The following is a 72,089-nucleotide window of genomic DNA, read 5'->3' as shown; positions in this document are numbered from 1 at the left end:
TTAAAAAAAAACCCATTTAATTAGAATTAGAAGGCATGTCCAGACTTTTGATTGGTTCTGCATGTATTTAAAATTCATTGTTGAAACAGAGCTTTTGCTTTTGAAATCAGAATCGATCAGAGAGGAAAATATTCTTGAAAGTGATGTGATTTTATGTGCTGGAGTGTGCCGCCCTGTACATGGTGTAAAATCTCAAATAAATGTGGTGATAATGAGGTGTAGGTTCTGGCGGAGTCGCTCCCTCGCTCCTTGCTGATGCGACGCGACTCCTCACAAAGTTAATTCCTCTGAATAGGTGTGTTGATTCGAGCTCAGCCTTCAGGAAGATAGGCTCGCGGGATAATTCCTCATATTTCCCAAGCCGGAGTCAGGATGTGGAATTCCACCGGAGTGGCCTTGGGCGAGCTGCTTGTGTTGAAACCCATGGGTTGTTTTGCTCGGGAAGCCCTCTGAGCTCAGAGTCTCAGAGTTTGCCTTTTCTTTTCTTTCCATTTTTTCCCCCGAACAATCTGAGGGCTGTGCCGGCAGGCGCCAGGGCAGAGCGGAATGACCCGGCTTTATGACCTTTAACCCTCACCGTGGTGCATGCTGCAGCCCAAACGCAGCAGAGGAGTGACCTTCCCAGGGCAGAATTCCAAGCGTTTCCTTCTCTGGAGGGCAGTTGGGAATTCGGGCGATTTGTCGAGACGTTTGCGCTAATTAAATTTAATGCAGACTCGTCTAAAAATAAACACACCCTTAATGCTCGGATGCTCCAGACCAGTGCATGAATGTGACTGAACAAATATTATCATTATTTTTTTCTCAGACATAAATAAAATGGATTTTAGTGTCACATTAGTTTTTCATTCAACTGACTCAAACTGAATCAATTTCCTTCAATTTAATCAATTTATTATAAATATTTAAAAAATGAATCATGAATAAATTCTGTGTCACTGAAACTAACAGCAATTCATAATTATTGCCCGGTGTTGCTTGAAAGTTTGTGAACCCTTTAGAATTTTCTATATTTCTGCATAAATATGACCTAAAACATCATCAGATTTTCACACAAGTCCTAAAAGTAGATAAAGAGAACCCAGTTAAACAAATGAGACAAAAATATTATACTGGGTCATTTATTTATTGAGGAAAATTATCCAATATTACATATCTGTGAGTGGCAAAAGTATGTGAACCTCTAGGATTAGCAGTTAATTTGAAGGTGAAATTAGAGTCAGGTGTTTTCAATCAATGGGATGACAATCAGGTGTGAGTGGGCACCCTGTTTTATTTAAAGAACGGGGATCTATCAAAGTCTGATCCCATCTGTGAAACATGGTGGTGGTAGTATCATGGTTTGGGCCTGTTTTGCTGTATCTGGGCCAGGACGGCTTGCCATCATTGATGGAACAATGAATTCGGAATTATGCCAGCGAATTCTAAAGGAAAATGTCAGGACATCTGTCCATGAACTGAAACTCAAGAGAAGGTGGGTCATGCAGCAAGACAACGGCCCTAAGCACACAAGTCGTTCTACCAAAGAATGGTTAAAGAAGAATAAAGTTAATGTTTTGGAATGGCCAAATCAAAGTCCTGACCTTAATCCAATTGAAATGTTGTGGAAGGACCTGAAGCGAGCAGTTCATGTGAGGAAACCCACCAACATCCCAGAGTTGAAGCTGTTCTGTACGGAGGAACGGGCTAAAATTCCTCCAAGACGGTGTGCAGGACTGATCAACAGTTACCGCAAACGTTTAGTTGCAGTTATTGCTGCACAAGGGGGTCACACCAGATACTGAAAGCAAAGGGTCACATACTTTTGCCACTCACAGATATGTAATATTGGATCATTTTCCTCAATAAATAAATGACCAAGTATAATTTGTTTAACTTGGTTCTCTTTATCTACTTTTAGGACTTGTGTGAAAATCTGATGATGTTTTAGGTCATATTTATGCAGAATATAGAAAATTCTAAAGGGTTCACAAACTTTCAAGCACCACTGTATATGACAAAACAATGGTTTTATAGATAAACTTCATATCTTCGCGCCACCGTGTAATGTTCTTCATATTATATGGACACATCCACACACACAAAAAAAAATAAAAATACGCAAGTTAATCAAAAGAATTTTAATTTTGAACCAGTTCACCATTTTGACACCACGCAGGAAAACACTGGGAGTGACGCCATCGGAGTGAAATATCAGGAATTATTATCCATACAGGACGCTTTTTCGATGGAATAAAAACGTGTTCTATTCCCGTCTACTGGGTTTCATTCATTTGGTTTGATAGCATGCAATATTGTTAGCATATCGCTTATCCTACATGCATTATGTCATTCTACCCAATGGAGAATGAGCATTGAATATGGTTTACGATATTGCATGGTTGGTTGTTGAGACAACATGATGTCACACGTTGGAAACGTAAAACTTCCACACTAGTGAGCGAGCGACTGGGACAATTTGTAAACAAACATGGCCGCCAGGTTTGCTTCGTTAAATACAGAATCTTTTGAGAGAATTTTGAAACAGAAAGACACATTGAACACCCAAAAGGAATGTGTATGTATAATAATAATAATAATAATAATAATAATAATAATAATAATAATATTGGCTGGCTTTTTTTCGTGGTATATCAGATATATTCCATTCAGCTACTCATCTTCGACTTGTTCAATATCATGCTAGCTGAATAGAATATATCTGATATACCACTCAACACCAGCCAATAGTATTTAAATATGTCACTCAGATCCATGATGTATTTCGTATGCAAAATGTGAGTTTTTCAACACGAGAAGATAAACTTCACATCTTCAAGCCAACGTGTGATTTTCTTCATGAGTGACATATAAAGATTTATGTCCTGGTTTTGGTTCTCTGTGTCCCGGAAGGAACTCAGATGAAAAATTTCCTTTTTGTGTATCAAACACCAAATATGAACTAATTCGAGATGAAGTTGTGAGTGCGGAATTAAAGATCGGTCTGAGGAATCATGGGTTTGTTAATTTACATCATCTTAAACAGTAATTTAGATCGAATTGAGAAAACTGAATTGTTATGATCGATGAAATTGCAGGTATGTCATGTGCATGGGCATCAAAACAACAGTCTTCTGATGCATTGTGGATTATTAGAGTGATATCTGGATGTGGAAAAGGCTCAACCGGATCACTGTAATTAGTCGCTTGTAGGATGCTGCATATATTTGCAGTTGGAGTTAATACTAAAACTGTCGTCTCTGACACTGATGTTGACGTATAAATGAAGAGTTTGGTTCCAAAACGCATTAAACGCCAAATTTGAAAAATTGAAACTCCTGCCACCAAACCATCAGCAATTATCATATCTTACTCGTACCATATTCAGTTTTCGCCAAAACATGATATCTGCCATTGATTTACACACTGCATTACGGCCTTTCATTCAAAAACGCAACAAGCGCCATCACCGATTTTTCTCAAAACCAGACATATCCATTTGGCCAATCAGAGGCCACCACTGGCGTGAAGTCTTCTAAGATGGTTGCGCCCATGAAGTAGGAAATCGCTTCGTCACTTAACGCATTTATCAGACAATTTCACGCTGAATTATGAATAATTTCGATAATATAATCTAAAAAACCTCAAATGATCTATAAAATGAAATAATCTGTCATGAAAGAGCATGGTTAAATACACTTTAAATAGAAAGGGATATGTAGCATTTTGGGGGAAAATGCCATGGTGTGGATATGTACGGTAGTGACTTGACAAAAAAATAATTACTTAGTTCAGTTAAAAGCTGTTAATTAGTTCTGGATTTCATTTTTTGAGAGTTAGTCAATACATTTTAAAACAAGATTCAGTGGTTTTCCTTTTATCACCTCCCGTAATCAGAAAAAGTGATTTTTCTTAAAACAATGGAATTGGGGGCGGCACGGTGGTGTAGTGGTTAGCGCTGTTGCCTCACAGCAAGAAGGTCCGGGTTCGAGCCCCGTGGCTGGCGAGGGCCTTTCTGTGTGGAGTTTGCATGTTCTCCCCGTGTCCGCGTGGGTTTCCTCCGGGTGCTCCGGTTTCCCCCACAGCCCAAAGACATGCAGGTTAGGTTAACTGGTGACTCTAAATTGAGCGTAGGTGTGAATGTGAGTGTGAATGGTTGTCTGTGTCTATGTGTCAGCCCTGTGATGACCTGGCGACTTGTCCAGGGTGTACCACGCCTTTCGCCCATAGTCAGCTGGGATAGGCTCCAGCTTGCCTGCTACCCTGTAGAACAGGATAAAGCGGCTACAGATAATGAGATGAGATGAGACAATGGAATTGGATATTTAGAGTTTTGGAACCAAACTCTTCAATTGTCATCAATCCAATATTGCTGTTGTATAAGAGGAATAAAACACTTGGCGACCTGATGGCTGGTAAAGAGGGAAGTCTGGCCTGCTCTGCTTAGGCTGCTACCCCCGCAACCTGGATCCAGATAAGCAGTTGAAGATAGATGGATGGATGGATGGATGGATGGATGGATACAGTGGTTTTCCTTTTATCACTTCCTGTAATCAGTAAAAGTGATTTTTCTTGAAACATTAGAATTGGATATATAGCATTTTGGAGCCAAACTCTTCAAATGAAGTTGAGTGTAATACATCTCATCTCATCCCATTATCTCTAGCCGCTTTATCCTGTTCTACAGGGTCGCAGGCAAGCTGGAGCCTATCCCAGCTGACTACGGGCGAAAGGCAGGGTACACCCTGGACAAGTCGCCAGGTCATCACAGGGCTGACACATAGACACAGACAACCATTCACACTCACATTCACACCTACGCTCAATTTAGAGTCACCAGTTAACCTAACCTGCATGTCTTTGGACTGTGGGGGAAACCGGAGCACCCGGAGGAAACCCACACGGACACGGGGAGAACATGCAAACTCCGCACGGAAAGGCCCTCACCGGCCACGGGGCTCGAACCCAGACCTTCTTGCTGTGATGCGACAGCGCTAACCACTACACCACCGTGCCGCCCGTGTAATACATCTGATTAAAAAAAAGAATAATTACTTCATGTGCAGTAAAAGTGACTTTTTAAAATGTTGCGACAGTAATAACTTCTTCTTGCTCCTCTCTCACTTCTGTATTTATTCTTCTCCCAGATGAGGACGAAGGACATCTGTCTGTAATGTAATGTAATGTAATGTAATGTAACATTTCTTCACGTTATGTGCCGAGTCGGTGATTTGTCATGGCTTTGACTGTGTAAAAACACGAAAAGAAAAACTCAATATGTTTTTTTTTTACATTGCGTGGGTGGCGGGATCCACCCTGCGTAGCCATGTGTAAACACCCCTTGAATCCTCTGCCACTCCACACACACGACCTGCTGAGCCCGGTGGCCCTGCTGTGTCATGGTAATTGCTTCAGGAAGCGCGAGCAGCACGGTTCAAGTGCTCCTTAATTCTATCAGTGGACTGAGAGCAGCGGCTGGACGTGTGGTGAGACCCTGAGGAACCGTTAGAGCTCATTTACCAGCAACAGCATCCATATTCCTGTCACTCAGCCACAGCGCTGGCTGTCCTGACAGTCCTGGGTTTGAAAAAAAAAAAAACAACCTAAAAGACTCGTCGTCTTTTTTTCATGTTGCATGATTGATGCATTAATCACTGCGTATGGTTTATGGAGTGTGACGAGAAAGGGAGAAGTGAAAAAAACGTACAGCGTGCTGCTACCATACCATGCGCAGAGTTAAAGGCAGCCGGTTTAACACGTGTTGCGGTCGTATTAATGTGTGTCGGTTCTCTGTGAACACATGAGCATGAGCACAACTGTTTGTTCTGCAAATGACGATTGTAAATCACACCTTGACAACTTTTAATGTGTTTTTTTTTAAAGGAAACGTTTGTTCTGTCAAGTGATCCGATACAACTTGACCCAGTTTTCCTTGCACGTAACCAAAAGACACGGCAGCTTCCTAGTGTGCGTGCACATGCAATGTATCTGGTCCTTATGATGATTACAGGGTTAAAGCCCAGCAAATGGCAAACACATCCTGTCATTGCGTGTGTACCTCCAGTACGAGACCTCCCAAGCTGCCCCCCTTTTCCAGGCTCTGAGACTGTGTGGTCATGCAGTCGGACTTTACAATTGCGGGCCAGAACCAGAAGAGCAGAGAGCAGACTTGGGGTGACTGAGCCTGCCGCTGGTCACTTTTTCCCCAGCGAGGTCAGTCAGTGTATGGAAGCAGAGCTTTGTTCCTGGAGCAGACAGATCTCCGAGTGTCGGCGTTCCTATAGGAATTCCGATGTAAAGGCTTGGTGACACGTATAGAATGGCAGGAAGCTGAGACATTCAAAATTCTTGCCTGAGTCCTTCTCAGATCACGCAAAAGCGACCCTCGGGGGTCTTGCTGTCAAATGTGAGACACGCAAGCATTGAGAAGGGAAGTGTGGAAGCAAAGAAGCAAGGAAGCAGAAGTGGAGATGCTTGGGTGCAAAAGTTTGTGCACCCTTACTTCAAATTCAATACCATGAGGAAGAAAAATGTTGGTGTGTGATATCAGGCTTGTAGTGCTTGAGTCCGACTCATGCCCTAATTTTAAGGACTCGTGACTTGACTTGGACTTGAGAGCACTGATAACTCAGACTTGGACTCGGACTCGTACATTAACTGCATTCGGACTCATAAACTGGAGACGAGGACTCGGATTTTTTCTTTTTTTTTTGTAACATGCCATAATAATTTGACATAAGTTTTGTACTAATTTCGTGCAAGAGTGTCACACCTGCATGCCTTGGTGCGTGCATCAGATAGGCTCTTGGGCGCGCTCCGGACAGCTCGTGCGCCAAGCGGACTTTCGCACACACCGTAAATGACTCGCACCTGAACAGGAATAAAGTGCAATCAGCGTGCCTACATAAATACTGTGAAAACACACTTACTTTGCGAAGTATTGAGTTGCGTTGCTGACATATTACCGAGCCTTATTTCCTTGTTTGGTTTCCTGATCCCTGATTTCCTGTTTTTCGTCTTTGATTCTGCCGAGTCTACGATAACCTGTTTGTGCCTTGCTCAATCTATCGCCTGTTTCACCATTTTACGATTTTGCCTGCCATTCTGGATTGTTTACTGTCTTCACTTGCATTAATAAACACACCTTCTGCACTTACATCCATCTCCCAACTGTCTCTGACAGAATACTTCGCACTCCCAGATAAAGACTCAAGTCAAGTCAAGTTTATTTGTATAGCGCTTTTAACAATAAACATTGTCGCAAAGCAGCTTTACAGAATTTGAACGACTTAAAACATGAGCTAATTTTATCCCTAATCTATCCCCAATGAGCAAGCCTGTGGCGACGGTGGCAAGGAAAAACTCCCTCAGACGACATGAAGAAGAAACTTCGAGAGGAACCAGACTCAAAAGGGAACCCATCCTCATTTGGGCAACAACAGACAGCCTGACTATAATATTAACAGTTTTAACATGAGGACAGTTTCGTTGATGTTATAAACTCTTCATTGATGGAAACTTGAGTGCAAAACTGTTCATGATAACTGCAGTCCTAAAGTTAGCAAGACAACTGTAGTCCTCAGCCATAAAAGCATTACTGTAAGAGTCCAGAGCGTCCTCCAGGTATAACCCTCAACTGTCCTCATGGGGCCGTCCTTCACAGGAGCGGTGCGATAAAACTCCGACCAGACACAGGACACCAGGATGGATCAAGTAGGTCCGAGGGGCAGAAGAGGCCAGCATCTCAATCCCAGGACCAACATGTAACTCAGAGGGACAGATTGGGGGGGGAAGAGAGAGAGAAAGAAAACACGTTGTTAAAGATGTAAAGAGAAGCACATTCATTTGTTCATACGCCATGTTCAGGAACAAACTAATGTTAATGGTGCTGAAACAGCCACCGTCAAATGGTGCAGTTGGAGTCTTGTTCCTGGACTCGACTCGGATCAATAGTGACTCAACTCAAATTTTTTTTTAATGACTTGGACTTGAACACTGGGGACTTGAGACTGGACTTGGACTCGAGGTTTAATGACTCAACTACAACACTGGATATTATATTATATTATATATTATATTATATATAGGATATTTTTTAAATTTGCGCTAGCAGCGCTGGTGCAAATTGTTACTCTCACTCAGGATCTTTCTACTTTATTAATCTTCTTGTTATTATTATTATTGTTATTATTATTCTTGTTTTTCTCCTAACATTTTTAGGATGCTATTTCTCCCTCAGTTTTCAACCAATCATCACCAAATTTCATGGGAAGAATACCTCTGGGCTGAATTACATTGCTGTGACTTTTGGTGCTGATCTGGATCACTGATCCAGAACGATCCATGAAAAATAGGATTTTTCCATTTTGTTCAGGGCAGCAGGGCGCAACTTTTCCTCACTAAGCGTCATTCTGTCTCTTACCGTTCCGGATCTATACGGTACAGTGACTAAACAATGTCCAGGTTTGTAACAGCTAGTGCAAATTACTGTGACTTTAGTCACAGGTCTCTATCTTGTTTATTTATTTATTTTTTTACTATTTGATCACGGCTGCGTTCGGAACAGAAGTTTGCTACCTTGTTGCCTCACTGCCATAATAGACAAGTTCCTTCTAAGGCAGGACTTTGACTGAAGGCATCTTCTAAGGATGTTGTTTTGAACGACCTTTTAGGAAACATTTCCGGTAACATGTGATGTCAGTAGTGATGCAACAGAAAGCATGAAGCTCCGGAGCTTGCTTTGAAAATTACAAAGCAGTGGCTTGAGGCTTGTATTGAAGTGCTAAAGTCACATGATCAAGTGATGACTGGGTCATCAGTGGTTCCGAAGCGGTTAAAACTGGTTCAAACCAGTGGCGTTTGTAGCATTTCCGTGTACATTGTATCAAGTACTCTAGTTTTATGAAAGTTTTACTGATACAAATTAACAAACTAGGTAAACGACTCATTCTCACATTTGGGAAAATCCTTAAACTCAACATGTCCTACTGTCACACTGTTTTTTCATCATTCACATAAACAAAATATGTAAAAATGCACAGTTAATAATTAATATTACACACTTTCTACAGAAACCTAGAATTCAGGGTCCATCTCACATCTCCGAGATGATATTCCTTTTGTTATTTTCCACAAAAGAAATCTTTACTGAATCAGTTTTGAACAATAATGCAAATTATGACAAACTTTCACCAATAGTGATGCTTGATGTACATGTTAGACCCAATTTATCCATAAAACATTAAGTAAAATGACTCCCCCCTGGGCAGCACGGTGGTGTAGTGATTAGCGCTGTCGCCTCACAGCAAGAAGGTCCTGGGTTCGAGCCCCGGGGCCGGCGAGGGCCTTTCTGTGTGGAGTTTGCATGTTCTCCCCGTGTCCGCGTGGGTTTCCTCCGGGTGCTCCGGTTTCCCCCACAGTCCAAAGACATGCAGGTTAGGTTAACTGGTGACTCTAAATTGACCGTAGGTGTGAATGTGAGTGTGAATGGTTGTTTGTCTCTATGTGTCAGCCCTGTGATGACCTGGCGACTTGTCCAGGGTGTACCCCGCCTTTCGCCCGTAGTCAGCTGGGATAGGCTCCAGCTTGCCTGCGACCCTGTAGAACAGGATAAAGCGGCTACAGATAATGAGATGAGATGAGATGAGATGAGATGAGATGAGATGAGATGAGATGAGACTCCCCCCCCCCCACACACACACACACACACACACACACACACACACATTATTGGCTGTCTTCAATTCCTGATTCGTCCATTCAACTCAAATAACATGAAGTGATTCAGTCTAACAATCTGTTTTTGGGGGGTTTATTCTATTAACTGTTATAAAATCAATGATATAGAAAGTTTATTTTCTGCGTTATGGTGTGAAATTTCAACAGTCTAAAGATATTTTTTTTATCCGTCCCAATGTTCTTGTCAGCTCTGTTGACTCTGTTATAAAAGTGCAGAAAATCCACAAAGACTTTTAATAATGTGCATGACACCCGCACCGAGTGATGTCACTTCCTCTGGTGGGAAACTTCAGAAAGGCAGTGAGGGAGAGAGTGTTATGTTTCTTCTCTAATTAATTAGAACAAAATGTTGAGGATTTTACACTAACAGTCGATTAATTATTCGTCAACTCTGTGACTGTGATATTGGAGTGAATCTCTCGCTCATTTAAAAAAAAACAATAATATGATCCATAAAATTCTGTTTATTATTAGTTTGAGGTTAGCACATGGAGTTAAAGACACAAATTAATGGGAAACGTCAACTCTGTTATCATCGGTTCTGTGAATAGATTGCCCAGTTTAACGATAACAGAGTTGACGATGACTGACACAGTCAACACTTGAAATGTTCCCGCAATTATAGAATGGGCCATGTAAACGGTATCATGTGAACAGTAACAAAAACATATATATTGGCTTCTGCTACTATTTTCTTTACCACTAGGAGCCGCTAGTGTGCTCTGTCGCACACAAAGCTTCAAGTCATGAACATTTTTCGACTCATTTGGATTTCAGTCTTCATTGGTTCAGAAAGCTTCATTGCCCCATCACTAGAGATCAGTACAGCATGTAATGTAACCGAAGAGTTAGCTAGTTAGCTAACAGATGTCTCATGAATCATATAAAACAAATGTATTTGGTTACAGTTATGGCGTTATAAAATACTACAATGTTTATTTCTTGGCAATTTTTCACAAATCTAACCAAACAAAGCCCCAAAACTTATCTTTGTATCCAAAATCACTTTTCTCTAAACTTCTGTCCACTTTCTTTTTATTTTTTCTGTTTCTTGAAAGAGCTGCTGCACAGATTGATGGGTAATTGGCAGCATCGAGGATACAGCCATGTTTCAAACGGTCCTTGCTGCCTTGTTGTCTTGTTCAATGTCCTTCCATGGTTAAGCATTTTCCCCGTTTCGAACACACCCTGTGTTTTTGTGTTTCCTTCTTTCTATAAATGAAGGTTTTCACTGTTCGTAGGAGCACTTTACATCTTTCCATCCACTTCTGTTACATTTTCCATTCCACATATTATAGCTATTTCCTTCACTTTGCTTGGATGTTTGAGACTGTTTGAAATTTTTTTAATGCATTTTCATGTTTGAACTTGGCGGCATGGTGGTGTAGTGGTTAGCACTGTCAACTCACTGCAAGAAGGTTCTGGGTTCGAGCCCAGTGGCTGATGGGGGCTTTCTGTGTAAAGTTTGCATGTTCGCCCTGTGTCTGCGTGGGTTTCCTCCGGGTGCTCCGGTTTCCCCCACAGTCCAAAGACATGCAGGTTAGGATAATTGGTGGCTTTAAATTGACCGTAGGTGTGAATGTGAGTGTGAATGGTTGTTTGTCTCTATGCATCAGTTCTGTGATGATCTGGCAACTTGTCCAGGGTGTACCCCACCTCTCGCCCTTAGTCAGCTGGGATAGGCTCCAGCTCACCCGCGACCCTGCACAGGATAAGCGGCTACAGATAATGGATGGATGGAATGTTTGAACTTTTAAGATTAATATTTTAAAACATAAGACACATTTTAGTATTGCTGTAGAACTTGAGACCACTTTTTGAAGGTCTCAGTCTCGTCTCGGATTTGAATGCATTTTTACCCAGTCTCGTCTCAGTCTCAGACATAGAGGACTCAGGGATTTGATTTCAAGACCAGTAAAGACCACAACTGTGGGGGGAATTTCACTAAACTGTCTGTGCATTGTCTGATTTATTTGTTGACATCGTGACTGTGATTGGATGTAAAATTTCCTGCTTCAAATCCGACCAATAACGTGATTCATTGCTAATTCAAAACTTTTCTTCCTGTTAAGAGCTGCCACCCCTCCCCCACCCCTTTACACACACTGGTCTGGTCTTAGTCTTGACTTAGGCCCTGTCCACACGGCAACGGATTCAGGTGAATCTGATAAAATTGTTTATCGTTTCGGCCTGGCATCCACACGGCACTGGCGTTTTGGGTGCCCCAAAACGAAATCTTTTGAGAACGGGTTCCGGAGTGGAAAAATCTGGCAATGGCGCTGTTGCGAAGTCGTCTAGATGGGTAGAACGGATTTGTTTACGATGACGTCACAACCACATGACTGTCAGTGCTTCACGCCGGGTAGAAGTGTAACGAACTAGATGCAAGTTGTCAACAAATCCTATAACTTGGTTCATGAAACGCGCTTACAAAATATTTTCACTGTGAATATTTATTGTGTAATGGTGCAAAGAGAGAGAGAGAGAGAGAGAGAGAGAGAGAGAGAATAGCCCTTAGGGCAGAGTCTTTAGTCCAAACACTGTGGAAGCAGTACCAAACCACGCACCGCCCGTGCGCTTTCCAAAAACAAAAACAATCCCGCCAGCAAAAATAGGAAAAAAAAGGAGCGATCTCACCTCTTCAGATGTTGGTTTAAGTCCAACAATACATTCCTCAAAAAGGGCGTAGAAGAACAAAGTAATCTATCAACGTGTAGCATTCAATTTATTCTGGACCATTAAAGAATTCTGGAGGATATCAGAATGTTGGCGTACTGGCTTCCATCTACCCCCATTCATTCCTCTTTCCACGTCTTTTGTTTTACACTACTGATTAATAATCAAAACTTTATGTGGCTAATGCTACAGAAGAAGGGGTTTATGCACATGCGTCTACTTCTTCTATTGTTCTGGTATCTCCGATGGGACCGTCTTACAGCGCACGTAGTGGTGTGGCATGTGTATTGCATCATTTTCAGCAAGCGTTGCATTGCCATATGAACTTGAAATTTTACTGATCCGTTGCCCATGTGGACGCGATATTTAAAAAAAAAAAATCTCGTTGCCGTTGTCGTGTGGATGTAGCCTTAGTCTTGACTCGGTCTTGCCCTGCCTTGGTCTTGGTCTTGACTTGATCTCAACCCCTCAAAGTCTTGGTCTTATCTTGGTCATGATTTGATACACTTTGACAAAGATACACTTTGGTCTTGGTCATGACTTGGTCTCAGTTTAGGTGGTATTTTATGAAATGCATTATGACCATTGTGATAAACTCTAATGTCTTTTCGTAAACAATTAAGTCAAAGCAAGTCAAGTCAGTTCATTTGTATAGTGCTTAATTACAACAATAATTGTGTTTATAAGTGTTTATAATAACATGTGAATGTCTTGGAGCATTTTATGTCATTATATATAGCCTTCAGAGAAAGTCTGACCTCAGTGTCTACCTAACAACCTGTGTTTTCTCTCTCTCTCTCTCTCTCTCTCTCTCTCTCTCCTTCCCCAACTCTGTCTGTCCATCTGAGTTACATGTTAATCCTGAGATTGAGACACAGACCTCTTCTGATCCTCAGACCTGCCTGATCCATCTTGATGCCCTACATCTGGCTGGAGTCTCATCACATCGCCCCTGTGGAGGACGGCCCCATATGGACAGTCGAAAGTCGCACTTGGAAGATGCTCTGGATGCTTACAGTAATATTTTTATGGCTGAGGATTACATTTGACTGGGTAACTTTAGGACTGGAGTTGTCATGAACAGTTTTACACTCAAGTTTCCATCAATGAACAGTTTATAACTTCAACAAAACAGACTTCATGTTAAAAATGTTAAAAATGTTATAATCACGCTATCTGTTATCACCGAAATGAGGATGGATTCCCTTTTGAGGCTGGTTCCTCTCGAGGTTTCTTCCTCATGTCGTCTGAGGGAGTTTTTCCTCACCACCGTCGCCACAGGCTTGCTCACTGGGGATAGACTAGGGATAAAATTAGCTCAGGTCACTAAAATTAAAGTCACTAAAATTCTGTAAAGCTGCTTTGCGACAATGTCTATTAAACATTCACAGTAAAAATCATAGTGTCAATTTTACTCTTTAAGAGTTGAATTTAACTCTCTGTCAGATAACATTTGGTCCCACTCAAAATCAGTGTAAAATTTACTCTATAGCCAGTGTAAGATTTTTAGAGTTAATTTTACTCTGTTTTGTGTCAAAATTAACAATGATCATCACCCTGCAGAGTAGAGTTTGTCGTTGTGTGCAAGTGGGAATTAACTCTCACTTTTGACACTACCATTTAGACGATTTTACTCTGCATAGTGTTATAACTACTCTATCCAGAGGAAAATAGGTTTACACTGCAATATTGACACTCCATTTTTTACTGTGTTCTATAAAAAAATAAACTTGATGACTTAAGTGTGGGATTTAAAATGTGCCACTTCGGGTAGCGTAGTGCAGTTTGGATACGCCTTCTAATTCAATGTTTTTTCTTTGTTTCTTATGAAGTAAAAGTAGCAATAATGGGCCATTTTTAAATCTAGTTGTGATCAAGGAGTGTGACATATCAAAAGAAAGAGTATGAAGTTCTGAACTCAAAGCCGGTTTTATTTCCCACCCTGGGTTAAACAGAACAGAAGTTACAGCTGTTTGAAATCTTCAATTTTTTGAAATTTTATTTATTTATTTTCCCCATCAGCCTTATTTGGTTGCTTCCAGCAATATACATACATCCATCTTGAGAAAGTAAATAAAGAACCTTCAGGAGCAATTCTTGCACCCAAAACATCTATCAATTGCTCAGAGTTTTAAAATAATCTTTAGCACCAGTATTTTTTTAAAATTTATTTTGAAATTTAACCACATTATTTGCATAGCGAGATGACATAAACTACTCAAATCAATTTCAACAACTGAGCAATGGCATGACCAGAACCATTGATTGTAGGTAGTTTGCTGGCCATTGTACCAAATCATTCAAACCCAACTAAAGATCATTCAGGATAATAACAATCTACATAGATTCCTTTTAAAGTATTAAAGTATTAAATCTGTCCTCTCTGACTGTATTCTCTTCTCTTCTTCTTCTTCTTCTTCTTGGGTTTTCTTTGAGGGTGAAGATTTATGAAGGGGGGTTTCCATGTTGACTGCAAGCCCTTTGGTGGCTGTAGAGACTGATTCGGGACAAACAGGTCTGACTGTAGATAGCCTGGGCCCGCCCATCCTAAGTGTGACACAACATGGGGGCCGGTTGCGAGCTTAGTCTAGCAAGGCAAGCTATCTCCAGCTCTTCCAAGCTACCGAAAAATCGGGAGCCAATCAACTTTGAGCATCTCCAACGACCCTGGGTAGAGGCGTGTTCAAGGCAGTGACGTAGTAGAACTGCGACCAGAAGCCATAGATTGTTTACAGAATCCAGTGTTTCCCACAGACCAGGTAGCAATTTGTGGTGCTCCACTGTGCCGATGAGGGAATCATGTGCAGTGGTGTCGTGGCGGTCGGTGGAGTCGGTCATTGGGGTGTATGCAAAGTGTTTACAGCGGGCAGTGTTCAAACACAGTATTTTTCTTCAGAGTCACCAGCTGGGGCTATTTTAAAGCTACAAGAAGCATTTGAGATTATTCAGTTCAATTTAAATTATTTTAAGTTCTTTAAGAGAAGACAGCTAAAACAATTTTTCCCAGAACCCTGCCTGGTTTCATTCCTCAAACCAACTTTACATTACAGGGCAGACCATTAGTTTGCTGGGCTTGATGTTGGTGGAAAACCTGTCTTTTAAATTTATGAAAATTACTCACCAAAATTGAAGTAAAAGTTTAGTTTTTACTAGAGATGCACCGATTGCAATTTTTTGGGCCGATTCTGATTTCCGATTTTCCATGGAGTGTGACCTGCCGATACCGATTTTGGCCAATTCCGATTTCATTTTTTCAAACCACTTCACAGCACACACAAAGACTATTTTCTTTTTATCTTTTCTTTAATAGAACATTCTGCCAGATTTTCAGTAATAAATTCAGTATATAATTCAGTAATAAAAACACCTCAAAGGTTGAAAACAAACAAAAAGACATTGTTCTTTGTAAAATCTTTCTTCATGTTTGGTATTAACATAATTCCTGAAATAGGAAATTCACACAAACATTTTTTCTTTTCCCATCCAATATCTGGCACAAAAACAACCTCCCCCTCATATATTATTTGCCAACTGCTATGGAACACACTTTCATAAGCCTATTTAGATTTGAAAACTTATGCCTTATAGAACAACCCATTTCTTCATTCAGTATCAAAATACAAAAATAATTTCCAGTCATACTTATACCATAGCCATTCTATCATCTTTGTCAAATGTGTATTTGTAGAGTAATTTCCAATGCAACCAAGGTTGTAAAACAAACAAAAAGACATTTTTTTCTCTCTCTTTGTACAAATCTAACTAGATGTTTGGTAATAGGCTAACGTATTAATTCCTGTAATGGGAAATTCACACAACCACAAACATTTTCTTCTTTTCACATCCAATATCTGGCACAAAAAAAAATTCACTATATTTTGATATCCAAATATAGTGATTTTTTGTTGTTGTTGTTGTTAACGGTGCGCGCGCCGGAGCTCGTTAGGCGCGCAGGACTGACACTGTTCTGCGCAAGCGCAATGCAAGCGCACTAGAAAGCATGTTCACGCTGCCAGTGTAGCTGCAGTCTTTTTAGTTGCGAATTACGAGTATTTCCACTTTCATCTCTGTGATACACAAGTTTTGATCGGCAGAAAATCGGCATATTTTAATTTTGCCCGGCCGGTCGCCGGTCATGGCCGATCACATGAAAATCAGCCGATTCCGATCAGCAGCCGGTCAATCGGTGCATCTCTGATTTTTACCTTTAGTTTTTTGCCTTTTTGGTGGCAATCTTTCAATCATTCTTTAGTTGACATTCAAGGAATAAATTGCAAAAAACAAGCTGGAGGTTTTTATTTTAAATTGAACTCAACACTTACCTCAACCAATACTAAAATGAAATAAATAGTATAATGTAACAACAAAATAATAATAAAATATCATAATTAGATGTAAGAAACCACTTAAGGTAACACCAAGGCAACTAACAATAATGAAAAAGCATTACCCTAATTGGTGCAAAGCCTGCATGCCCTATCAGAACATTTAATTCTGCGTGGCTTCCTGAAAAAAAAAACTCCAGTGCCCTATCGTAAGGGAAGTGACTGCTGAAGCGGGATAAACGGGATAATGCAATAAGGCTGGTTCCTCACGTAAAGCTGCTACTGTATGCATCAAAATTGGTTTATAGCCTGACTCAGGGATGTCCGTTTCCTATAAGCCAAGAAGGCTATGATAAAGCTCATCACGAGCACGACGTAGGCTACCTTTTAAAATAAGCGGTCGGAAGGCGAATCGGGAAGGCTGCGTTATTTTTAATTAGCGCAACGGATTTTTTTTTTTCAAAAATCGCGAGTCCGATTGTGTGGCGCTAGGAATCCATTGTGTGGCACTGCGCCACACAATGGTCTATGTATGGGAAACCCTGGAATCTATGCCGGAAGCGCTTCATTCACTAGAAACATTACGAACATGGAGCAGTGGCAAGCCTTTGACACAGCGGTAGATGCTGTATTGAAAGCATTCAACGGGAAGTTCTCATTGAAAACAGAGCAAAGAGCAGCCCTGGAGGTATTTATCTTCTTCCTGTTACTCAAGCAGTTTCCGTCACGTCACATACATCAGAGGAAAGAGTGATGTGATTGGTTTAAGCTTCGTCACAGCCTTTTCTGGCTTCGACCAGTAGCAAACTGAGGCATTTCAGCGAGGCGGGTCAACCACGCCTTTGGGAAACGGTTGGGCTTAATATCTTTGCCAGACCAAATGCTCGCAGAGCTTTGAAGTCGCATTAGCCAGACTAGACTGTAGAGCCTACAGATGAGGGATTGATCCATGTTGGGTGTTGAGGCTTCTCTATCCTTCTGCTTCCTCCATTTCTCAGCAAGGTTGTCTCGTCTGCTGGCTTCGAAGGAGGAGATGGCCTGATGAATGGTGCGTCTCCAGTCATCGTGGTCAGTGGCCAGCAGCCAGGACAGACCACCGTCTGAGATCTGACAGGAACTGAGAGACTTCTTCAGGCAGTCTTTATACCTCTTCCTTGGGGCCCCTGTGTCACAGTGCCCAGAGGCCAGCTCTCCATACAGCACAATCTTGGATAGGCGGTGGTCCTCCATTCTTAAGATGTGCCCTGCCCATTGTAGTTGTATTTTTAGAAGAATGGCCTCAATGCTGCTTACCTCTGCCTGTTTGAGGACTTCAATGCTGGTGACAAAGTCACTCCAGTGGATGTTTAGGATGGAGCAGAGGCAGCGCTGGTGGAAGCATTCAAGGAGTCATAGGTAGTGACAGTAGATGACCCATGACTCTGCACCATACAGGAGTGTGGTCACTACTCTGATCTTTGTGCAATTTTTTTTTCAAATTCCTGTTGTTCCAAACTCTTTTATAGAATCTCCCAAAAGTGCTGCTTGCTTTGGCCAGTCTACTGTCAATTTCCTTGTCGAGCTTGGCGTCTGATGTGATGGTGCTCCCAAGGTAGCTGAACTGGTGGACTGTTTTCAGTTGTGACTGGCCAATAGTGATGTGAGGTGAGTGGTACACTTCCTTAGGTGAGGGCTGGTACAGGACTTCTGTCTTCTTTAGGCTGACCTCCAGTCCAAAGAGCTTTGCAGCCTCTGCAAAGCAGGATGTTATACGCTGCAGGGCTCTCTCAGAATGGGCAACAAGGACAGCATCATCAGCGAATAACAGCTCTCGAATCAGTTGCTCCAGAGCTCCTTTTAAAGTTTTAAAGTATTAAATCTGTCCTCTCTGACTGTATTCTCTTCTCTACAACTCAACTAATTGGCATACAAATGCCCCTTATTGCATGTGATGGTACAACAAGGCAAAAGGTGGCAGTGCAGTTCCACACATTACTTTTCAGAGGGTGGTGCTCAAAAGCGCTATAGATTACATGTTTCTAATCAAATTTGACTTCTTTAAAACAATATGATTAACATCCCTGAACCTTCTCTTATGTTCTCTATCCTCTGCAATATGATATTTTTATTGTTTTCCACAGAAGGATACACATCTATTGACCGTGACTAGAACTTCCGCTGTCTCTGGCCAGCTTCTGGTTTGACTGAAGGCCTACCAGGGGTCATGATTGTTCCCAACCTCTGATATCGATTTTGGCCAGTGTCAACCAATAGAAAGTGAGCTAGAATCTAACGTCACAGGGGTGGCGCATCATCGGCTTTCAAAATCCAACATGGCCGCATCCAGCAGTTTCACTGTCAACATTCAGAAAAAGGATTGCTGTGTCAAAAATAATCAGTATCATGCAAATCTGAGTGCATATTCTGAAAATTCAGATGTTTTCTCTATAAAATACACAACTCTTGTGAAGCTGAACGTACTTTCTATTTTGGTGCACGGCGATCAAAAATTTGCAATTTACTACACTGTAAAAAAATAGAATTACGCTTTGTTCAAGTAATTCCATATTCACAATTGAATGGACAAGAAAATATGAATAATTATTAATGAACAGAAAAATCCACATCAAACTGATAGGGTGCACCTCAATGATGTGTAAATATACAATAGTGAATAATCTGAATTGAAAATACATAATTGCCACAGGTGTTTATTCAGCGCATGCTCTTAACCCTCATCCTACCATGCTATTTTACACCTTAATCTTACCATGTGGGGTCCGTTTGGACCCCAATACTTTTCTTTAAAATTAAAGCTTATAAAGACAAAATCATCAGATAAGTTTTGTTCAGAACATCTTGTATTAATAACAGCAATACACTAAAGGGCCCAAGGCATAAAGAACACACTTAACCTTCATCCTACCAGCCAATTTTACATACACAAACTACCAGGCGGGGTCCGTATGGACCCCAGGAGGGAATACCTTGAAATCAATGCAGTAAGAACCAATTCAATGCAGCAAACAGACATAACTTTATTGAAGAACAAAATCCACTATGGCTGAATATCAATGATGTATTATAAATGCAATAACATTGCAATAATATTGCAATAACTAGCATACATGTAGCAAATTATAGCGCCACAAAAAAAATTGGCATTATATACATGATTTTTGCAGCTCATGCAGCTGTAAAACATTCTGGATTACAACTTAGGTCTTTTCTTACAGAATTTAAAACAAAAAAGTAATTGTAAAATAATTTAGGGCTTTTGTTTTGCAGCCTGTGCTTATTGCAGCAGTGGGGTCCACACGGACCCCAAGAAGGAATGCCTTGGTAGTTTCATTATGGAACATAAAAGAAATAAAAGAAGTTAACTTTCAGTGTGCTATTCAATTATAAAATGAAAGACAGATAAACTTTACTCTGGGGTCCGGTTGGACCCCAGTAACAAATTAATTATACCTTCACAATGCAAAAAGCTGATCTTCCAGTGCTTTAGCGTTTTAATTAAGACATAAATTCCGACAAATTCATAAAACGGTGTGGCAGTATGTCACATATTTTTAAAATGGCAAACAAACATATAGGTGCGGGGTCCAGATGGACCCCACTTGGTAGGATGAAGGTTAATGACCAAGACATGGGGTTTCCTCTCCCAAATGCAAGAGCTGTGTGTATTTAGGCTGTGCAGGGTCATGTTCTAAGTCAATCTGCATCTTAACAGTTAGAAGGGCCATGTCCCCCCCCCCCCCCCCCCCCTTAAACATGAATGTTTTGACATGGATGTAGCTTGTGTTTCAGAGCAGCTAGATTAGAATGACAAGATGCCCCAATTACAAGTGCACTTATTATTGCACTGTAGCTTGGCCTGTGAAACCAAGTTCAAGTACTGAAGGGCCATGTTTTGATTAAAGAAATGAAACCCCATGTAGCCTATTCATGCTTAAAAAGATGGAAAATAGATTGAACTCAGGGGGCATGCGCTGTAATTATACAAATACTTGATTTTGTTCAAAAGGGCTTATTGAAATAAAGTTTTGAAAAAAGTGTGAAGTTGGGGGCGTCATGGATCAGGTGGATAAGGCGCCATACCATAAATCCGGGCACCCGGGTTCAATTACGGCCTGAGGTCATTTCCCGATCCCTCCCCGTCTCTCTCTCTCTCTCTCCCGCTCATTTCCTGTCTCTACACTGTCCTATCCAATAATAAAGGTGAAAAAAAGTGTGAAGTTTATTGTACATTATTGAAGTTTTGTAATTGTGTAGAACAATGAAAAAAGGCATGTATAGTTTAATGATAAATTGTGATAACCTCAATTGCCTTTTTGTACTATTGTGAATGCCACTGTTCAGCAAAAAGAGAAATCTATGTTGGCAGAATGAGGAATTGAAAATTGACTTAATTAAGAATTCTTAATAAAGATAACAGTGTTATCATAGTTTGGATTATCATGGGCACATCGTTGGCAAAACAAAATTCTTAATGCAGATGGTTGCCTTGAAATTTCAAGTATTCTCAACTATTCTTTTTTTACAGTGTATGTACATGGATCGACGCTTCCTGCACAGCAAGTTCTGTTTGACAGATGCACTTCAAATAGACTTTGGAGAAAAGTTGAAGACCTTCTGGGAGTGGACCAGCAACAAGCAAGGAAAGCGATGATGGACAAAATGAACTTCAAGTGTCTATTGGAACAACAGTCCCAATGACACCCCAAGGCCGATCTCGTGCCATGCAGGAAAATATGATGATGAAGCACTGCTGGCATTGCTAGTAAAATATACTTCTTTATGTCTTAAAATAACGATGGATGTTGTTTCTCTTTACTTAGTTGTTCGGTTCTTGACATACTGTAATACTGTATGGATTACTACAGTTGTGGATGGGATAGGGTTATTTATTTATTTATTTATTTATTTAGTATTTTGTATTATTTACTATTTACTGTTTGATGATTTCAAACTCATTAAGAAGGCAAGAAACTTGTCCACTAATTACCTTTTGATGAGGCACAGCTGCTAATTGAAAAGCATTCCAGATGACTACTTCATGCAGCTGGTTAAGATAACAGCAATAGTGTGTAAAGCGTCATCAAGGGAAATGTTGGATATGGTGAAGAATATAAAATAGCAAACATATTATGGAATCAATTTTGTGCCAAAATGTTCATACAATACTTTTGAAATATCAAATGAAAACGACAAATCAAAATACAAAAAAAGAACAAAAAGTCAATTTTTTTAGACTGGCAAACAAATTATTCGTGTAATCGTGCAAAATATCAGTCTATTACTCTTCAGAAACCTTTTATTTTTGTTCCGCGTCTTTCTCAGTTTTGTTTGACGTAATTTATTTTGGTTGCGATTCCAGCTCTCTCGTTTGCGCTCCCTGACTTTTTGCTTGCAGTTTTAGCACAAACTTCACATGTGGGCGGGCTGTCCAGGAATGCATTCCCATTGGGTAACTTGTGTTTGACTGACAGCTACGCTCTGCCATTCCCCGGAGGCTGTTGCGGCCATTTCCTACTCGGATTCTGGCGGACTGTTTGACGAGTGACCGATCCATTGACGGTAAACAAGGATCGAGTGGACTTCAGTGGCGACTATGATATTGAATTTACACTTTGTTGAATTAATTCAGTATCATAGTCGCCACTGAAGTCCACTCGATCCTTGTTTACCGTCAATGGATCGGTCACTCGTCAAACAGTCCGCCAGAATCCGAGTAGGGAATGGCTGAGCGTAGCTGTCAGTCAAACACAAGTTAGCCAATGGGAATGCATTCCTGGACAGCCCGCCCACACATCAAGTTTGTGCCAAAACTGCAAGCAAAAAGTCAGGGAGCGCAAACGAGAAAGCTGGAATCGCAACCAAAATAAATTATGTCAAACAAAACAGAGAAAGATGCGGAACAAAAATAAAAGGTTTCTGAAGAGTAATAGACTGATATTTTGCACGATTACACGAATAATTTGTTTGCCAGTCTAAAAAAATTGACTTTTTGTTCTTTTTTTGTATTTTGATTTGTCGTTTTCGTTTGATATTTCAAAAGTATTGTATGAACATTTTGGCACAAAATTGCTTCCATAACATATTGGGTTTTTTGACAGTTATTTGTTTACTACATAATTCTATATCTGTTCCAGATGTTATTTCATAGTTTTGATGTCTACAGTATGAACCTCTATCAGTTTGTACTCATGAAACAGTGGTGAAACACACAAAGTCCTGATCCTGGAGACTCCTTCCATGAATGTTAAACAGACATCACCTTATCGAAAATGTCACTGTATTGATGACTGGAAATGTTTCTTTTTCAATCCATTTAAATGTATTATTCGGTTTATATCATACAGAGTGTTGATTGTACGGTACAAGTCCCTTGTTATGGAAATAATAACATGACAATTAGTGCATAGAGTTTTTTTTTTCTGCCATGTTCACTTAGCCTCATTTTTTTAAAGCACCCATCCGTCTCCTGACAGGGTATAAAATCCATGACAAGAGGCAGCAACAGATTTCTTTCTCTCTCTCACATGCAGACAGATTGTGTATTCTGTGCAGTTGCTGCCAATAGACTCATTAGTGCTATTTGTGCAGTTTCTGGCTGCAGTTGTGATTCCACAGCCACGAAAATGCTTGTAAATAGCTTTCACATTGTGAGACAAGTAAAGTGTGTGACCAAACTGTGGTGAGGAAGCCAGGAGGGAATGGATGCCATTCTCTGCAGGGAATTATGTTTTGTTTTTGTTTTTTCCCCCTCATCTTATTTTTGGTAGGAATTCTTTTCTTAGTTTTCTGTTGTTCTTTTTGTCGTTGGTTTGCCAGGTTCACTCACTTCCTTTATAACTTTGTGATATTTTGCTCTTTAACCCAGTTTTAAAGCCTTTCGTTTTCTTTACTTTTCTTTTTCCTCTTTAAACAAGATATTACAGGTGAGCAGGGTTTCCTTTTTTCTTTTTCTTTTTTTTCCAAAACAGTGATTTTTGTGGAAGTCCTGAACTGCAAGATATAGAAAAAAAAATTCTTGGTCATTATTTTAACTCTGTATCTCATTATTTTTTACATACTATTTATTTTGTTTTTTACTTTGACTTGGTAACTTATTTCAAGATTTATTGTATTATGATGTACTAACTCATTATTACAGCTTATTAACTCATTATTACAACTTACTAAGTAATTACAATTTATGATTGCATTATTACAGCTTATTAACTCATTGCAAATTACTAATACATTATTACAGCTTACTAATGTGTTATTACAATTTATGAGCACATTACAGCTTACTAACTCATTATTACAGCTTACTCATCCTTTATTACAGCTTATTAACTTGTTATTACAGCTTACTAACGCATTTACAACTTATTATAATTTATGATCATGTTATTACAGCTTACTCATGCTTTATTATAGCTTATTAACTGTTATTACAGCTTACTAACACTTACTGTTTACTCACTTTATTACAGCTTGCAACTCATTATTACAGCTTATTAACTTATTACAGATTACTAACTCATTTATAGCTTAATAATGTGCTATTATAATTTATGATCGCATTATTACAGCTTACTCACGCTTTCTTACAGTTTACTAACTTATTCTTACAGATTATTAACTGTTATTACAACTTACTAACATTATTACAGCTTACTCTTAATTACAGCTTACTAATTGATTATAATTTATGAACTTATTACAGCTCACTAACTTATTACTTCTTACTAACACATTACAACTTGTAACTCATTACTGCAATTTATGAATGCTTATTACAGCTTATAAACTTCTAATTACAGTTTATAAACTCGTTATTACAGCTTATTAACTCGTTATTACAATGTAATGATAATTTTTAGTTTATGGCTTAGTCAGTCAAATTAAGAACAGAGCCAAAGAAGTTAGTGAGTCATAATGAGTTATTAACTCATTTCGATCAGTGTCAGGATGTTTAGTTATTGCGTCCTTTATTGAAGGAGAACTCACAGCCAGTGCTCATCTTCCAGAGGATTATTACTACATCTGCAAGCTGTTCAGTGAGTGTGTGTGGGTTCACAGAAGACATTGAAAATGCTAATCAAAATCAGTGATCCTGAAGGAGTAGAACTCCAGGGGACTTGGCGTCAGGCCCCCAATGCATTATGGTTTATGGACACATACGGTAGGATAAACCATATGGTGAGTCCAAATAACACACTGTGTATTACTGAATTTGCTGGAGTCATATCTGTCCCACTAGACATGGAATCAATCATTGATATCCTTGAAAGTGACTCCTGCTCTTTCTCCAATAATAATTTGAAAAAACATGAACTTAGTCTCTTATACAAAGAATAATCTGGTGCTGATGGTGCTGATATGAGAAGATTAAGCAGATTTTTTTTATCTGTAAAAGCAATAATAAAGCATAACGTCAACAAATCCTTAACATCCCTCATTTTAAATATGAACATTGCTCTGATATTTACCATTTTGTTTTAGTATAAAGAATTTATTCTTGAAATATTTTTGTCTATTTTTAAAAAAATTTTATTTATCAAAGTCTGCCCCTAAAACGTCATACAAACTGTCCTGCACATGGATGCAATTCAAAAGGGTCTTTACTGCAGCATTGAGAAAGAGAATTCGGCACAGTGGGGCCCATGTGAATGGCTCATAGGTTCCCAGTCTACATGTATGTTTATGGAGGGATGAGCCTCAGCCACACGCCTGCTGCCCACATGTTCACCTTGCCACCCAGGCATGCCACGCTCCACAGCCCATTAGCAACAAAAACTTGTCAATAAGGCTGGAATGTTGCGTCACTTTCCTAAAGGGCAGAGTCCAGCGACATGGTGAGGAAAATACGGTGCTGAAAAGCTCGTTCTGTTCCAGAGACTAAAGTTAAAAAGTTAAAAAGTTTGCACCCATCATATTTTGGACAAGACAGCGGTAGTAAAAGCGTATACTGTATATACACGTTATTGGTGCTGCATGTGAGTTTCGTTAACCATCTATGAATCAGCATTTATAACTGAACCAACTCCACCTACAGTACATTCATCTTCAGCAACTTATCCTGATTGGATACAAACTGGATATACAGTCAGGACTGAACACCAGTTCACGACAGTCCCCAAAGACAAAATGTAAAAAAAAAAAAAAAAACAGTGCTGTAAATGAAAAGAGCTAGGTTTGTGAGATCATGTGAAATAAGCCACTATCTGATCATACCTTCATAGAATCATCTACATCTTTGGAGAAAGTGAAGGCCATCGTGATCTCCAGGAAGGAAGGAAAGGGGGCGTGGCCTGCCATATATAAACATGCCGTATCCTTGGCTTGCACAGTGACGTCAAAGCAAAATAGAAACCCGGATGTCGGCCATGTTGGTGGATATACACATGCGGGGAGGGAAGCAGCATTCCATACAAAACATAGTCACACATGCGCGGCTGTCTTTGTTTTTCCACTGCTTTAAGCATTCTTTTAGCTCTGCCATATCTTTGTGCTGTATATGGTTGTGGTCACAACAGTACTCATGACCGTGGCACATTCCAATTTTTTTTAGAATTCTGTCCGTGATTTGAAAAGAGGGCAAGGAAACTCTGAGGCTTAGTACGGAGAGGGGACGAGCATGGCTGAACAAGATCTAACAGGGGCTAAAACCAAAACAGCTAGTGTTTGTGGTAATCATTTTATCTCAGGTGAGATTCAAAAGCTTTCGCAATAATATAATGGAAGAATTTTATTTCGTGTTGCTAGAATTTTGCTATAAAATGAGCGTTCTCTTGTCGTGGTTCACTCGGTTGTTGTTATAATTTTAACACGTGTATTACCATTTGGTTTCTAGGAGCGCCAGCAAATTTGTATGATAGAAACAATCCAGACTGGGCACCCACTCAGAAAATGGGATGTGTTTCGTCCAAGGTTGGACTCGATTCTTCAGCAGCCAAACCAGATAGAACGTGATATCTGGGTACTCGATGGTCGGTAGAAGCATCTTATCTTCAGAAAAGTCTGACTTTTTTCAATAATATGGGTCAAAATGACACATATCTATCTTCTCTTTGTATCAAATCCTCGCTCGATTGTTCAAATCATGCTAATACTGAGAGAATTCAGCATTGTTTACAGACATACTTTCAGTAGCTGCCATCCAAGTTGCTTTGTATATCCACCATCATGGCGGACGCTCATGACGTAGCACACTTTGATCACGTGGTTGCAAGTCATCTATATACGTTATATCATTACAGTGGACGAAAATACAGGAAGCTGGTTACAAGTTAACCGTAGCTGCTAATTATTAACTCAGCATTAGCTTCGTGTTTTTGGATTGAACAAGTCAGGATTGCTTGCCAAACTAAAAAAAGATAGGACTGTAAATAAATGTATCGAGGATCACAGGAAGATATGAAGTTTATCTTCAAGTGGTGAAAATACGGTATATACATAATATATATCACAAGTGAATGAGTGAACAAGTGAAATATTTTCAATACGAGAAGATAAACTTCATATCTTCACACCACTGAATAAATGTTCTTTATATTATATGGACACATTCATTAAAAAAAAAGTTAATGAAAAGAATTTTAATTTTGAACCGGTTCACCATTTTGACAAGTCAATGGGAAAACACTGGGGGTGACGTCATCGGAGTAAAATATCAGGAATTATTATCCATACAGCACCGTGAGTTGGCCAAGTGGTTAGCGTGTCCACTTCTCAACCAGGAGATCATGAGTTCTACTCACGGTCAGGTCATACCAAAGACCATCATAAAAATGGTACCTACTACCATCTGGCAAGGCATGCTGCAATACAGATGCAAGTAGGGAAGTCAAACTCTCGCGGTTACCAGAGGACCCGCCCCCCACTGTAACCCTAGCTGGATAGGTGAGAGGCCGAGGGCTATCGAAACAGAGATCAACGCCACACCCATACGCCTCAAAGAGCTGGTTAATAGTGGGACAGGAGACTGCCTGAGAAGACCAAATTCTGGCATGAGAAGAACTGTGACTTTTTGATTATACATACCGTACATGACACTTTTTCGATAGCATAAAAACATGTGTTCTATTCCCTTCTAGTGGGTTTCATTCATTTGGTTTGATAGCATGCAATATTGTTAGCATATCACTTATCCTACATGTATTACGTCACTCTACTCAATGGAGAATGAGCGTTGAATATGGTTTACGATATTGCATGTCAAGACAACATGACGTCACACGCCAGAGATGTAAAACTTCCATGATAGCGAGTGAGCGACTGGGACAATTTGTAAACAAACATGGCTGACAGGTTTGCTTCATTAAATACGGAAGATTTTGAAATAATTTTGGCTGCCAGGTCACTCTGTTGTGTATAGCTGTCGATGTTGATTTTAAAAGTAACTCAGTAAATTACACAGGGAAATGTATACTTAAGTCTGAGTGAAAAATATTGTATTGAGCGTACAGCATGGAAGAAGAGTCTGGAGACAGAAATCTTAGTTTCTCAGTCATTAGCCTGTGCTAGGAGCTCTCGGTAGCACTGGCTTGACTGCATTAGCATTGGCCTTTGCTAACACGACTGATGAGCGCTACACCTGCAGGAAGGTGACTTCACTGCTGCGCTAACAGCACCGAGCCGCGGGTAAGCTAGCGTTGGCCTTCGAGTATGCTGATATGAAGACAGAGTGTATGTATAATAATAATAATAATAATAATAATAATAATAATAATAATAATAATAATAATAATAATCATATTGGCTGGCTTTTTTTTATGGTATATCAGATTCCATTCAGCTACTTGTCTTCGACCTGTTCAGTATCATGCTAGCTGAATGGAATATATCTGATATACCATGAAAAAAGCCAGTCAATATAATTTAAATATGTCACTAAGATCCGTAATGTATTTTGTATGAAAAATGTGAGTTTTTCACCACAAGAAGAGAAACTTCACATCTTCAAGCCAACATATGATTTTCTTTTTAATATATCCAGTCGACACATTCACAAACAAAAAGTCCCCAAATTTATCAAAACAACTCACTCATCGATTTCCTTACGAGTGACATATAGAGATTTATGTCCCGGTTTTGGCTCTCCATGTCCCGGATGGAACTCAGATGAAAAACACGAGTGGTGTATTTCCCAGTAAAACACTCATGTCTCTATAATAATAATAAGAGTTATTAGTAGTAAAATGATATAAAATTTCCGTGCATGTGCTCTGTGTTGAATAGCAACGGAGATACTTGTTGAACTCTTGTACTCACAAGGGAAGCGTCGTATGATACGTCATCGAGATGTTTTGTTACTTTGGTATTAAGTTTCATATCGGATAGAAAATACGTGAAAAGGAAACATAAACTGTGTTATGAGATACAACACAATTCCCTTTGGTTGGTCTTAAAGCTGCAGACATAAAATTTTCCAACAGAGAGTTAAATCGTCCAACTTGATAGCCATCGTGATAATTGGAATCTGTCTCCGATTCCTGAATCTGTCTATCATCAATCGTCCCAAGCCTACATGGAGCAAATAGTAACCTGAACATGAATGCTAAAGGCTAAAGGCCAGCGTGTTGCTGAAATAGTCAGTAGCTTGGTGTTACGGTACGTCTGACTCCAGTTTCCCACCCTTTGTGGCATGGAGAGAATTCCTGTGGACGTTGGTGTCAGGGTGGGAGGATGACGAGGGCCAGGATGTTCGCTTCAATCAAACGTGAAGTGTTTGGAAAGTCGAGGCTAGGTTTTGGCTGAGGTCTTGGGTCGACCTGAATTAATTTTATAAACTGAGCATCGAGCCAAGCCACAATGTGCCCACTTTTCCTTTAGCGAACACACGGGCACAGACACACACACACACACACTCTGACCTTTGTGTGCAGACGTTTGTTCCTGCGCTTGACGGCTTTCTCGGTGCACAAACGTTTAATAACACACGTTATTAAAATAAGTACAGTAGGTCATGACCATTATGTGTGGTGGAGAGTTTGCTGTGTGTGTGTGTGTGTGTGTGTGTGTGTGTGTGTGTGTGTGTGCTTGTCATATATCCAGCTGTCTTTGCCCTGCCACTGCACTGGACGGCTCTGTGATTAAATTAGCAACTCTGTAGTGTTGATAAGGATTACTGACATCTACATTACCTCTCATGATGACTGATATAGAGCTACACAAACATTCATAAAAGATTATTCTAATGGACATTAGCTGTCATAAGGACTGTTTTCATAGCTCTAAAGCACCATAATCATTAATAAAGGCTTCTGCGAATGGGTGTGACATCATAAGGCTTTCATATGACTAAATGACACCTACATTAGCCCTTCATGACTACTGACATAAAGCTTCACAGGTATTCATAATGCTTAATAATAAGGAGGCTTTCGTAGCACTAAATGACAGCTACATTAACCCATCATGACTATTGATATTAACCTACATAGGCATTCTTAATCTTATTGTAACAAGCATCAGGTGACATAAGGACTGGTTTTATACAACCCCGATTCCAGAAAAGTTGGGACAAAGTACAAATTGTAAATAAAAACGGAATGCAATGATGGGGAAGTTTCAAAATTCCGTATTTTATTCAGAATAGAACATAGATGACATATCAAATGTTTAAACTGAGAAAATGTATCATTTAAAGAGAAAAATTAGGTGATTTTAAATTTCATGACAACAACACATCTCAAAAAAGTTGGGACAAAGCCATGTTTGCCACTGTGAGACATCCCCTTTTCTCTTTACAACAGCCTGTAAACGTCTGGGGACTGAGGAGACAAGTTGCTCAAGTTTAGGGATAGGAATGTTAACCCATTCTTGTCTAATGTAGGATTCTAGTTGCTCAACTGTCTTAGGTCTTTTTTGTCGTATCTTCCGTTTTATGATTCGCCAAATGTTTTCTCTGGGTGAACGATCTGGACTGCAGGCTGGCCAGTTCAGTACCCGGACCCTTCTTCTACGCAGCCGTGATGCTGTAACTGATGCAGTATGTGGTTTGGCATTGTCATGTTGGGAAATGCAGGGTCTTCCCTGAAAGAGACGTCGTCTGGATGGGAGCATAATTATGTTGCTCTAGAACCTGGATATACCTTTCAGCATTGATGGTGTCTTTCCAGATGTGTAAGCTGCCCATGCCACACGCACTAATGCAACCCCATACCATCAGAGATGCAGGCTTCTGAACTGAGCGCTGATAACAACTTGGGTCGTCCTTCTCCTCTTTAGTCCGAATGACACGGCGTCCCTGATTTCCATAAAGAACTTCAAATTTTGTTCCGTCTGACCACAGAACAGTTTTCCACTTTGCCACAGTCCATTTTAAATGAGCCTTGGCCCAGAGAAGATGTCTGCGCTTCTGGATCATGTTTAGATACGGCTTCTTCTTTGAACTATAGAGTTTTAGCTGGCAACGGTGGATGGCACGGTGAATTGTGTTCAAAGATAATGTTCTCTGGAAATATTCCTGAGCCCATTTTGTGATTTCCAATACAGAAGCATGCCTGTATGTGATGCAGTGCCGTCTAAGGGCCCGAAGATCACGGGCACCCAGTATGGTTTTCCAGCCTTGACCCTTACACACAGAGATTCTTCCAGATTCTCTGAATCTTTTGATGATATTATGCACTGTAGATGATGATATGTTCAAACTATTTGCAATTTTACACTGTCGAACTCCTTTCTGATATTGCTCCACTATTTGTCGGCGCAGAATTAGGGGAATTGGTGATCCTCTTCCCATCTTTACTTCTGAGAGCCGCTGCCACTCCAAGATGCTCTTTTTATACCCAGTCATGTTAATGACCTATTGCCAATTGACCTAATGAGTTGCAATTTGGTCCTCCAGCTGTTCCTTTTTTGTGCCTTTAACTTTTCCAGCCTCTTATTGCCCCTGTCCCAACTTTTTTGAGATGTGTTGCTGTCATGAAATTTCAAATGAGCCAATATTTGGCATGAAATTTCAAAATGTCTCACTTTCAACATTTGATATGTTGTCTATGTTCTATTGTGAATACAATATCAGTTTTTGAGATTTGTAAATTATTGCATTCCGTTTTTATTTACAATTTGTACTTTGTCCCAACTTTTTTGGAATCGGGGTTGTAGATCAAAAGGACAACTACATTTGTAAAGCATAACTACTGACATGGAGCTACATAAACATTAATAAAGGATTATTTTAATGGACATTAGCTGTCATAAGAACTGTTTTCATAGCTCTAAAGCACCAAAATTATTAAGAAAGGCTTATTCTAATCAGTGTGGCATCATAACGACTGCTTTCATATGAGTAAATAACACCTACATTAACCCTTCATGACTACTGACATAAGTCTACATAGGCATGGCATTCTTAAAAACATATAACAGGCATCAGCTGACGTAAGGACTGCTTTCATAGGGATACATGACATTTAAGGAAGTTAACCCTTCATTACTACTGACATAAAGCTACATAAGCGTTCATAAAGGTTTACTCTAATCTGTAAACCTTGTTAGCTGTCATAAGGACTATTTTCATCGAGCTAAAGGACAACTACATGAGTAATGCATAACTACTGACATAGAGCTACATAAACATTAATAAAAGATTATTCTACTGGACATTAGCTGTCATAAGGACTGTTTTCATAACTATAAAGCACCATAATCATTAATAAAGGCTTATAGACCCCTTCGCATGTTTGTAAACAAACCGACCGTTGCCAGGATGCGCGCGCAGCCTGGACTCAGAAACAATGGCGCTGCCCATAGACCGGCATTATGAGCTGTCAGATTATGCCAAACAATTGTCATTACAAGATCGAGAATGCTACATAAATAAGTTAACTCTAACAAGTGGACATCGCCTACCGGATCCGTATTTAATTAAAGAGTGGACGGACAATGTTAGTAAGTTCCCTGGTATACAACGGCCAGATATATACTCGTACCTTATTGACAAGACTTCAGTGTACACCCACGAAAAACTTCGTGCCTACAAGTCTTTAGATGCATATGATTATGTTATGTGCGGGCATGTACAGCTTGATTAACAATGGGACATTCATATTCATTTTGTTTTAATCAAATTATGCCAGTGATGTGATGGCAATGTGGCTTTAGCTACAACAGCAAATACCAACACTAAAAAGCAATTTGCAGGAGGTGATGGCATGAAAGGAATGATAGTGTAAAGAGTGCAGCTAAGAGAAATCAGAGCTGCGTAAAAAGCGAGAGGCAGAGAGCAGAAATGAAACTGAACGGGGCGGGAGCTAGGTTAGAGCAGTCAACGTAAGTTGGCATTTAGAGTGAGGGCACACAATTTTACCTTTCCATCCTTGCTTTAAAACTGTGATTTTCGGCATACACAAATAATGATGGCACAAAATCTGGACTGCTTGAGTCAAGCGAGACCTCTCCTACAAACAAAATTGCATGCAAAGCTAAGTTAACATGCTAACAATATTCATTACATTGTGTAACTATGACCCAGCTAATCAGACAAACGTTACCAAAGTATTTTGCTACATCAATAAACGAAGACTAGAAAGAATAAAAAAGAAAGATTTAATAAATAGCCTGATCTTACCTGTGATGAAGTGGGCGCTGCAAACCCATGCATTTTTGATGGTGCTTTCATCCCAGTCTACACGTTTGATGGCTTGTAGCCATAGACGTCGGCAATTTTTTTTTGGAATGGATGAGATCCTGCTGGAATTCTGTACATTTTAACCCCATCACTGCTACGATTCTGACACCCGACAACACAACAACTAGGCATCGCTGAGTCTTTTTTGAGTCCAGGCAGCGCGCGCAATTTCCTCTTACGTATGAATGACGTTTACTGCGAAGGGGTCTATTCTAATGGGTGTGGCACCATAACGATTGCTTTCGTAAAACTAAATGACACCTACATTAGCCCTTCATGACTACTGACATAAAGCTACACAGGCATTCATAACCTTATGATGTTCTTATGACAGCTGCTGATTAGAGAACTGCATCAAACAGCAGGTGGATGGGGTATGGGTGGGTGTATATACAGAAAATGCTGACACTGGAGACTCCTTCCATGGAGCATCTAATGTACAGGTTCTTGTGTAAGTTGTTGCTATCCTTGACTTGCAAGTGACGTCAAAGCAAAATAGAAACCCGGACGTCGGCCATGTTGGTGGATATACAAATGCGGGGGGTGGCAAGCAACATTCCATACAAAACATAATCACTGCTTTAAGCGTTCTTTTAGCTATGCCATATCTTTGTGCTATATATGGTTGTGGTCACAACAGTACTCGTAACCGTTCCAATTTTTTAGAATTCCATCTGTGATTCGGAAAGAGGGCAAGGAAACTCTGAGGCTTAGTACGGAGAGGAGACGAACACGGCTGAACAACATCGGCAGGGCTGATCTAACAGAGGCTAAAACCAAAACAGCTAGTGTTTGCAGTGATCATTTTATCTCAGGTGAGATTCAAAAGCTTTCTTGATAATATCATGGAAGAATTTTATTACGTGTTGTTAGAATTTTGCTATAAAGTGAGTGTTCTCTTGTTGTGGTTCACTCGGTCGTTGTTATAGTTTTAACACGTTTATTAGGGTCCGTCTCAGAAACTGCTTTCTCATTTGGGACATTATGGTCAAAAAATACATTTTCTAATTTTACTTTTTTTTTTGCATTTACCTAACACTCAATGTTTCTTTTGTCATGTTTAATAAGAATAAAGATAGTATCTTGCTTTATCTGGCCTCCACTGTGGAAAATTGTTTTGAGTCCAATTCAAATGCTTTTGTAAAATTGATTTCCATATAAAATAACTCCATCATGAAGAATTAAAGCCCTTCCTTCACAGATGAGTGAAAATATTGAATAAATTTCCTCTTTTTGATTGCTCGGGTTAAAAATGCCAAGTTATGATGACTGAATTGATTATTCACTTAAATATGAATAATATGATACATTTTGGGTGTTTGATATGGCGAAATAGGACACAATGGAAAAATCAAGAACACACCGGAAAGATGAGAATAACGGCGGTGGTAAAAGAACAGCGACTGTACCGGCTGAAGGTCGCGCGGGTCTCTGCTGCGGCGTGCGAGCAATGGGACATCACTACCGCACCGGATGGAGCGTGAGGCGGGGGCGGGGCAAAATGACTGGCCGTAGATTCTATCAAAAGTTTGAGCTAAATTGACCATGGTTGCAAAATATTGGCCAAAAATACGCAAACACTACAAAATATGAAAGTAAGATGAAAAAGAAACATTCTATTGCCTTATACTGCAAGACTAAAACAAAATAAAACTGTCAAAACTCACCTTTTCAGCGATAACGTCCGAACAGATCACCCGCGTAACAGAAAGACCACAAATGGAAGCGCGATCAACTTCTAACTGCTGGAGTGGAAAATTCCATTCTACACATGCAAATTGTTAATGTGTGTCCTTCCCCGCACACAAATAACACGCTACGGTAAAAAATAGACCACAACTCATTTTATAGCTCAGAAGTTCGTACAAGACCAGCTACCATCGTAACATATTCTCATCTCATCTCATCTCATTATCTCTAGCCGCTTTATCCTGGTCTACAGGGTCGCAGGCAAGCTGGAGCCTATCCCAGCTGACTACGGGCGAAAGGCGGGGTACACCCTGGACAAGTCGCCAGGTCATCACAGGGCTGACACATAGACACAGACAACCATTCACACTCACATTCACACCTACGCTCAATTTAGAGTCACCAGTTAACCTAACCTGCATGTCTTTGGACTGTGGGGGAAACCGGAGCACCCGGAGGAAACCCACGCGGACACGGGGAGAACATGCAAACTCCACACAGAAAGGCCCTCACCGGCCACGGGGCTCGAACCCGGACCTTCTTGCTGTGAGGCGACAGCGCTAACCACTACACCACCGTGCCGCCCCCGTAACATATTCTGTAAGAAACATATTCTATACCTAACTTTCAGCTTTCGTTTCAAAAAACAAAATCACAGATTTATAACTAAATGTTTATACGGCATAGTGATTTTAAGTTACTACTTTTGGTGAGGTAGTGACCTTGACCCTGAGGCTTTCTGTTTAGATCAAAACACACGATCGTATTGGTTTTGGGTTTGCGGAAAATGGCGTTACAACGGTGATCAAATATTTTGCATGATGTTTTATTACGGTTATGATTATTCTGTGAGCGCACCAATCCTTAGGTGTATAAAGTTACAACTTAAAATACAATCAGTGATAACTGTAGACTTTTCAGTGGACTACAACCTTTTTAAGGGAATGCGATGTAGTCGACCGTTTATCATGTCCCAGATCAAGCCGCCATTTTTCCACAAATTTGCAGAATTTTTGCCAAATTCTGAATAGGAGTATTCACATCAAAGATTTAGTTTTATCTATATTATTTCTTTCATCATTTTATTTCAAATTAAAATCAACATCACCATTCAAAACCGTATAGTTTATTGACTGTGAGTATATTTGGTGGGGTCCCCCCACAGTACCCAGTTTCTGAGACAGACCCATTAACATTTCACTTCTAGGAGCACCAGCAAAATTATATGATAGAAACAATCCAGACTGGGCACCCACTCAGAAAATGGGCTATGTTTCGTCCAAGGTCAAACTTGATTCTTCAGCAGCTGAACCAGATACTGTAGAATGTGATATCTAGGTACTCTATGGTCAGCAGAAGCAGCTTGTCTTCAGAAAAGTCTGATTTTTTAAAATAATATGGGTCAAAACCACACGTCTATGTTCTCTTTGTATTGAATCTTCACTCGAGCATTTAAATGGTGGTAATACTGAGAAAATTCAGCATTGTTTACAGACACGCTTTCAGCGGCTGCCATCCTAGTTGCTTTGTATATCCACCATCATGGCGGATGCTCATGAAGTAGCACATTTTGATCACGTGTTTGCAAGTCATCTATAGAAACGATAACGATTATAATAGCGAAAATATTCGAATAAATGCACATATCCATCCATCCATCCATCCATCCATCCATTATCTCTAGCCGCTTTATCCTGTTCTACAGGTTCGCAGGCAACCTGGAGCCTATCCCAGCTGACTATGGGCGAAAGGCGGGGTACACCCTGGACAAGTCGCCAGGTCATCGCAGGGCTAACACATAGACACAGACAACCATTCAAAATCATGGTCAATTTAGAGCCACCAATTAACCTAACCTGCATGTTTTTGTGGGAAACAGGAGCACCCAGAGGAAACCCAGGCGGGCATGCAAACTCCACACAGAAAGGCCCTCGCTGGCCACTGGGCTCGAACCCAGGACCTTCTTGCTGCGAGGCAACATTGCCAACCACTACACCACCGTGCTGCCCCTAAATTCACATATATAAAGCTGAATTAATTTGCTGCTGTTATGGAAAAATGAATCAACACCTTCTAACCAATCAGATTGGATCCTTCAACAGCGCTGTGGTATAAAGAGAAGCACTTCATATCAGCAGACAATAATGTGCTTTTTGCATGACATCTGATAGTGACGATGGATGATAAGCAGCACTGCGCTCTTAACGATGGGCCTGGCTTTGAGAACGAGTTAATTGCTTTGTGTGCTGCATAGCCAGAGAATCGCTGTCATCTTTCAGAGCTTAAACATTTCCTTCCTTGTGATAATTCCCTCCTATCGCTCACTTCCTTTTCAACTGAAACTCATTTGCCTCATTTGCAGGATATTATCTCCAGGCTTCAAAATATAGCTTTTTTTTTTGACAATTCCCATGTTGGAAACCGTCCCAAATCCCAGATCATGTGACTCTTAAAGGTCTTTCTGTTTTACCCCTAGTTTGTTTGATTTGTTAGCAAAGAGACTTGGGGGGGGGGATTATCTCCGAAGTAGGTTTCCACTCCTGTTCCATGCATAAGCAGAAGCTCGATGTACAGGACGTCCAACGAAAATAGACATCTAGTGCACGCTTTCTGCGCCTTCAACTCCGGCATGTGGGGGCGACTGCTTCCGGAAAGATCCTCACTGAAACCATTGTGTGGGGGAGTTTTTGTTTTTGCAGGACATACGAAAATGTTTTTCCAGGCTAAGCTTGTACAATTGGTCTTTTTTGGGAAAAAAATAAAATAAAATTTTGAAAACTATACAGGTACAAATTGCTGAAGCATTTCAGGGAGGTCTTTTTGTAAATCTCAGGGAGCTGGTACGTCATTGAACTTTGCCCCTTTGCTCCTGTGGGTGTACTTACGCCAGCCTTAATTCCCTCCGGATATTTCTGAGCTGGAGAAATATTTTTTCAACTGATTGTGCATGCCTCATAGGGGTTGCAAAAAGACAACAGAAGTTGGAAAAAATACGAAATGATAAAGATTTTCTTGTTGTTTTTTCCCCTCCTTGTGTGGCAGAGATATGCAGAAAGGATGAGGAATGTGAATTTGAGTGAGTGGCGTGTTAATAGCTTTGACGCTAATAACAGAAGTTCACATGTTGCTTTGATTTCACTGGATTGCGCTTTAATGTGAAAACACTCCGAAGGATAATCAATGTGTGACTGCGAGGAGGGTGAAAGAGTTTCGCAAGCGTGTGAGAGGGTGGCATGTGTGAATTAAAAAAAAAAAATAGACTTTAAGGTCACAAATATCTTCCCTTGACTCACTATATCTGAGGATCTGAGGTAAACACCTCATTGAGACTCAAAGAAAGTGAGGAGGGGAGGGTTTGGAGAGCGAGAGAAGGAGTCAGAGAGATATGCCAGGTGTGTATGAGGTCATGCAGCACTCATTTGAAAAACAGCGTGAAAATGAGATCGTGATACGTTCCCATATGGACTCTGAGACACAGCTGGATCAGGCGAGCCGGGCCGGGTAATGAGCTGTTGGAGGAGACGTGTTGGCTGTGTCATGGCTTCCATGTTTCTCCGCTTCAAATTTTCCCTCCTTGTCCCATCACATTAGCACTGCGACCTCAGCGTAGGAGACGGCTTGGACACATGTTCGAGGTGTCAGCAAGCATCTGTTTAAAATCTCACTATTTCTCTCTTGATCACTCTTGGAAACTAAGGCAATGTTATTTGTGCTGGCGGTTGCTAGATTGACACTTTATCCCACATGACCAATTCTGAGAAAATAGATGTAGGTTTAAGAGATGGGATAACCTGATAAGTACTAGCGATAATGCTATGGGATTTATGTGATAATGACATTATAACAGAAAAAATCAACAAATAATCCATAGCAATTCATGTAGGATACAGTTGGTGTTGGTGTTAACCAGGGCCGGAGTGGGCCCTGTTTTCAATCCAGGAGTTTAATTCACATTCAGGCCACTTTGAAATGGAGGAGGAATTTGAGTACATTAAAAAAGATAAAACAAATAACTGTTCTTTCACAATGCTTTTTATTTGGTTTAAATTCAGGTAAACTTCACTTCACTTCACTTCACTTTAACAATATAGGTTCTCGCGTGCATTTGAACCAATGCTTGTGCATTACATGCTGCATACGCCTCGAAAATAATGGCAAATCAACAATGCTGGCGTACTCAGCAACCGGCAGATAAAGCGTGAGGGCGCATTAGGCAACTCAAAAATGGTTAAATGAAATGTAGGCTAAAGCAAGTGTTCGATTCTGCTTAGAATATTGGCATACGCATACACCTCTTCTAAGTTATATATTTAACAACAATTATTTAACATCAAATATGACTTCTAGGCCTATGTGTTCATAACCACAATGTGCGCACGCCTGTGGAAATGCACGGTGTGACAGCGAGATGAAATAGGCTGGATGAGGAAATAACACGCAACAGCACATTTGGGACCTGTTCATCTAAAATTGTTAATAACTGGGATGTAAAGCAATGTCCGGTTCTTCTTAGAATTAAGACATACACCACATCTATACCGTGTAAATTGCGAGATTTCACATGACATCAAAAAGCTGAATTGACATCGCAAACTATCGACACATTATAGGCCTAGCATAGACTGATAAAATCGACAGACAGGGTTATCATACTCCATATCTTTCGTAACCTACCAGCTGGTCATGAGAACATATCTGTCAATTTGGCACATTTTGCTGCCACCTCCTTCCTTTTTTTAAGCTTCGCCCTTTCGGTTCCACCTGGCCTCTTTCTGCCCTCCATCACTGATGCGCGCTGTTTCGCGCCAATGTTGTTTAAGTTCCCCGCAATACAGAGAAGGAGTCTTGGACCAAACCAACTGCAATAGAGGGGAGGGGAGAATTTCCTTATTTGGTAGCGCCTATTTAATCTGCTGCGATGCTGTCGGCGTCTGGGCTGCCATGTGAAAATGCAGAGTGCAGATGAATTGATGATTAATGCAAGAATAAGATCAGTGACCAAAATTAGTGAAAATTATTTTCCCCATGCTCCAAGCAGGCCACCACTGATGGTTTGGGCCGGGGATGGTCCTGGCTAAATATAGGGCCACCCCGGCACTGGTGTTAACCCTCTGGGGTCGAGAACTTCACCGGCGAAGCTCGGCAGGCTTAGAATGAGTAGGTCATGTATTTAGATAAATATCTTCAAGTTTTTATCATACAAGCATGATAAACATATTGACAGAAATGTTATACTTTACACTTTCCTATGTGCCCACTGACAAATAATATTATAGTTTTTAAATTACCTAAATTACATGAAACATAAAACTTGTCACCTTATTCAATCACACCAGAGTTGGAGCACCGAGTGCGCACATGTGCATTCATAAAAGACTATTCACATGGTAACAGCATGATAATCACTTTCACTCTTTCGGTTTCGATTGGTTTCTCTTTCACCGTGGAAACGCCCACCGTAAACAGGATAAAATCTGTCAGCCACAGTTTAGGCTATTTGGAGGTAAAACTTGTTGCTGATTTTGTGCACTTCGGATGATTCAGGACAGCGGTTCAATTCAATCTTGAGAACTGCGACACTCATGATGAGCGGTGCTTTTTTAATTTTTTTTTTACTTTGACTCGATCCAGCCGAAGATCAACTTGAGTAAGGGTAAATATTTCTTCTATTTCTGATGAGCAGATCGTTTGATATGCGTGCACTGTAGTGCATACACAGGAAAAATGACTGAGCAATTTTGCCAGAGTTAAACGTATTTTCCTCAAAAATAGTTAATTTTGCTCTATTTTGAGTTTAGAGAGTAAAATGTGGAGTTGGAGCAAAATTGCAGAGTAATTGTGTAACAGAGTAACAGAGTTGGTTGTGGCTCTGAACTGAGTAAAATAGTACAAGAGTTAATTTCAAGACACACTGAATAGAGTCAAATACCAAAATAAAGTCGAATACCAGATAAATGAAGCCGTTGTAAAAAGCAGTTTTAGAACTGTGTTGGAATGTGTGAAAAAACATGATCTTACCCATTGTGACAAACCGTTTTGATCACATGACCTGATGGGATTAAGAGATGGCAGTGGGAGGGTTTTGCCCTCTTCTCATTGAATGGAATGGAATTTTTTACCTTCTCATTGAATACCCCTCCCACTGCAAACCCTTTATCCCAAAACAATCGGACATACATTTTTTTGATGCCCAGTTAGTTGTCCAAATCAATGGAGCAGGTTTTTGTGTTTGATCCATTCCTCAGACTGAACAGAATCAGCTCAAGTGACCAAAACAGTTCGACACAATGGGTAAGGTCATGTTTTTTTCACACATTCCAATACAGTTCTAAAACTGCTTTTTACAACATCTTCATTTATCTGTTATTTTAAAAAGTACAATCATGACATCATCATACTACAGAGATACTTCTGTAGCTGAACTTGTGTTGAATACAAAAAAGTCATATGATTTTGAAAATACTACTTAGATTTGTTGAAATTGACAACAAAATCCGAGCATGCCAAAATTAGAGTGCCAGAAAATACCCTCAGACCCCAGAGGGTTAAAGTTTAGTATACCATTTCTTCATCCTTTTGACTTCATTCATATCACATTAAACGTGCAACACAAAAAAAGAAAAAAAACAATAGAGTGCCCTCCACAATTATTGGCACCCTTTGCAAAAATGAGTCAAAAGGGTTAGAAAAAATCCACCTTTTGGTGAAGTCGCCTCATTTCACACTGAAAAAAATTAGAAAAAAATCCAACCTTTAATTGAAACAAATGTATTCAGAGTAAAACAAATCCATCATCAAGAAATATTTTCAACAAAAGTGCATATGTCACTATTATTGGCATCCCTGGATTTAATACTTTATACAATCTCCCTTTGCCAGTAAAACAGCCCTGAGTATCTCCTCTAGCATTTTATAAGATTGGAGATACAGAGCAGGACATCTGACCAAGCCCATTCCTCTTTACACAATCTCTCCAGATCATCCAGGGTCCTTGACCCTTTCCTCTCTGGTGCTCTCTCGTCTTCAGCTCAGCCCACAGGTTTTCACTGGGGTTCAGGTCAGGGGACTGAGATGGCCAGGGCAGAAGCTTGATTCTGTGCTCAGTGAAGCACTTTTGTCTTGATTTAGATTTGGACATATGCTTCGGATCATTGTCTTGCTGGAAGATCCAATGATGACCCAGTTTTGGTTTCCTGGCAGAGGAGCCAGGTTCTGATTTAAAATGTCCTGGTGTTTCATGGAGTCCATGATGCCATGGACCCTAACAAGGTTTCCAGGCCTTTGGAGGAAAAACAGTCCCAAAACATCACAGAACTTTAACCAGTTGGGATCGGGTTCTTTTCATTATAGCCATCCTTCTTTTTGCACCAAACCCACCTTGAGTGTTTATTGACAAAAAGCTCTGTTTTTGTTCCATCAGACCAGAGAACATGGTTCCAGTCAAAACTGCTTTACATTAAAATGTTAACTGACAGAATAGGCTTTTTTTCTTTTTCTGGTGAACCTTCCAAATAACGTGTTGGCCTAGAGGTGGATCTGATGGTGGTTTTGGAGACTTGGAAACCCTAAGATTTTACTTTTTCTTGTAATTTACCAATAGTGATCCTCTGGATTTTTTTTTTTTTTTTGCCTCTCTTACCCCTCCTCCTCACTGTACATGGGGGCAAAATAACCTCGGGTCCTCTTCCAGGCAAGTTTGTACCAGTTCCAGTTGGTGTCCACTTTTTTTTATTTTTGCCCTAACAGTAGAAACAGACATTGAGGAGCTATTTTTAATAACAATTCTCTGACTTATGAACGTTAACACATTTCTCCTTCATTTAGTTTGTGCATTCCGTTATCTTCCCCATGTTGATGGATGACAAAAGGAATTTGTCCTCTGTGTCACCTCATATTTGTTCCCCAGTTAATCAGGAAGTCATGGATTACAGTTTGAAAGTTCCTACACACTCCAATCAACTCAAACATGCTGTACAATTTAAATGGGAAACATGCTTCAGTTACATTGTGTTGACGATCATTTCCATGGGCGCCAATCAAATCAAATCAAATCAAGTTTATTTGTATAGCGCTTTTAACAATAAACATTGTCGCAAAGCAGCTTTACAGAATTTGAACGACTTAAAACATGAGCTAATTTTATCCCTAATCTATCCCCAATGAGCAAGCCTGTGGCGACGGTGGCAAGGAAAAACTCCCTCAGACGACATGAGGAAAAAACCTCGAGAGGAACCAGACTCAAAAGGGAACCCATCCTCATTTGGGCAACAACAGACAGCATGACTATAATATTAACAGTTTTAACAGGTATAACCCTCAACTGTCCTCATGGGGCCGTCCTTCACAGGAGCAGTGCGATAAAACTCCGACCAGACACAGGGCACCAGGATGGATCAAGCAGGTCCGAGGGGCAGAAGAGGCCAGCATCTCAATCCCAGGATCAACATGTAACTCAGAGGGACAGATTGGGGGGGAAGAGAGAGAGAAAGAAAACACAGGTTGTTAGGTATGCCCTAAAAATGACAAGTATTAAATCTGTGTGGTAGGCTCGCAGGGACGAGAGTCTTTACATCTGGCATAACACACAACAATGGCATGTTCTCATCTCATCTCATTATCTCTAGCCGCTTTATCCTTCTACAGGGTCGCAGGCAAGCTGGAGCCTATCCCAGCTGACTACGGGCGAAAGGCGGGGTACACCCTGGACAAGTCGCCAGGTCATCACAGGGCTGACACATAGACACAGACAACCATTCTGTTAGGACTAGGACTGTTTTGGCCTCTAGAGGCCGCTGTTATTTCCTTTTCATGTCGTGTTTATTTTGGCCTCTAGAGGCCGCCACTGTTCCTGTGTTTTGTGTTTGTGTTAATTGCCTAATTATCTTCACCTGTGTCCTTAATTAGTTTGTCTATTTATACCCCTGAGTTCAGTCCTCTTGTCACGGAGTCTTTGTGCTGTTATGTTTATCTCCAGTTTCCTTTGTACTGTGTTTTTTGATCTTCTTAGCTTTTGAATTTTTGCACTTTGCTTTTCTTTTGGATTATACTCTTTGGTTTTTTTTTTGTCTTTTGTTTTGCCCTGTATATAGTGTATATAGTTTAAATAAACCTTTTGATTCTTTTTCTACTTCCGCCTCACGCCTCTGCATTTGAGTCATCCCCCTGGTGGCCTAGTGGGGGTTTGCTGGATTATCACACCAACGAACCAGGTTCGAATCCCAGCAAAACCCTAACAGAAAGACTCCGTCATGACCGACTCAGCAGAGGCTGCTTCAACTGTCTACCCGGCCAACCTTCAGGGAATTATGGCAGCTTTGACACGCTTCGGAGCGACCATGGACGCTCATGGACGTATGCTCACCAGCCAACGTGAGGCCCTCGCTCGCCACGAGGAACTGCTTCAGCAAATTGGGAAAACCCTGGCACAGCTGACATCTCTGCCTGCATCTCCTGCTCCTGATCCAGTTCCTGCTCCTGATCCAGCTCCCACTCCTGCTCCAGTGCCTCCTGCAATGCTGCCTTCTTCACCTCGCGAACCCAGCCTTCCTGCACCACAGAGGTATGACGGCAAGCACAGTGAGTGCCGAGAGTTCCTTACCCAGTGTCAACTCACCTTTGAGCTTCAGCCTACCCTCTCTCCCGGACTCCCTGGCCAAGGAATCTACATCCCGGTCTCCATCTCCTGGGGTGAGTCTGTCCACTCTTGTCAAGCTTTGATAGACTCAGGGGCGGCTGGGAACTTTATGGATATTCACTTCGCCCAAAGCATCAATATTCCGACTGCACCTCTTGAAGTCCCACTGTCTGTGTCTGCCCTCGATGGCCAAGCGTTAGGTGATGGAAGAGTCACCCAAGTTACTTCTCCAGTCTTCCTCCAGTCTCAAGGTCACAAGGAAGAAATATCCCTGCACCTGATTCCTTCACCTGAGTTCCCAGTTATTCTAGGCCTTCCTTGGCTTACTCGCCACAACCCTCGCATAGACTGGGTAACAAGCCAGGTTGTGGAATGGGGCCCTGCATGCCATGCCTCTTGTCTGCTCTCTAGCTCTCCTGTGTCTCCTGCCGAGCCCCCTGATCTCACCGAGTTATCTCAAGTTCCCACAGAGTACTGGGATCTCAAGGAGGTATTCAGCAAGAGCAGGGCCGCCGTTCTTCCTCCGCACCGGGCCTACAACTGTGCCATCGACTTGCTCCCTGGGACTACCCCTCCTCGTGGCAGACTGTTTTCACTCTCTCAGCCAGAACACAAGGCCATGGAGGAATACCTCAAAGATGCCCTGGTCTCTGGGTTTATTCGACCCTCCACTTCACCTGCTGGAGCCGGCTTCTTCTTTGTCGGCAAGAAGGATGGGGGGCTCCGACCATGTATTGATTACAGGGGCCTGAATAAGATCACTGTGCGCAACCGATATCCCCTTCCGCTGATGTCCACAGCTTTCGACCTGCTCCAAGGCGCCACCGTCTTCACCAAGTTGGACCTACGGAACGCATACCACCTCATCCGTATCCGACAGGGAGACGAGTGGAAGACTGCCTTTAACACCCCGTCTGGGCACTACGAATACCAGGTGATGCCCTTCGGACTCACCAACGCACCAGCTGTTTTTCAGGCCCTAATCAACGACGTCTTAAGGGACATGATTAACCTATACGTTTTTGTCTACCTCGACGACATCCTTATCTTTTCCAAGACCGTGCAGGAGCACCGCCACCATGTCCGCCAGGTTCTCCAGAGGCTGCTACAGAACAATCTGTTCGCCAAGGCCCAGAAATGCGAATTTCATGTTCCCGAGGTCTCCTTTCTGGGATTTATTGTACGGACAGGCCAACTCCAAATGGACCCTGCCAAGACCCTGGCCGTCCGGGATTGGCCTACTCCCAAGTCCGTTAAGGAGGTTCAGCGGTTCTTAGGATTCGCTAACTTCTACCGCAAGTTCATCAGGAACTTCAGTTCTGTGGCAGCACCCATGTCAGACCTCACCAAAGGGACAGGTGGATCTTATGGCTGGTCTCCTCAGGCAGAAAAGGCGTTCAAAGACCTCAAGGACCGCTTCTGCACGGCACCCATTCTGGTTCTCCCGGACACCTCCCAACCATTCATCGTGGAGGTGGACGCCTCGGACAGTGGTGTCGGCGCGGTGCTCTCTCAACGTTCGGAAGGAAAGCTGCACCCCTGCGCTTACTTCTCCCACCGCCTGAGTCCTGCTGAGTCCCGGTACGATGTGGGGGATCGAGAACTGCTAGCGGTCAAACTGGCCCTTGAGGAGTGGAGGCACTGGCTGGAGGGAGCACAACATCCATTCCTGGTTTGGACTGACCACAAGAACCTGGTGTGGGTGCAATCAGTTAATTATTGATATTAAGTGATCAATCTCGTTAAATCAGTCTCATTAAATTTTGAAGGTCAATAATTAAAATGAATCAATCCCATTGAATCATTTAATTTGACTCGTTTGAATTGAATCATACCATAGAATCACTCTCATTTGAAGTGAATCGTTCAGTGAATCGTTCAATGAATCATTTAGTGAATCATTTAGGGAATTGTTCAATGAATCATTTAGGGAATCATTTAGTGAATCATACCATTAATCCTGGTGCTTAATAATAAATTACCAAACAGCTAAATTATGGTACATTTCCAAATTATTAAGATCACTTACCATATTATATAACATTTGCACCCTTTTTGAATTCTTTGAGAAAATTGGGGACTTCAGATGTTGTTCACACAAATAAACACAGTTTGTTTAATAAATGAATTTATTATACAAAGATAAAAAGATAAATCAATATATACAAGCAGTGAAGTGTGTGTGTGTGTGTGTGTGAGAGAGAGAGAGAGAGGGAGTGTGAAGGACTTGACCATGTGTTTAGCCTCGTGTAGCTAACTACACGTGGTGGAGGCCTAGCTTGTTGGTAGCTAAACAAAAGAATGTTATCTAAACAGAACAAAGGATTAGCTCTGTGTTTAGCCTCGTGTAGCTAACTACACGTGGTGGAGGCCTAGATTAGCCTTGTGTTGCTAGTATGTGTTTGTGAAAGGCCCTATAGCCTAGCTAAAGTGTGTTTGTTAGGCCTGATGGCTTGCTGAGCACATGGTAGGCCTTGATTAGCTTTGTGTTGCTAAGCAGACAAAAGCGAAGCTGTAGCTAACCCACTAGCTCATAACCATACTGAATCCACTGAAATCTTAATGACATCAAGATGTATAATAATGAGAACTATATGTTAGTAGTAAAGAATAAAAGAGAGAAGCATGCGCAGCCTATCTATTAAACAATTGAGAGAACATAGAACCAAAATAAATCAACACGCTGCGTGTTCAACAGTGTAACAATAAACCTGGGTTTAAATTCACACTATTTCAAATAAAAGCAAATTCCTAAGACTATCCTAATTATGCCCAAATGCCAAAATCTTACTTAATCCTGCCTTTAGCAAGATATGAAGAACTATTCGCCGGTGTAGTCTCGGGCCTCGCCGTGGGAGCACGTGAGCCGCTCGTGATGGAGGCGGAGAAAACTTCCGGGTCCAGCGGAGCACTTGGGTGGTTCCCGTGAAAAGCAGAGGGTTCTTGGTCCGAATCTCAGCGTTCGTGAGGAAAAGTCTCTGATCAGAATCAGATGCACAACGCTTTTGAGTTAAAAAGGATTCAATCGCTTCTTAACTTCTGACTGCCTGGGCTGCAGTCGTGACGTCACTTCTAATGCAAGTAAACCGGTTGTAACTCAGGCTGAGTTTAGAGATCGCGCGACTCTAGAGTTTACCTTTGCCAAGGGTAAGAAGCAAAATCGCGCTGAGTGATGGATCTTGCAAGAAAGAAGACGTCTTTTTGGGGTGGAGAGCGCCTCTTTATACGTCCAGATCCATCGGGAGCCAGCCGTGAGAGACAAAATGGAAGAGCTTCCGCTTGGATTTATGCGTGCATGGCAGACTGACGTAGGTGATCCCGCCCACGCGTGACGTAGGTCACACGGAAGTTGCCTGGGAATTGTAGTTCTGACACAAGATGGCGGCATGATACCTACAGTCCCCCTTTTGGTCTCAGGGGTATGACGGAGTCGTAGCACTGAGAGCACCGTATCGTATCATCGCCGTGTCCATAGTCCTTGAGGTAGACTTGTCCTGTGCAGTCCATGGTGTCCTGTGAAGACTGTAAACTTGTGAGTTCCAGTAAGACAGTTGGAGACAGAGGCATTTTGGGCATAATATAATCACTATGGGCATTTTGGGCATATAATCACTAACTAACTAGATAAAAACCACATCAAAAAAATTAAACATGGAACATGAAACATGTAGTGTTCAATTTCTTATGCATAAAAAAAAAGAAAAAGAGAAGAAATGAAGGAAGGAAAGAAGTATTAGTGTTTGGGTTGGCAAACCTAATCTTCTGGGAAGGTGATAGCAGTGGGGGGTCTGGCTAGAAAGCGTGCGCTACTGCGGCTAGCTGTCGGGGACACAGACCATCTTATCTAGCTAGGTGTGTAGTGTTATGTATGGGTTGCCTGGGCAGACCCAGTGGATGTCTTTAGTGGGGTGCATATCTCTAAGTCTTGTGGATTCACAAAAATGAGGATAGCACTGCCAAGACTATATGCCAGGTGTATTTGCGATGAATACACACTAGTAATAATGGCGGATTTTAGTATTTATCTACCATGTTATTCTGAAGGGTTATTACTTCATTGGGTTGGTGAAGTCTGACCGGGAATGTTAGTGTACGCTTATGGTTGAGTGATGCGTACAAACTAGGTGGACAGGATGGGCCTAGCTGTCGTCCACCCCCTTTTGGAGTGAGGACTGTTCAAAAGGTTTGATTCGATTATCGTGGAAATCGATATGAAAGCGTTTAATTAGGCCTAGATGTCCTAATGTGATACGCGACGGGGAACGGTTTTCCCACGATCGAAAGGTCTCGACCAGGGTGGTAGGAACTTCTCTGAGATTCGAGCGTAGTAGGCTTTGTGTCCTTCTACTCTCGAATCGAGATTCTTTTGGGCACCTGTAAAGGTTGACTGTAGGTGGCATCGTAGGTCGGCGACATGTTGATGTGCGGTGTATGCAATCGCGACGCTTATGGCCTCTGGTTTGTATAGGAGATGCGGGGGAAGAACCGACTCTCGCCCAGTCATCATCCCATAGGGTGTGACTTCAGTGGCGCAATGAGGGGTGGACCGAATGGCCCTTAGCACCAAGGGAAGTTTCACATCACAAATTTTACCATGGTTTGTGATGTACTTTTGCAGCATGCTCACAATGGTTTGAATGGCTCGTTCAGCCTGACCAGAGAATTGAGGGTGGTACGCGATATGGAATTTCGCCTTGACGCCTAACATGTTCCACAGCGCAGCCATTACACCAGCGGTGAAATGGGTGTCTGTGTCTGAGTCGATGGATAGAGGGAGATTTTTGCCACTAGGGGGAGTCGCGATGTCAGGTGTTTCGACACCGGACTCGGTGCGCAAAGACATGAACTGAAGTTCATCAGAAATTTGATCTCGCATGGCGCTTGGTTGATCGGTGTTCGCACTAATCTCGTCGCAACGGGTTTGTGCATGTTTTGTGGGATCCAACGACTGTGGGGTTTTGTTTTGTGTGAAGTTGACTAAGTTTATGTTGCAGGGCTTGGTTGGGATTGGGTCGCCTTGTGAGAGCCATGTGTCTGAGAAATGGTGGTGAAGACTTTAGCGCACATGAGAAGTGCGTTTTGTGTGTTTGCCTTCGCCACCAGGGGGGGCCCTACATCCTGACCCTCGCCTGCTGTTTCAGAGGGATCTCCTTCCCCCTTTTACGAGATATACCCGTGGTTCCTGGCCTAGTCATGCCAGTGACTGGTCTTTTGTCATTTTTCTTGGGCTCTTGTGTTTTATCTGTTGAGGGGTCTGACGTCTCCTGTAACAGTTCTTTAATCTCAGCCAACTGGGCTTTTAAAGAGTCCAGCTCTGAGTGGAACTCACCAGGTTGGTCTGAGTCACTGTGTTGGTCGTCTCTACCCTTGCGTTTAGAGCTACGGTCGGAACGCTTCTGCCGTTTCTGGTCAGAGCGGGGATGACGGTTTTGCTGCCAACCGTTTTGTTCCCTACGACCCTTTTCATGTGATGGGCGATTGCCATCGTCACTGTGGACTCGCCCTCGGTCCCTCCTGGCCTTACCTTGTCGATTTTTCCACTCACCATTGTGATGGTTCGGCAAGGATCGGGCTGGACCGGAATTCTTCCAGGTGGGTCCCCCTTTCGGTGCTTCACCTCCTAAGGTTAGCGGGGGCTTGTCCTCACCCTGGAGACTAAGGACTCTGGGTTCATCATCATTTCCGTTTGCGGTTTTGACAATGGTCTCCCAGGTCATTTGGGCTAGTCGCCTAATTTCCCTCATCGAATAGCGACCTTGTCGACACGTCAGTGTGACATGGGTCCGCACGCTTGGGTGGAGGTTATGCAAGAAGAGAGATATGAAACCTCTATCTTCTTCCAACCCTGGTGCACTACTACCTTGGAAATAGGCAGTACGTAGCCGTCTGTAATATTCACGAGGCGCCTCAGACCGTTTTTGTTTGACTTGTAATGCACACAATATCGCGGAGGTTTCGTCCGTGTATGGCGCATATTCTTCCCTCATGTAATTGCGAAGTTTCGAATAACTATCGCGAATGTTTGGGGGTAGTGTCTCTAAAAAGGCACGAACGCTACTACTGGAGGTCTTCCAGATTAGTTTAAGTTTTTCACGTGTTGTGGCGTTCGGCAGGTCCATCAGGCATCGATCAATTTCTCGTAAATAGTTATTTACATTTGTTCTTTGATTGTCGGGATCGAATTGTTCGACATCTTTGGCAAGTAGGTCAATTTGCCGTAAACGAAGGGTTTGGTGCACGTCCTTGTGCGACCTTCTTGGCTCTTCTGAGTACTCACTGTCTGAGCTACTCTGGAATCGCTCCCGCTTCGCACGAGATGCGTGGTCTGATTCGTCTGGAGATGGATCAGGGAGACTGAAGCGCACTGACCTAGGTGTGCTACAGGCCTGGGCTCGGGATGAGCGCAGGGCGGCTCCATCCTGGCTAGACGACGACGGAGTCGTGTAGCGAGTTGATGGAGTTTGGCGGGATGTCTGGTCCTTGACCAGATCATTTACGGTGTCCGGTTCGGACGCCTCTTCCCGCTCTGAGCTTTGGCGCATTGTTGGGGGTCTTTCACGCCCCTCGCGCTGCTCTTGGGGGGTCTGCTCCTGGGCAGCCCTCTTAGCAACCATTTCGGCTTTCTCTAGCCGTTTGGTGCAATTATCAAGGGAGGTCTTCAAGAGCTCACACTCCCTATGTAAATCATTATGATCGGCTGTCAGCTTGGCGTTGCTGGTGGTCAGCCTTTCAACCTCTCCGCGAAGGCATCTGATTTCTGAATCAGCATTTTGGAAGTATGATAGGAATAGCTTACCTAGTGCCACTTGGACACTAATAGTTGTTCTTTTTGGATCTCTCATATGTTTGTTTGAATTGTCTAGGTTGTTTTGGCATTCACTCTCACTCATGTACTTAATGTTTGCCTTTTCGGAGGCAGAGCAGTGAATGAGGTCTGCAATGACCTCAAGGAGAGACACGTCTTGAGCGTTGTCTTCCATTTTTGAGACATGAGGGGATGCCATTTTACTTAGGCTGGATGTTAGATAATTAATCAAGTTAATTATTAATTTAATCATTATTAATTAACTATGTAATTAATTATGAAGGTTTATTTGGAAATGCTCTCTTATCCTAAGTTGAATAGGTTATGAGTATTGGTGATATGGTTATCACACTACTGTTATCCGTTTTAACACACCTGGGGATATACCTTAGCAGTTGCTGAATTAAACTGATAGTTTATTTGTTGTTGAACAACAATCCAGAAGTCAACAAACCAATCGCCTCACACGGGGCACCATTTTAACTGTGGGTGCAATCAGTTAATTATTGATATTAAGTGATCAATCTCGTTAAATCAGTCTCATTAAATTTTGAAGGTCAATAATTAAAATGAATCAATCCCATTGAATCATTTAATTTGACTCGTTTGAATTGAATCATACCATAGAATCACTCTCATTTGAAGTGAATCGTTCAGTGAATCGTTCAATGAATCATTTAGTGAATCATTTAGGGAATTGTTCAATGAATCATTTAGGGAATCATTTAGTGAATCATACCATTAATCCTGGTGCTTAATAATAAATTACCAAACAGCTAAATTATGGTACATTTCCAAATTATTAAGATCACTTACCATATTATATAACATTTGCACCCTTTTTGAATTCTTTGAGAAAATTGGGGACTTCAGATGTTGTTCACACAAATAAACACAGTTTGTTTAATAAATGAATTTATTATACAAAGATAAAAAGATAAATCAATATATACAAGCAGTGAAGTGTGTGTGTGTGTGTGTGTGTGTGAGAGAGAGAGAGAGAGGGAGTGTGAAGGACTTGACCATGTGTTTAGCCTCGTGTAGCTAACTACACGTGGTGGAGGCCTAGCTTGTTGGTAGCTAAACAAAAGAATGTTATCTAAACAGAACAAAGGATTAGCTCTGTGTTTAGCCTCGTGTAGCTAACTACACGTGGTGGAGGCCTAGATTAGCCTTGTGTTGCTAGTATGTGTTTGTGAAAGGCCCTATAGCCTAGCTAAAGTGTGTTTGTTAGGCCTGATGGCTTGCTGAGCACATGGTAGGCCTTGATTAGCTTTGTGTTGCTAAGCAGACAAAAGCGAAGCTGTAGCTAACCCACTAGCTCATAACCATACTGAATCCACTGAAATCTTAATGACATCAAGATGTATAATAATGAGAACTATATGTTAGTAGTAAAGAATAAAAGAGAGAAGCATGCGCAGCCTATCTATTAAACAATTGAGAGAACATAGAACCAAAATAAATCAACACGCTGCGTGTTCAACAGTGTAACAATAAACCTGGGTTTAAATTCACACTATTTCAAATAAAAGCAAATTCCTAAGACTATCCTAATTATGCCCAAATGCCAAAATCTTACTTAATCCTGCCTTTAGCAAGATATGAAGAACTATTCGCCGGTGTAGTCTCGGGCCTCGCCGTGGGAGCACGTGAGCCGCTCGTGATGGAGGCGGAGAAAACTTCCGGGTCCAGCGGAGCACTTGGGTGGTTCCCGTGAAAAGCAGAGGGTTCTTGGTCCGAATCTCAGCGTTCGTGAGGAAAAGTCTCTGATCAGAATCAGATGCACAACGCTTTTGAGTTAAAAAGGATTCAATCGCTTCTTAACTTCTGACTGCCTGGGCTGCAGTCGTGACGTCACTTCTAATGCAAGTAAACCGGTTGTAACTCAGGCTGAGTTTAGAGATCGCGCGACTCTAGAGTTTACCTTTGCCAAGGGTAAGAAGCAAAATCGCGCTGAGTGATGGATCTTGCAAGAAAGAAGACGTCTTTTTGGGGTGGAGAGCGCCTCTTTATACGTCCAGATCCATCGGGAGCCAGCCGTGAGAGACAAAATGGAAGAGCTTCCGCTTGGATTTATGCGTGCATGGCAGACTGACGTAGGTGATCCCGCCCACGCGTGACATAGGTCACACGGAAGTTGCCTGGGAATTGTAGTTCTGACACAAGATGGCGGCATGATACCTACACTGGAGTACCTCCAGCAAGCCAAGAGACTGAACCCTCGACAGGCTAGGTGGGCCCTGTTTTTCAGTCGGTTTGACTTCACCCTCTCATACCGCCCCGGCTCCAAGAACACCAAACCTGACGCACTGTCCAGACTGTTCTCTGCCACTAACAGGGAGAATGAAGTCGGGCCTATTATCCCTGTGTCCCGGATTGTGGCCCCTGTCCGCTGGGGTATTGAGGAGGCTGTCCGACGAGCCCAACGCCAGGACCCCGGTCCTGGGACGGGGCCACCAGGCCTCTTGTACGTCCCACATCAAGCCCGGGCCAAGGTTCTCCAGTGGGGTCACTCTTCCCCTCTCACCGCCCACCCGGGAGCTCGGAGGACCCTGGACTTCCTGAAAAGACGCTTCTGGTGGCCTAACATGGAGAAGGAAGTAAGGTCATTTGTCCTGTCCTGTGAGGTTTGCACCAGAACCAAGAACCCACGACAGCATCCCCAGGGTCTCCTGCATCCTCTGACCATTCCCCGGCGTCCCTGGTCCCACGTGGCAGTCGACTTTATCACGGGTCTCCCTGAGTCACAAGGTAACACGGTCATTTTGGTCTTAGTTGACAGATTCTCCAAGGCCTGCCGCTTCATACCACTGTGCAAACTCCCCTCTGCTCTTGAAACTGCGAAACTTTTGTTTAATCATGTCTTCCGAGTCTTTGGTCTTCCACAGGACATCGTCTCAGACCGAGGGCCCCAGTTCTCCTCCCGAGTGTGGCACGGGTTCTGCAAGGTCATCGGAGCCACTGCCAGCCTCTCCTCTGGGTTTCACCCACAGTCCAATGGTCAGATGGAGAGGCTCAACCAGGACCTGGAAACCACCCTGCGAGGCCTGGCTATGGATAACCCGACATCGTGGAGCACCTGGCTGCCATGGGCGGAGTACGCCCACAACACCCTGCAGTCATCGGCCACCAAGCTGTCACCATTCCAGTGCCAATTCGGGTTCCAGCCACCTCTGTTCCCGGACCAGGAGGAGGACGCGGGGGTGCCCTTGGTCAACCAATATGTGAGACGGTGTCGCAAGACCTGGAGCAAGGTCAGGAAGACCCTCATACAGACCTCCAGAACCAACCAGACTCAGGCCAACCGCCATAGAAGACCTGCACACGCTTTCCGCCCTGGGCAGCGTGTTTGGCTGTCCACTAAGGACCTTCCACTGCGGGTGGAGAACCGCAAGCTTGCTCCTCGCTACATTGGCCCCTTCAAGGTGGTGCGCAGGGTGAACCCTGTCTCCTACCGGCTCCAGTTGCCCCGGACTCTGAGGATCAACCCCACTTTCCATGTTTCCCTGTTACGGCCCGTACTGACGTCTACGTATGCCCCTGCCCCTAGGAACCCCCCACCCCCCCGCATCTTCCAGGGGCAGACTGTGTTCACTGTGAATCGCCTGCTTGACTCCCGCCGGGTCCGCGGCGGGTTGCAATATCTGGTGGACTGGGAGGGCTATGGTCCTGAGGAGCGCTGCTGGGTTCCTGCTCGGGATGTCCTTGATAAAGAACTATGTCGGGACTTCCATTCGGCCCATCCGGATCGCCCTGGGAACGTCAGGAGACGCTCCTAGAGGGGGGGGTCCTGTTAGGACTAGGACTGTTTTGGCCTCTAGAGGCCGCTGTTATTTCTTTTTCATGTCGTGTTTATTTTGGCCTCTAGAGGCCGCCACTGTTCCTGTGTTTTGTGTTTGTGTTAATTGCCTAATTATCTTCACCTGTGTCCTTAATTAGTTTGTCTATTTATACCCCTGAGTTCAGTCCTCTTGTCACGGAGTCTTTGTGCTGTTATGTTTATCTCCAGTTTCCTTTGTACTGTGTTTTTTGATCTTCTTAGCTTTTGAATTTTTGCACTTTGCTTTTCTTTTGGATTATACTCTTTGGTTTTTTTTTGTCTTTTGTTTTGCCCTGTATATAGTGTATATAGTTTAAATAAACCTTTTGATTCTTTTTCTACTTCCGCCTCACGCCTCTGCATTTGAGTCATCCCCCTGGTGGCCTAGTGGGGGTTTGCTGGATTATCACACCAACGAACCAGGTTCGAATCCCAGCAAAACCCTAACACATTCACACTCACATTCACACCTACGGTCAATTTAGAGTCACCAGTTAACCTAACCTGCATGTCTTTGGACTGTGGGGGAAACCGGAGCACCCGGAGGAAACCCACGCGGACACGGGGAGAACATGCAAACTCCACACAGAAAGGCCCTCGCCGGCCCCGGGGCTCAAACCCAGGACCTTCTTGCTGTGAGGCGACAGCGCTAACCACTACACCACCGTGCCGCCACAATGGCATGTTAATATGGTAAAAAATATCATGACCTGCTCTGGCTGGATGCTTGATTGGGTGATGGGAGCACACTCCTCAGCAATGATGAGATGCAGATGGGACCCTTAGGGCTGGCCAAGACAATTCAGTTACATTTCACCGGGTCTGGGACATGCGACAGAATGTCTGACGGCCGATTCCCTGCAGGCTACGATAGCCAGTCGAGGTCTCCACCCTCTCCACCAAAAGATTTCCTGTTGACTCAGAGGGACAGATTTGGGGTGGGGGGGAGGGAAAGAAAACACAGATTGTTAGGTATGCCCAATGTCACCTGAATAAGTAGGAGCAGTATACATATTGCACTGAGTACAAGCAGGGACTCCGGCAACTAACTATGACAGCATAACTAAAAGGAGAGAGCCAGAAGGTAACACAGGCATGAGGGAGCCCCGGGGCACAAAGCAGCAGCCACTACACCATCAACAAACTCGAGTGAGCAAGCGAGTGGGGACTGACAGCATCCATACATCCCAGTTTACCAAAACACTCTATGTCTGAGGATCCTCCAGATCTACTCCTTTACCTCATAAACACCATTAACAAAAGGCTTGACTAAACAGATATGTTTTCAGCCTAGACTTAAATGCTGAGACTGTGTCTGATTACCGAACATTACTTGGAAGGCTGTTCCATAACTGTGGGGCTTTGTAAGAAAAGGCTCTGCCCCCTGATGTAGCCTTCACTATACGAGGTACCAGCAGATAGCCTGCACCTTTTGATCTAAGTAGGCGTGGCGGGTCATAGAGGAGCAGAAGTTCACTCAGGTACTGTGGTGCGAGACCATTTAGTGCTTTAAAGGTCAATAGTAGTATTTTATAATCAATACGAAATTTGATTGGGAGCCAATGCAGTGTGGATAAGACAGGCGTGATGTGGTCATATTTTCTAGTTCTAGTAAGGACTCTGCCAATAATAGTGGCACATGTTTTTGTTGAAAATAATTATTTCTTGATGACAGATTTGTTTTTGGCTGAACACATTTTTCAATTAAATGTTGGATTTTGCTAATTTTTTAAGTGTGAGATGAAGCGACTTCACGAAAAGGTGGATATTTTTCAAATCTTTTTTGCTAAGGGGTGCCAATAATTGTGGCAGGTACTGTTTATATACTCCTTTCTGACCACAATCTTAAGTTTTGTTCTCATTTTTTTTTTAGATATTTACTATTTATGACTAAAAGGCTAAATAGATCAGACTGTATTGTTTTCTCTTTAAACCATAGCTCTGTTGAATTCTCAAAGCTGATTGGTCAGAAGGTGTTGATTAATTTTCTATCAAAAGTGTCAAAAGTGTCAGCGCTTTATAACAGCTGTAATTTTAATTCTTCAGCACAGAGGTGTTGATACTTACCGGATTCTCAGTAACATCCGATTTCTTTGTTTATTAACTTCAAACGAGGGAGAAAGAAGAAGCTGGCGAGGGAACGACTGTTTACAGCTGCTATAATGTAAGTAAGAACAGGAAGTGACATGTTTCATGGACATTCCACAACATTAAATATAACTATAAATGAATAAAAAAGTACAATGTGTCATTTTTAATCAGTACAAATTGTAATCATTGACAAATTGAGATAATAATGGAGGAATAAAACACTTTTGGATGCTGTGTTATAGAAGAATAATTCTGATATTGATGATTTATCTATAACAGCATGCCATGTCTTGTTTGATTACAGACACACTCGCTATAACGATGATTACTAAAACCTGGGACGGGACGGGACATCGCTCACGGTCAGTGACCTCCCCGTTCCCGTCACGGACCGGAATAATTGTCATGGACATATTATTGCTCATGGACATTGACCTCTTGTCACGATCTTACCTTATCTGTCCTGTCCCATCCTGGGGGATCTTACTTTATCTGTCCTGTCCCATCTCAGGGGATCTTACCTTAGCTGTCCTGTCCCGTCCCAGGGGATCTTACCTTAGCTGTCCTGTCCTGTCCTGTCCTGTCCTGTCCTGGGGGATCTTTTCTTACCTGTCCTGTCCCGTCCTGTCCCGGGGGATCTTACCTTAGCTGTCCCGTCCCGTCCCAGGGGATCTTACTTTATCTGTCCTGTCCTGTCCTGGGGGACCTTACCTTATCTGTCCTGTCCCATCCCAGGGGATCTTACCTTAGCTGTTCTGTCTTGTCCCGGGGGATCTTACCTGAGCTGTTCTGTCCTGTCCTGTCCTGTCCTGGGGATCTTACCTTATCTGTCCTGTTTCATCCCGGGGGATCTTACCTTAGCTGTCCTGTCTCATCCCTGGGGATCTTACCTTATCTGTCCTGCCCCGTCTGAGGGGATCTTACCTTAGCTGTCCTGTCCCATCCTGGGGGATCTTACCTTACCTGTCCTGTCCCGTCCCTGGGGATCTTACCTTAGCTGTCCTGCCCAGTCCCTGGGGATCTTACTTTAGCTGTCCTGTCCCATCCTGGGGGATCTTACCTTAGCTGTCCTGTCCCATCCCTTGGGATCTTACCTTAGCTGTCCTGTCCAGTCCCTGGGGATCTTACCTTAGCTGTCCTGTCCCATCCCTGGGGATCTTACCTTATCTGTCCTGTCCCATCTGAGGGGATCTTACCTTAGCTGTCCTGTCCCGTCCTGGGGGATCTTACCTTAGCTGTCCTGTCATGGTATAGTTTGGATAACATCCTGTAGTTAGTTAAAAATAATCAAAATAAAGAAAAGAGAAGAAAGAAATAACAAACAAATTAGTGTGTATGTGCTAATATTTATTTCTTCTTTGGTCTTCCATGTTTGCTTTGACATTTGATACATTTTAAATTATTTTCTTTGTTAATTTCATCCTAGGTTTTATGCCCCAGTCCTTCACATGATGGATGATACCACTGTTTACATTTAGTACAACTGAAATACAATTCACTATCCTCTGGCATATGAACAATAAGGTAGGGTCCATCCTGGCAAATTTTTTTTGGAGGTAAATATGTTTATCCATTCTTCAGAAATTACAAATCAAAGGTTGAAGAAATGGCTTAATTTTTAGAAAATTGCCGTAATATACTGTATTCAGATCACATGGTCCAAAATGGATCTCATTACCTCACCCATGATGGAGTAAGTGGGGCAAGATATTGTAATCAGTTTGTTTGTTTGTTTGTTTGTTTGTTTGTCTGTTAACAATCTAGCGTCTAGACAGTTGCACCGATTAACTTCAAATTTTCAGGGTAGGTGGGCAATGGTCTGATTAAATTTTGGGGGTAATCGGGTCGAGGTGAAGGTCAAGTTCACTGGAAAGGTCAACCTTTCGTTCAAAACAACATATTTTCCATTATAACCAAAAACGGTTGCCGATAAACAGATTTTTACTATTATGAGCATATAGGAACTCCCATATGGCCTTTCATTTGGCACCATGATCTTTGACCTTGAGTGTCCTTGAAAGGTCAAACTCAAGGTCATGCATTTTCAGAGGGCTGTAACTTGAGAACGGTTGATGGTAGACAGATATTTACTATTATCAACTTATAGGAAGTGCCATATGGGCTTTCATTTGCCACCATGATCTTTGACCTTGAATGACTCTGAAATGTCAAACTCAAGGTCATGGATTTTCATAGGACTATAACCTGACAGCTGATGATTGAGAAATATTATTATCAACATATAGGTATAAAATAAGTGCTGCTGGGCGAGGTTTGTTTTGCCTGGCAACACTTGTTAACGAATGAGATCAAATGTTTTTTCTTAATAACTTTATTTTTTCGAGATTTTACATGGAAATTGGCAGCACATAGATGGTCGTGTACTGAATACAAAGTTTGAAAAATTAGCAAAAACAAATTATGCAAAATCGTGTTTAATTAGTATTAATTATGCTAATTAGGTTCAAAAATTAAATCGGTACACTCAATTAAAAAGTAACAAAAGATTATTTCTAATCCTCTCTGTGACTTCTGTTTTTTAAAATCTCATTCCAACCACTAAGATCTCAATATTTTTCATCAAAACAACTCCCGTTATATTCTAAAATAGTTATTTATTTACATGAATCAGTTTGATTTGACAAAATATGTAGGTAAAGCTACGAAAACGCATTTCAAAGTCTTATAACATCAATCATAATGTCAAAACTAGCAGACGGAAAATTTCGCTGAATACTTCATCAGAAACAGTGAGAGTGGAGCGAACATCCCTATAAATGTTATCTGATTGATATTGACGAGTAATCCAGTGGGAAACCGATCAGAAGAGAGAGAGTCTGACTGCTTTCCCGTGACTCAAAAAGAAAAGTTTTCCGATGTCACGCGAGCAGAGATTTTACTCTGTTGTTCCGACTTCAACTTTCCGTTACTCCCAAAGTACTGAACAGAGCTTAACCAGATACATTTCTTTGGAAAGCAAATATTATAAGGTTTTTAATGATAGTATTCATGATAGAAAATATTCAAGAGTTCAGCAGTGACAGATTTGGAAACTTATACGAGTGTCTGCATGGACAATTTTCACAGCATGGCCAGCAAGCGTCTGATACACCTACAGTAGTAAGAGAATTTTTGTTGATCTGATATACATCATGGCTCAGTGAATGGGCACAACATTGCTGTAAATTATGATCATCTGGCACATATTTAATTTAATTTCAATAACTTAATAATATAACAGCATCTACAGTTTTTTTTTAGATTTGATCAAAGTAGATTTAATAACTTGGCACCATTTTAAAAGACTAAGTAAAGATCTAACTTCAGAGATTTATTAAAGCACCACAAATCCATTTGGTAACTAAACTAAACAAACTGAAGAAGGAAAAGAGTTTTCCTCAAGTGCGAGCATGGAGCAAGTTTTCTGAAACCATGGAGAGGAAAAGTGAACATTTATGAAAAGTGACAGTAATTATGATCCATTAACCTTTTCCAGCTTTTGCACAGATAACAAGGCTGATGGCCAAAAGCCACTGGAATGATTTACAGTGTTTTGCTGACTGGGGGTTAGACAAAGGTTCATTACACCCACACACACGCGCACACACACACACACACACACACACACACACACACACACACACACACAGACAATTTTGTGTTACTATCCTTGTGAGATCCTTCCATTGACATAATTAATAATGCAGCTAATTGATGTTATGTTCCATTCAAATTGAAATCTGACCCTGACCTTAACCTCAATAACCAACAGCAAACCTTTTGGCTCTTTTAGATTTTTAAATAAAATCCACAGTTTTTGTATTTTAAAAGAAACAAAAAAGTTTTTCTCATGAGGACCAGCCACGGTCGAATGTGTCAGATATTCCTGTCCTTGTGGAGAAATCTGGTCCCCACTAAGATATCAAAACCCGCCGACACACACATCCAAAATTGTGAGTTTTATTTTTCCATGTAGTGTGTGACGGAAGGAAGGAAAGGGATTTAAGAGCAAAACAATAAGCTCCTTCTCAGACTCACTGCACTGTTGGCTCTGTTTTTCATTTTTGAAAACACACTCAGGCAACAAATTGATACCAAAACAAAGAGTTCGGCGTACACACTGCAAAAAAAAAGCCATTTTAGTCATGAAAATATCGAAAATATCACCAAAATGTATCTAATATTATTAGATTGCAATAAATCGAATACTGTATGCGCTTATTAAACCTGTTTCTGTGTTTTTGTCCTAATTTCAAACTTAAGATAATTTTGTTCTCTTAGCAGGTTGTATTTATTTTCTCACTGAAACATTTAGTATCTTTAGAAAGAATGTACTTATTAAACAGCTAGCAACGCCTTAGCAATCGCCAAACAACTTACCAACACCCTAGCAACACCTTAGCAACCACTTGGCAACACCTTAGCAATACCCTAGCAACCACCTAGCAACAGCTTAGCAAATCACCTAAAACCTTAGCACCACCCTAGCAACACCTTAGAAACACCTTATTAACCACATAGCAACCACTAAGCAACAACCTGGCAACAGAATAGTAACCACCTAGCAAAACCTAGCAACACATTTGCAAATCACCTTAATCCTTAGCAACTCCTTAGCAACACTTTAACAATGACCTAACACATTAACAACACCTTAGCAACCACCGAGCAACACCTTAGTAACCATCTAGCAACACCATAGCAACCACCTAGCTACACCATAGCAACCACATTGCAACACCATAGCAACACCTTATTAACCACCTAGCAGCCACTTAGCAGGACCATAGCAACCACATAGCAACAGAATAGTAACCACCTCGCAAAACTTAGCAACACGTTTGCAAATCACCTAAAACCTTAGCAACACCCTACCAACACCTTAGCAACCACATACTGTAGCAATCACCTAGTTACATCATAGCAAACACATAGCAACAGCTTAGCAAGACCCTAGCAACACCATAGCAAAATCTTATATAGCCATCTAGCAACCATTTAGCAACACCTTAGCAACCACCGAGCAACAGAATAGCAACCACTTAGCAAAACCTAGAAACACATTTGCCTAAAAACTTAGCAACACCCTAGCGACACCTTAGCAACCACCTACTGTAGCAATCACCTAGCTACACCATAGCAATGACATAGCAACACCATAGCAATACCTTATTAACCACCTCGCAAGACCATAGCAACCATGTAGCAACACAACACCTTAACCACCTAGCAACACTTTAACAATGACCTAACACATTAACAACACCTTAGCAACCACCGAGCAACACCTTAGTAACCGTCTAGCAACACCATAGCAACCATGTAGCAACACAACACCTTAACAACCACCTAGCAACACCTTATGACCTAAAACATTAACACCTAAGCAACCACCTGGCAATACCATAGCAACCACCTAGCAACACCATAGCAACACGGTAGTAATCACCTAGCAACTGTCTAGTTACAACAGGAATCACACTCGCATGTTCTTGTTGAAATGCATCTCTAGTTATTTTATACACGACAAAAAAAAAAAAATGACAGCCAAATGAAAATATCTTGAATAGAGTCAGATTTACTTATTTTACAGATTTACTTAGTGTTTCCTATCATAAGATGATCATAAACCAAACATAAGATTATTCAACCTATTCCTAGACATTTAAATATTTTCTACCATTAAATTTCTTTATTATTTTGGCAGATAATTTTGCTTATTTCTCAAAATAACATTGCAGAAACAAAATTGTCACTAGAACAAGACTTTCACAATACAAGATAATTTATTAAAGTCTCGGAATAGGTTTAATAATCATATATTTGCTTTCTTGTAATCCTGTGACAGAAAATACCAGATAAATAGTTCACCAGATCATGTGTTATTTCTTTGCAGTGTGGCTGAGAAACGAAGGGTGCCACATTTGGTTTAAACACTTTCTCAGAATGAGGATGAGGTTATAACCTGTGTGCACTAATGGAAAGGAAAAGCTTGTGTTGTGAAGTGTTAAGGTAATGAGGTTCTCTGTAACAGCACTAAACCTCAAGTGCAGGAGTTATCCTGAGGATTCAACACTTCTTCACTCCATAAACTGTTACGCACTAATGTATCTGGAGTGCGGATGTGGCCTGAAGAATCGTGAATTAACTCAAGTAGCACAATTATGTGCAGAAATTTCAGTGTCTAGCTCATGACCGCTCAGGGACAGGCGGTAGAAATGGGCGAGCAGAGCTTTTTTTTCCCTTTCAGGAGAAAAATATAAATATAAGGCTCAATTTTTGGCACTGACTTTCCTTATTTCCTGAAAAGAAATGATGGTTTATTTCTTACTTTTGTAGAATCAGAAACACCACCACAACCACTACAACCACCAGGCATGAGTCTAAATGCACAGAATGGTATGAAGCAGAGGCTGGGTCTGATTTCTTTCTAGCCCAGACAGTACAGTCATACAGTCATGTGAAGTGATTCCACTTCCAGAAATGTCGACGTATTTTGGGTGCCCATTGAGGATTTCCATCCATCCATCCATTATCTGTAGCCGCTTATCCTGTTCTACAGGGTCGCAGACAAGCTGGAGCCTATCCCAGCTGACTATGGGTGAGAGGCGGGGTACACCCTGGACAAGTCACCAGGTTATCGCAGGGCTGACACAGAGACAAACAATCATTCACACTCCATTGAGGATTTTTCATTTTTTATTTACGCCTGGGCGGCACGGTGGTGTAGTGGTTAGCACTGTCGCCTCACAGCAAGAAGGTCCGGGTTCGAGCCCTGTGGCCGGCGAGGGCCTTTCTGTGTGGAGTTTGCATGTTCTCCCCGTGTCCGTGTGGGTTTTCTCCGGGTGCTCCGGTTTCCCCCACAGTCCAAAGACATGCAGGTTAGGTTAACTGGTGACTCTAAATTGAGCGTAGGTGTGAATGTGAGTGTGAATGGTTGTCTGTGACTATGTGTCAGCTCTGTGATGACCTGGCGACTTGTCCAGGGTGTACCCCGCCTTTCGCCCATAGTCAGCTGGGATAGGCTCCAGCTTGCCTGCGACCCTGTAGAACAGGATAAAGCGGCTAGAGATAATGAGATGAGATGAGATATTTACGCCTGCTTTTTAGACACATCTAGATCACGTCATCAGTCGTGCCTGAGAAGGTGCCCTGTGAAATCCAAGTCTAATAACCATACGTTCTTCTTCTTCTCCCTTGTCCAGCACTATTGCCAAGTCGGGTCCATGTGGACCCTACTGATCCACATGACATATTAATTGGAGTAGAGTTTTACACCAAATGCCCTTTCTGCCAAAAGCTTGGGAAACAACCATTCACACCTACGGGAAATTTAGAGTGGCCAATTTGCCTAACTGCATATCTTTGTGGGAGGAAACTGGAGCACCCAGAGGAAACCCATGTAGACTCCACACAGAAAGACCCCCGTAGGCCACTAGGCTCAAACCCAGAACCTTCTTGCTGTGAGGCAACAGTGCTAACCACAACACCACTATGCCACCCTCTAACAACCATGAACGAAATGGATTATTTACTCAGCCATTGGTTTTTGGAGGAAAAACGTGACGTAAGTTGGTTAATTGTACAATCAAAGTACAAATTACACAAAGGGACAAATGAGCAAAGTGTTAGTTTGGTGCAGTTTGAATAAAAGGCCCAACTAACACCAAGTGCAGATTTTCTGTTTACTCTATTTGCTATTCAGAAGTGACACGGGTCTTAACCAAGCAAACATGAATATTTTTAGCGATTTAGTTACCAGAGTGTGTTCCTGTTTGTATGCCTAAAGAGACGATGTGCTGAACCATAAAGACGAACCATAAATGGTTTCATAATAGTAACTAATACAACCCCGATTCCAAAAAAGTTGGGACAAAGTACACATTGCACATAAAAACAGAATGCAATGATGTGGAAGTTTCAAAATTCCATATTTTATTCAGAATAGAACATAGATGACATATCAAATGTTTAAACTGAGAAAATGTATCATTTAAAGAGAAAAATTAGGTGATTTTAAATTTCATGACAACACATCTCAAAAAAGTTGGGACAAGGCCATGTTTACCACTGTGAGACATCCCCTTTTCTCTTTACAACAGTCTGTAAACGTCTGGGGACTGAGGAGACAAGTTGCTCAAGTTTAGGGATAGGAATGTTAACCCATTCTTGTCTAATGTAGGATTCTAGTTGCTCAACTGTCTTCGGTCTTTTTTGTCGTATCTTCCGTTTTATGATGCGCCAAATGTTTTCCATGGATGAAAGATCTGGACTGCAGGCTGGCCAGTTCAGTACCCGGACCCTTCTTCTACGCAGCCATGATGCTGTAATTGATGCAGTATGTGGTTTGGCATTGTCATGTTGGAAAATGCAAGGTCTTCCCTGAAAGAGACGTCGTCTGGATGGGAGCATATGTTGCTCTAGAACCTGGATATACCTTTCAGCATTGATGGTGTCTTTCCAGATGTGTAAGCTACCCATGCCACACGCACTAATGCAACCCCATACCATCAGAGATGCAGGCTTCTGAACTGAGCGCTGATAACAACTTGGGTCGTCCTTCTCCTCTTTAGTCCGAATGACACGGCGTCCCTGATTTCCATAAAAAACTTCAAATTTTGATTCGTCTGACCACAGAACAGTTTTCCACTTTGCCACAGTCCATTTTAAATGAGCCTTGGCCCAGAGAAGACGTCTGCGCTTCTGGATCATGTTTAGATACGGCTTCTTCTTTGAACTATAGAGTTTTAGCTGGCAACGGTGGATGGCATGGTGAATTGTGTTCACAGATAATGTTCTCTGGAAATATTCCTGAGCCCATTTTGTGATTTCCAATACAGAAGCATGCCTGTATGTGATGCAGTGCCGTCTAAGGGCCCGAAGATCATGGTTACCCAGTATGGTTTTCTGGCCTTGACCCTTACGCACAGAGATTCTTCCAGATTCTCTGAATCTTTTGATGATATTATGCACTGTAGATGATGATATGTTCAAACTCTTTGCAATTTTACACTGTCGAACTCCTTTCTGATATTTCTCCACTATTTGTCGGCGCAGAATTAGGGGGATTGGTACACCTCTTCCCATCTTTACTTCTGAGAGCCGCTGCCACTCCAAGATGCTCTTTTTATACCCAGTCATATTAATGACCTATTGCCAATTGACCTAATGAGTTGCAATTTGGTCCTCCAGCTGTTCCTTTTTTGTACCTTTAACTTTTCCAGCCTCTTATTCCTCCGTCCCAACTTTTTTGAGATGTGTTGCTGTCATGAAATTTCAAATGAGCCAATATTTGGCATGAAATTTCAAAATGTCTCACTTTTGACATTTGATATATTGTCTATGTTCTATTGTGAATACAATATCAGTTTTTGAGATTTGTAAATTATTGCATTCCGTTTTTATTTACAATTTGTACTTTGTCCCAACTTTTTTGGAATTGGGGTTGTAAATAAATGAGACTGTCAATGATGGCGTAGCTCACGCTGGCCCTATCTAGTCCAGAAGGAACAATCTAAAGTGGGCCACCTTCCTTGCGCAATAAATGTTGCAAGCTATATACACTATATACAAGCTATATATAAAAGCAATATCCACCCTAGGAATACCGACCTACCGTATTTGCCAGAATGAATCCAAGCCAGTGAGGAATTGACTGAGAAGTGATTTTTTTATGAACTGCTCATTAAGGCTTAATTAGTCCATAACTTCATTAATAATTATAATGAAGCAAATCTGGGTAGAAGTTATGTGCACCCCTAGGTAGCCCTACCTTCATGCCAGAAAGAATCAAAATTGGTGAAGAATTGAGGCAGAAGAAACGATTTGTGTGGAAACTGCTTGTTAGGGATTGATTAATTACTCCATATCTTCATTATTAATTGTAATTATGCAAATTTGGGTAGAAGCAATCCATATGCACCCCAGGCAGACCTACCTTCCTGACAAAAAGAATATAAATTGGTGAAGAATTGAGACAGAAGAAGCAATTTTCATGAAATGTGGATGACGACGGATGGACAACGGACAACACATGATGGCATAAACTCATCACCTGTCGGCCAGATGAGCTCATAATCAAGGGCCTCATTTATTAATTGTTTACCGCGAGTTGGCCTAGTGGTTAGTGTGTCCGCCTCTTGCTCAGGAGATCGTGAGTTCTACTTGCAGTCGGGACCTTCATCAAAATGATTCCTACTGCCATTTGGTGAGGCACCGCAATAGAGGTGCGAGTAGGGAGTCAAACTCTCACGGTTACCAAAGGACCTGCCCTCCACTGTAACCCTAGCTGTATAGGTGAAAGGCCGAGGGCTACAGAAGCAGAGACTGGTGCTGCCCAGTGAGCCTTAAAGATCTGGTTAGTACTGAGTCGGGAGACTGCCTGGGAAGACCAGGTCCTGGCACGGGAGGGACTTTGACTTTCCGAGAATGGTTTCATAATAGTAAATAATTAATAAATGAAGCCCTTATTTATTTAACATTTACCGTAAGCTGGCCTAGTGGTTAGCATGTCCACCTCTTGTCCAGGAGATCATGAGTTCTACTTACGGTCAGGTCATACCAAAGACCTTTATCAAAATGGTTCCTACTGCCATTTGGTGAGGCACCGCAATACAGGTGCGAATAGGTAGTCAAATTCTCACAGTTACCAGAGGACCCGCCCCCTACTGTAACCATTTCATAAAACTGTATGTAAATTATTTTGTAGGTCAAACCAAAATGCAAATTCCTTTCAGATTCCTTCAGGTCCTGGTCTCAAGACCACTTTTTGAAGGTCTCGGAATCAACCACATTTTTACTCTGTCTTATCTCGGGATTTTATTTCATGACTGGTCAAGACCACAACTGTGGCGATTTCACTAAATTACCTGTGCATTTTCTGATTTATTTGTTAACATCGTTACTGTGATTGGATGTAAAACTTCCTGCTTCAAATGCGACCAATAATGTGATTCATTGCTAATTTGAAAATTTTCTTCTGGTTAACGGCTGTTACCCCTCCCCCACCCACTTCACACACACTGGTCTGGTCCTGGTCTTGACTTGATCTCAACCCCTCAAAGTCTTGGTCTTGTTACACTTTGGTCTTGGTCATGACTTGGTCTCGGTTTATGTGGGCTTGACTCCAACACTACGTTTCAGTATCAGCGATTTTCTTCCTACTCACATGTTTGTTGATCAACACCAATCAGCTGTAAAATCCTATCCACATTCACAGAACAGCTGGTTCATATTAAGCCACACCCACAAAACTGCTTAAAAGGTAAAGCTTGAAGCTTGAAAATGACAAAATGACGACTCAACGTTGAAATAGCACTTCCATTACTTTTGTCCTAATTGAATGTCTCGTCTTTTATGTTGATTTTGAAATATACGGTTTTATATTAGACAGTGTAATCTGTAAAGAAAATCACAGTAAGTCATAAATGTTAATTATACAATCTGAACCCGATCAATCGAGGTTTACATTATATCTAATTTTATGCAAACTCAGGAGCGAATTGTAGGATATGAACATTTTTTCCAGACAAGCTGGATTTTCATGGACACCACATTTCTTGTGCTAATGCTCTTGAGAATGATTTACGAATAAATTAATTCGTGTCCAGTTTGATAAACGGGGCCCGTTTTACGAGGACCAGCCGTCACTGTGACCGCAACTGAATTACCCCTGCTTTGCATTTCTCCTCGTTGCTATGCAATGTGTAATGTTTGGATATTTGCGTAATTTGACATCTCTGCTCCGTGTTCAGTCAGGCACCCAAAAGCAAGAGAAGAAGCAGAGAGCGTGTTTGTTGGAGCAGAATTCATGCCGTACATACTGCATCTGTCGTCGTTAAAGTGCTAAATTAGGTTGTGGGTTGTCTCTTGCGTTCCTGAACGTGTTGCCTGATGTGATGGGGGTGTGTTTGGTGTGTGTGTGGTGGTGTGGTGCAATGCCGTTTGAGGGATTATGGAGAGTGTGTGGGTGGTGGTGGTGGTGGAGTGGGGAGGAGGGGTTGTTCTGTGGAGGCGAATAGCTCTGCCGTATGTTCTTCAGGAGAAATGTTTATGCTAGGCCGTGATTAACACCGTCCAGGTGCTCTCTTGGCAAACGGCGGCCGCTTCTGCTTTAGACACTCGCACATTTTCCCTGTGGCTAAAGCACAGTCATCTATATTTACAGAGCGCTGTGGGCCAACACGCTGAACTGTTGACCACCATTTATTCTGGGAATGTCTCAGAAACGGCGCTTCTCCACTGCAAAAAACAGAGCCGGAGGTATTAGGGACGAAATTCCACACCAATGTGGACTCGAGTGTGTAGGCGTTTGTCCATTTCTCAAAACGCAAAAATTCAAAATGTAATTTTATACTTTTACATTTTAGCGTTTGAGCAAAATGGCATCTCCAGGACCAGGACCAGGACGAAACTACAAGACGGCACTCAAGGTTTAGATTCTTGACATCTTCAAGTCCCTACTGACTTGTAGACAATATGACTTCCTGCCCATGTTTGTTTTTTTATGTCACAGTAAAGCCGGTTTACTCCTGATTTTGTTGTCAAGTGAAAATCACTCACCGTTAAAAGAAATCTTTGATTAGGATTTGAGATCTGTAGTTTTATAATGCATAGTGTGATGTGCTAACATCAGGCTTGTAGTACTCGAGTCCAGAACTCGTGCCCTAATTTTAAGGACTCGTGACTCGACTTGGACTTGAGCACTGATGACTCGGACGCGTGCATTAACTGCATTCGGACTCGTAAATTGGACATGAGGACTCAGATGGATTTTTTTTTCTTTATTTTTTGTAACACGCCATAATAATTTGGCATAAGATATTTATATCTACATTAATTTCATGCAAGAGAATGCACATTCACCTGTTCATACGGTACGTCATGTTCAGGAACAAACTAATGTTAACGGCGCTAAAACGCCTGGAGAGAACGCCCCAGGATTGTCCACTTTTGCTTATACAGGCTTCTTGTGCAGTGGGAAAAAATGCACTACTGTGTGTCCCATAGGTAGAAGAACTATCGAGGAGACGACGGGGACAACCTCAATCGTCATTTGGTAAGACTCCACCCAGAGAAGGAAGTGACACGCTATGTTCATTGCTCTGTTGATAGTGGGCGGGGCTTGCTGAGTGATGAACTAGCTAGTGTTAACCCTCTATCATGTTATTTGCCCTGTTGATAGTGGGCGGGGCTTGCTGAGCGATGAACAAGCTTTTTATCTGTAGCCTGTTAACTAAAATGGGGCAGTCGAGCAGGAATGTTAGTCCAATATAGTAGCAGAGATGCTTTCACATAAACAGCCACCATCAAATGGCGCAGTTGGTTGGAATCTTGTTTTCGGACTCGATTCGAAATTTTCTTTAATGACTTGGACTTCAACACTGGGGACCCGAGACTGGACTTGGACTCGAGGTTTAGTGACTTGACTACAACACTGACTCACATTATACCATAGATGGACAATTTGGTGCCATTGGAAACAAAGATGGCTGGCAACAAAGTTATAAGAATTTTTTATTAAACTTTCGGGGTATGAGTGCAACTACAATGTTCAACTAAAATCCACCAATAGGATGATGGTGTTGGATGATGGAAAACTCATAGGACAGCTTTGAATATGGCGTAAATGGAAAAAAAAACATGCTATAAACCTTGCAATCTGGTCTTTCTTTGTCCTACAAGCTTCATATCTGACACTCGGTTGCTTTGTGGCAGGAAAAATGCCATATGAACCTTTCTGTCAGGGTTTCAAAAAAAAGGTGATATTAACTGTTTGTTTTAATAGATAAACAACCAAATTGAATATTTAATATTTAACATTTGAAAGCAATCTAAAACTACCTTTTACAGTTAAAGAGATTTTTTTTTTCATGTCAAGTTTCAGACTGGGGTGGCACGGTGGTGTAGTGGTTAGCGCTGTTGCCTCACAGCAAGAAGGTCCTGGGTTCGAGCCCCATGGCCGGCGAGGGCCTTTCTGTGCGGAGTTTGCATGTTCTCCCTGTGTCCGCGTGGGTTTCCTCCGGGTGCTCCGGTTTCCCTCACAGTCCAAAGACATGCAGGTTAGGTTAACTGGTGACTCTAAATTGACCGTAGGTGTGAATGTGAGTGTGAATGGTTGTCTGTGTCTATGTGTCAGCCCTGTGATGACCTGGCGACTTGTCCAGGGTGTACCCCGCCTTTCGCCCATAGTCAGCTGGGATAGGCTCCAGCTTGCCTGCGACCCTGTAGAACAGGATAAAGCGACTAGAGATAATGAGATGAGATGAGACTTCAAGAATCTAAAATTTCTAACAAATCTAAACTTTAACAGATGTTTCAGTGAGAATGAGACCTAATACCCATCAGTGTAATCTATCAACTGCTACCTACACCTTGTATTCATCTCATCTCATCTCATCTCATCAGCTAGTGATTAGCCTTCAGCTATGACTAGGGAAAGTATCATGCTAGCTAACATTCGAGAGGTCAGGAGTAAATCTGTGGTTTCTTAGCTTTTGCTAAGGCTTCAGTCACACTACAGCACGCAATGGGTTATTGATGAAAATGAGGTGTTTGATGGCGATGCCTCCCTGAGCTTTGGGAAATATTCCCAAACCTATGGTATCTGTGAGAATTTGCTGCTTAGTTTGCCAATGAAAACATCGCCACCAAATTTCAGTGTATGTGTTGAAAATTTTTTGCAAGGTTTTTGGCAACTCATGAGGTTGAGACGCAGC

This window comes from Neoarius graeffei, chromosome 6 (genome assembly GCF_027579695.1).
Source record: "Neoarius graeffei isolate fNeoGra1 chromosome 6, fNeoGra1.pri, whole genome shotgun sequence".
In the NCBI taxonomy this organism is placed as follows: Eukaryota; Metazoa; Chordata; class Actinopteri; order Siluriformes; family Ariidae; genus Neoarius; species Neoarius graeffei.
The sequence above is the reverse complement of the archived record's forward strand: the minus strand, read 5'-3'. Positions refer to the sequence as shown.